This window comes from Crocuta crocuta, unplaced genomic scaffold (genome assembly GCF_008692635.1).
Source record: "Crocuta crocuta isolate KB4526 unplaced genomic scaffold, BGI_CrCroc_1.0 scaffold268, whole genome shotgun sequence".
Lineage (NCBI taxonomy): Eukaryota > Metazoa > Chordata > Mammalia > Carnivora > Hyaenidae > Crocuta > Crocuta crocuta.
Window position 1 is genome coordinate 242,137 of NW_027532177.1, and position 72,089 is coordinate 314,225.

The following is a 72,089-nucleotide window of genomic DNA, read 5'->3' on the forward strand; positions in this document are numbered from 1 at the left end:
TCATGTGCAATTTGAAATATCAGTGTTCAAAAGAACTATCTAAAACAATCCGCTATATGATTATATATCAGTCATTAAACAGATTTTGTTTCTTTCTCTCACTACTTTTCAGGGAGGCTGCTCTCATGGCCCCTTCTATAGGGATACTGGATCCTGAGACTGGCCTTCTCTGGTCCAAAATTGTTGAATAAAAGTTATTGCCATGTCTTAATGAACTCAGCTAGGTTTTCTGCTTAGAGAGAGAAAGGCTGTTCTAGTGCATCTCTGTTGGGCTCTTGAATTAAGAAATCATGTTAAGTGTGGGGTAAGGCAGTCAATTTTGGCCCATTCATAAATGATAGAGACAAAGCTCTTCTATAAAGGAGCAGGCAAAGGAAGTACATGGTGACAGTCCATGTGTCTTAGAGAGAATGAGATGGAGAGACTCTCTGTGAATCATTTATTGATACCAGTCTTTAATATGGTCATTAGACACTTTCCTGCTCAGTTCTAGGAGATGCTCTGAGTTTTACCAATACATTTATTTTTGTCAAAGTCATTAGTTGAAAGAGTCACAAGCCCAATTTTATTTCAGGTAGGTGTCTTTGCCATGAAGATTTTAATTATCCTACTGGAAGGGAATTAAATAATCTGATTCATGTTTAGTTAAGTTGTCTTCAACAATTCTTTTAAAACTGGTGATTTAGGAAGCTCTGCCCTTTCCATAGACAAATGAAGACACATTTCAATACCGATAAAAGTCCCATAGTGGGACTTTGATTAATTAAGCCACTGGATTGAATGCCATGCAGCATTAGGAGATATGACTCTGAGAGCTACATTGTAACATTAAAAATGTTTAGAATAACATTTAATTAAATGCATAGTTCATTAAAAATGGATAGAAAAAATCCTTGAAAATAAATTAATTGAACAACATAAAAAAGACACTGATTAATTGCTTTACGTAATGTAGTCAAGTACTGTTTTTATAAAAACCCATTCAACCTCTGTTGAACTGAAGAGGAAACTGAGATCAGAGAGGATAAATATTTTCTCATGGTTAGAGACTGTAAGTAGTTCACCCAGCAAAAATAATTTCAAATAAAAGATAATGACAGAAATGATGACTTGAATTAAAAAAAAATAAAATTGGGGGATCATAATTTCTCTCTTTTTAAAAAATTCTCACTGCAATTTTATTTTATCACTGTCATAAAAAGCATAGTAAAAATTAAAAATGTTTCCAGCTATGAAAACTCTTTCCTAGATTTGAAAGTGAAAATAGAGTTCATAACTTCAGAAATCATGAAATACTTAGAATGAAATGTTAGGACTTTGAAGATAAAAATATATGCATCATTTATCGTTTCTACAAATCAAAGGGTGGTCACAGCCATTGCTTCTATCTAGTGCCATTCCTAGCGCATCAGGTTTACGGCTGCACAAGTTAGTGGGGCCACACCAGTCTCCCCTAAACTTCCAGATGCTGGAGCACTCTCTGTTGAAAGGGCCAACTCCCTTCTGGGTGGCTGCATCCTTGCTGCTGCTCCCTAAACTGCATAATCAGGAGTCAGTTTAACTTAACCTTGCCTGATCAAAGATGGACCCCTGGGAGGATTATTGATGCCCTTTAAGGAAGTTTAAGTAAATGGCTAGTAAATTATCTGGTCTTCAGAAACGAAATGATTAGATTTAGCCTGGGAGAAAAGTAAGGTTAAATCCAAAGAGAAAGAATCCATCTTCCTCTCAGTTTCCTTCTGCTGTTAGCAAGTCTTCATAAGCTGATTAATATAAATTATTAACGTCAGTGGGACTGAGATACATTCTGTCTCCATTTATTGAAATGTATCTCCCAGGCATCCTGGTGGTGGGTTTGACTGATAAGCCAATAGGGCTGGTATTTGCATAATCACGTTGGCACCTTGCTGCCAAGCTAACTTGCTATATTGTTGACAGAGTAGCTCATGATGTATTTGCACTTGGCATAATCTTGATGGCCCAATCAGTATCTTTGGCTGAGAAGAGTATAAATAAATCATTTTTAAGTTGTAATTTTTCATCTGATTAATGCATATGTCTAATGATAAACACTTTGGGGAGAAAATAATCTGTCTCTAGGTGGTGGAACTGTGGACTGGACAGACCTTTGCTTTAAGATAGAGAAGTTTGGGTTGTATTGTTTTTGGAAACTTCTAGATATCTTGAATAAACTGGGTCACTCACTGGAGATAGTTCCTATAGTACATGAAATTTAAGATTGTATTTCCTGTAATATTACCCCCTTTCAGAGCCCATAATAATTTTATAAAATTCAGTGTTTAGTATGCAATGCTTAATCAGTAAGCAAAAATAAGTAAAAAGAAAAAAAAGAAAAAGGCCAAGTTTCACTGGGTCACAGCATCCTAAAACTCCTCTAGAGTTAGATGGAATTTTTCTTGACCTGCCAGTATTTGAGGAACAGTCCGACATGAAGTAACTAGAATTTTCAATGAGTTAATGGACTGCAAACTAAAGTAGACTTACTGGATCCACCAATGTTCACTGGTATTATTAATTTCATAGGTGATTTAAAGAAAACATAATTGAAATAAGCTGGGAGATTTATGTCTTATTTTATTTTTATAATACCTAATTCATATGGAATGCCTGAAATGGTATATTTGGCCCTCATCACTTAAAAAATACCCAAAAAGATGAATTGCTCAAGGTTTCATAGTTGGTTAATGCTGGAGCTGGGAAAAATCTGGATAAAGATCAGACAACTCCAGCTCTATAAATATCAGAAGTTGAAAGTCTAATATAGGCATTAGAACCATATATGTCTCAAATTGAATTCTTGATATCATTCCTGGGAAATCTGATTCTTCCCATTTCCCCATATTATTTAATATCACTAGACTCTACCAGGATAAGTTATGCTTATTTTCACCTCCACCCTCACACCCAACACATAAAAAGTTAGAACTTTTCCTGACCACTCCATTTCAAATAGTCTGTCATCAGTCTTTACCTACCTGCTTTATTTTGTGTGACATTTATTGTTATAAAAATCACATTACAGATCTACTTACCTTTTTTTTTTCTATCTTTCCCAACCATGAGTTAGTTAGTACCCTTCAAGCCCTGAGGGCAGAAAATTTGGTTTTGCTTTGTTTACTGTTTTACTTGCATTCCTAGGATCATGCCTGGTTAACAGGTTTTCAATAATTACTTCTTGGGTCAATCAATCAGTCAATAATTAAGCAGTAAATAAATGAATGCAATACCTTACTATATTTCATACTGATCATCATCATCTTCAGAAAATACTGTTTTCCTTTACCCTAATAATAATATTCCAAACTAGTAATATTTGTAGTATGCTTTACAGATTCTAAAGTGATTTTGAATATATTACTTAGCTGAAAACTCATGAAGTCTTTTATTCTGGCTGACTCCTTGTCCATTTGGCCTCAGCTTAAAGGTCAACTTTTCCATGGCCAACTTAACTGAAGTGTTTGCTCCAACATTATTCCTTTTTTGTGAGCCATGTTTATATTTTATCTTTCTTAATAATCATCATATTGTTTACTAGAACTGCATAACTGTTTCCTCATTTGTTTCCCTCCTGATTCCTGAAGTCAACAATTAGATTTTTCTTATTCAATGTTTTTTTTTTTACCCAGTGTCCATAGTAGGTGCTCAACATTTATTTATAAAATATAATCATGGTTATGCTATCAAAAAGATAACAGTGTGAGACATTAGTTCCCAGTGGGTGATAACCCATTTGTAGGGGTTATGAGCAGTGTAGTTGTAGAAAGGCTTTTCAGAAGAGATTGAGTGTGAAGTGACTTGAGTTCGTTTCAGAAAAAGTGGAATAGAGCATCACATTCAGGAAGAGTATGTTCTGATAAGCAAAGGCATGCCAGTTGGAGATCATGGCTGGGTGACCAAATACTAAGGGGCAGGTCTGGAAATATTTAACTCACTCCATGACAAAAGTGCTGTGTCTTTTGTAACCTTCTGCTATACATTACCAAGGTTTCAATCTTTGTATGAAATAGTTGAGAATTAGCAACACAGTTGAAGTGCTAGCTCTCCTAAGTTATACAAACCACTGAGCCAAGCCACTTATGTCAGGACCTATTTCCTCAAGTTTAAAATGAGAATGATAATACCCACTCTGTCTAACTCAAGAGATTTGTGTAAGAAATGTATCAACTTTTTAATTCTTTCAGGTAACAAATATTTACCTAGAACAAGGCACTATCCTGGGCAAATGAAAAAAAAGCAGAATCCTCTAATCACATGGAGTTTACATTCTACTCAGGGAAGACCCAGATAGGCGAACAAATAAGGTATATAAATGTGGTGTTTTATTAGTTAGGGTTATCGGGAGAAACAAAATAAATAGGGTGTGTGTGTGTGTGTGTGTGTGTGTGTGTGTGTGTGTGTGTATGGGGGGGGGGATTACTTTAAGGAATTAGCTCATGTGATTGTGGAGGCTGATGAGTCCAAAATCTACAGGATAGGTTATCAGGCTGGATCCCAGGGAAGAGTTGCAGTTTGGGCCCAAGGTCGATCTGCTGACAGAATTTCCTCTTTCTCTGGGAGGCGACAAAGATTCTTTGCTTGACCAAACCTTTGAACTGTCCCACCAGTAAGGCCTATCTGTGTATTTACTTAAAGAATTCAGTTTTAGCAAGAATGGTGTTATGTCAGTTTGGCGATAATTCTTTGTTCTTGATATCTGATCAAACACTTCATACCTGCTGTTTCCCTAGGAGCTATCTGATCATGCTGGCCTGTCTTCAGTGAAAATCCTTTTGGGTTGGTTCAGCCAGAATCCCCCGGGCGTGGTATCTCCTCTTAGTAAATTTTCATTGATGAATGCCTCTTCCCCTAAACTTACTCCTTTGCTATAAATCCCCATTTGTTCTGGTTGTATTTGGGATTGAGTCCAATCTATATTGGATTGGAATCTCTCTTCCTCTATTGCAATAGTTTTTATTTGAAGAAATATTAATCTCATCTAAACAACAACAACAACAACAAGGAAAACATGGGTCACCTGAGTGGACCAGTTCATTAAGTGCCTGATGTTAGCTCAGGTCATGATCTCATGGTTCATGCATTGGAACCCTGCATTGGGCTCTGTGCTGACAACTCAGCCTGCTTCAAATTCTGTGTCTCCTTCTTTCTCTGACCCTCCCCTGCTCACACTGTGTTGCTCTCTCTCTCTCAAAAAGAAAGAAGCATTTAAAAACTTAAATAAAATAAAATAAAATGAAAGACAAAATAAAACCTCACAGAAATATCTAAAATAATGTTTAAACATCTGGGTACTCTGGCCCAACCAAGTTGACACATAAAATGAATCATCACACATGTTTATTTTTCTAGATGGAGTTAAATGGTAAGGATATCCTGTAAATCAAGGAAGGCAAAGAGCAGCTAATAGGGAATGGACTTAAATTATTAAGTGGAATCACCAGACTTCACTAAAACAATGATATTAAATAATGCCTGAAAGGAGGTGAAAGAACAAGCCACGTCATGGCTATATGCTGGAAGAGCCAGCAGAAGGACCAGCAAATACTACACCTGTACAGCAGAAGCCTGCCTATTGTGTGCCGGGATAACAAGGAGATTAGACCTTTTGGAGCAAAGTGAATGGGGTAAACTAGGTAGGGACTGGGAAAGTGAGAGAGGCCAAAACCCTTGGGCAAATGTACATGTTTGTGAGGACGTTAGTATTTATTCCAGTGGGCTACAAGCAGAGGACTGCCATGATCTGACTTATTTTTAAGTAGACTCTCCCTAGCAAAAGTGCTAAAGTTAAACTGAAGGTTAACAAAGATGGAGACCTTCTAGGAGGCTAGTATAAGAATCTATTTAAGAAATAATAGCTCTGAGTAATGTGGAAATGGTACTGATGACAAAATAAATCATTGCACTGTGGACATATTTTTGAAAATAGAATGGAAATTTGTAATTTTCTACAAGTTGATTGTGTGGTGAGAGAGTAAGAAAGTAATTAAACCAAATCTGAGCCTATGCAAATGGAAGAATAGAGTTGCCATTAACTGGTATAAAGAAATTTGAAGGAGAATATGTTTTCTCGTTGGGAAGAGCTGTAGGGTATTTGTCAACATGTTAAGTGTGAGAAATTTACTAACATTTAATAATGCATAAATAATATCTAATTAGTTTATGTGACTATGCTTGGTAATTTATCAAGTGTAGTATAAATTTAGAAGAATGAACTTACCCCCTGGAAATTCTACACTATAGCATAGACCATTTGGAAAAGATATCTAGTTTTATATATTATTTTGATATTTCCATTTCATTAAGTTTTTGTTTAATAGCTCCATTTTCACCTGTATTTGCCCTTCAGCCATATTTTCTTTTCAGATAGTAAATAATTATCTTGGATAATTTAGTATAGGTGTATATACGGTTCATCTTTATGGGTTTTGGTCATTATGATCTAAGAAGTGAACCAATTAAGTCAATCATGGCAGCATTTTTTTGTAATAATTAAGTTTAAATATATTGTAATTTAAAAGGAAAATTGCTTTCTAAAATTCTCGGTGCCAGAGAAGAAACAGAAACAATTTTTTTTTTTTTTTTTTTACAAATAGTTTATTGTCAAATTAGTTTCCACCTAACACTCAGTGCNCTCAGTGGATTCTGCGTCCTTTGTCTCCCAATCTCTCAGGTTTTGTAAGGTTTCCAATGGCTTCAGATCTTTTCTGTGTGATGTATGGGCGCGAGTGCAAGTACGGAGCTCCTTACTTCTCCGCCATCTTGCCCCCTCTCTTCACAGAAACAATTTTTAAACTCAGTATTCTGTTTTAGTGTTTTCTATATGGGAAAACTCAAACATTCAACTTAGAATAAGCACAGTCTAGCCAATGGAAACTAATGTAGATCAGATAAAATTCATTATCAAGCAATTTATTTATTTAAATTTTTGTTTGAGTATAGTTGACACCCCGTATTACATTAGTTTCAAATGTTCAGTGTAATGTTTCAATTTCTTTAACATTATGCTATGCTCACTGCAAGTGTAGCTACCATCTGTCACCATACGCTGCTTTTACAATATCATTGACTATATTCTCTATGTTGTGTCTTTTATTCCTGTGACTTTTTCATTCCATGACTGGAAACCCGTATCTTCTTCTCCCCTTCACTCATTTTGCCCATTTCCCTACCCCCTTTCCTCTGATTACATTGAAAAGAATGAGACAGTACTACTCTCTAACACCATACACAATAATAAACTCAAAATGAATTAATGACTGAAATGTGAGATCTGAAACCATAAAAATCCTATAAGAGAGCACAGGTAGTAATTTCTCTGACATCTACCATAGCAACTTTTCCTAGATATGTCTCCTAAGACAAGTGAAACAAAAGAGCAAAAATAAAATAAAATAAAAAATAAATAAAATAAAATAAAAACTAAAATAAACTATTGGGACTACATGAAAATTAAAAAAAAAAAACAAAAAAAACTTTTGGGGCACCTGGGTGGCTCACTTGGTCAAGCATCTGACTTTGGCTCAGGTCATGATCTTGCAGTTCACAAGTTGAAGCCCCTCATCATGCTCTGTGCTGACAGCTCAGCGGCTGGAGCCTGCTTTGGATTCTGTCTCCCCCTCTCTCTCTGTTCTTCCCCTTCTCTCTCTCTCTCTCTGTCCCAAAACTAAACAAAGATTTTTTTAAAAAATTTAAAAGAAAATAAGCTTTTGTGCAGCAAAGGAAACCATCAACAAAAGGATAACATCAACCTACTGAATGGGAGAAGGTATTTATAAATTATACATCCGATAAGTGGTTAATATTCAAAATATATAAAGACACTTGTACAGCTTAACACCAAGAAAACAAACAATCCAATTTTAAAGTGGGCAGAAGACCTGAATGTATTGAGCAGTTTGTATCAAAATAAAGAAGAGGAATGTATACCTGAGAATGTTGAAAAACACAGATTGGATATTTAAACTGATGACATTGAGTAGTCAGAAGAACAACTCATACAAGCATTGAGATACTTCGGAATGATATAAGAAGTTGTTTTCTAACCAATACAAATTAGTAGAATGCATTCTGGTCTATGTAAGAGAAATAACATAAAAATAATAGAATTAACTAAATTACTATTAGTATAGAAAAGGAATTATTTTAGGATTCTAAGGAAAGAGATGTGGACCAATATAGGTATTTCATAATGAAAAGTCAGTAGAACTTCAACTGAGTATATTTTGAGTGATTCTCATTAACTAAAATTATCTGCTATTCTTCTCTTCCCTTTTTCAAAAAATTTTTTAATGTTTTTATTTATTTGTGAGAGAGAGAGTGTGAGCAGGGGAGGGTCAGAGAGAGAGGGAGGGAGATACAGAATCTGAAGCAGGCTCCAGGCTCTGAGCTGTCAGCAGGGCTCGAACCCTAAAACTGTGGGATCATGACCTGAGCCAAAGTCAGATGCTTAACCGACTGAGCCACCCAGGCACCCCTCTTGTCTTCCCTTTTGAGTGACTTTTCCCTTGTCTTTTTGTCATTAACACAGAGGAATAAAGAACAAATTTGCATTTAAATCATTGCCAAAGGAATTTTTTTGCCCATGTACACAACATTCATAGGCCATTGCAATGAGGATTTTTGGGTACATATCTCATGCTAAGTCATATACCATACCTAATAGATATTTCTAAATTGAATAATTGAGCACATTAAAATATTTTTAATGTTTATTTAATTTTGAGAGAAAGACAGAGCATGGGTGGGAGAGGAGCAGAGAGAGAGGGAAGCACAGAATCCAAGGCAGGTTCCAGGCTCTGAGCTGCCAGCGTAGAGCTGATGAGGGGGTTGAACTCATGGACAATGAGATCATGACCTGAGCTGAAGCCGGACACTTAACCAACTGGCACATTTTTTTGTGTGTATAGAGCTTATTTAAATTGTTCACAAAGTAGAATTTTTAAAGATTATTAATTAAGTGCATTCCCTTCCTGGTTTATATTTTCAAAATAATTCAATATGCAAACTAATTTTGGTATGTAATGTTATCTAATCCAAATGATATTAAAAGCAGTATATTTAACTGAAGATCTTAAAGTGAGAGCAATGACTCTCATATTTTAGCATGCATTACAGTCACTTAAGAGACTTGTTAAAACTCAGTATTATTGGTCTCATCCTCGAGTTTCCAATTTAGTAGGTCTGAAGTGGAGCCTGGAAATTAACATTTCTAACAAGAAGATATGCTGCTGGTCTGGTGATGGCAATTTGAAAATCACTGAACTAGAGGAAGGACAGGAATTTGGCAGAGATCTATAGTTGCTCAGATATCTCATTACATGTGTTTATCATATATGAACTATCATATTTATTGTTCTATATATACACGCATAAAGACCTAGCTGCTCTTGTGTAGCCAGCATTTGCTTAAGTGGTAGCTTGTGTCAAGGCCTGATTTAAAGCCGCATGGATAAATTTTAAAGAGTTAAGTATCTTAAAATTGCAAGTTAAATATTTCTAAATTGCAGTTTTAATCTCTCGTGGCTTGGTGTGGTGATTCAGTAGTTAGGAGGAATTCCAGTCATGGAAGTTAGAAGGAAACGTATGATTGTACAAGACTGACTGGTTGACAATGGACTCACTGAATATACATGAGTCATCCTAGGGGCATCTCATAGAGCATTGAGAGGTCAAGATTAGCTGATTATGGGCACCTGGGTGCCTCAGTTACTTAAGCCTCTGGCTTCAGCCCAGGTCATTGTTTCACAGTTTGTGAGTTGGAGCCCCAAGTTAGGCTCTGTGCTGACAGCTCAGAGCCTGGAGCCTGCTTCAGATTTTGTGTCTCCCTCTCTCTGCTCCACTGTTTCCACTCTGTCTCTTTCTCTGTCTCTGTCTCTCTCTTAAAAATAAATAAACATTAAAAAAAAGATTAGCTGATTATGAATGAACCATTTCAGGAGATGTGAAAGTCATAAATCTCATGTCTGTGGTAGACTCTGGAAGACTTGGGTCTTTCAAGAATTCGCTGCTGCCCTATTGGGAGCAAAGCTCTACAGGAAGCTCTTTGTTCTGGCACTGTGGAAAAGCAGCTGGGGCAGAACCCAACCCAAGCTCCCAGCAGTTTATTTAGTGTTTACTTTTCTTTAGCTATAAAGTTGTCATTCAACTTATCCACATATGTAGTCATAGAAACCACCTCAAAGTATCATAATAATTATCACTAATATTTAACTGCTATGTGCGAAATGATACAAACATATATTATAATTAATATCTCATGGTTTTCTCTTAGATATGTATATAAACCAAATACCTTCTGGGTGCTGTCCTCCCTGTATGTGAACTGAGTAAGTGATAAATAAGCTGTTTCACAGGAAAAATCAGGATCTGGACCCATACTTAAAATATTAATCACAAAACCATAATCCTTATAAGCCACATTTTCTAAATACTTATTTTATTACAATGAGGAAGTCATTTTCTAGGTATAAGGAAACATACTAGGAATGAACAGGTAGATGATTTTGTCATGGATCTGCATGTTATACTTATAACCTCAGACAGTTGTGGCACTCAGATTTTATAAACAAAGTATATATTTCCAGAGAGATACATACTTAAAAAGAAATACAGAGTCATAGAACTTTACAATTAAAATACAAACAATAATAAAAACCCAGGTTCACTTTCATAAATTATCTTATTTTAGATCTTCCAGGTACTGGTCTGTGGCTAGACTTTTTGCTGTTAATCTTAATCATACTTCCTCTCAGGGCACCTGGGTGGCTCAGTCAGTTAAGCGTCTGACTTTGGCTCAGATCTCGTGGTTTGTGAGTTCAGTCCCTGTGTGGGGCTCTGTGCTCATAGCTCAGAGCCTGTAGCCTATCTTTGGATTCTGTATCTCCCTCTCTCTCTGATCCTCTCCTCCTCACACTGTCTGTCTGTCTGTCTGTCTCTCTCTCTCAAATAAATAAAACATTAAAAATATTTTTTAAGAAAATTATATTTAATCTCACAGTGTTTCATACCTTCTAATAAATGTGATGACAGCATTCATTTCATGAAGATATATATGTATGTATATGTATATATATATATATATATGTTTTAATTCCTAATGTAATTGATTAAGAAATCTGAAAAATAAAATATAATACGGACTTTCATTTTAGGCAACATGGCATTCTAGATAAGATATGAAGAGCTCTCCTGATTTAAGAGCTTAAAGTCTGGATTAAACAACAATTTTTAAAATTGCTTGTAGTGGCACCTGGGTGGCCAAGTCGGTTAAGAATCTAACTTGGGCTCAGCTCATGATCTCACAGTTCGTGAGTTTGAGCCCTGCATTGGGCTCTTTGCTNTGGTTTGTGAGTTCAGTCCCTGTGTGGGGCTCTGTGCTCATAGCTCAGAGCCTGTAGCCTATCTTTGGATTCTGTATCTCCCTCTCTCTCTGATCCTCTCCTCCTCACACTGTCTGTCTGTCTGTCTGTCTCTCTCTCTCAAATAAATAAAACATTAAAAATATTTTTTAAGAAAATTATATTTAATCTCACAGTGTTTCATACCTTCTAATAAATGTGATGACAGCATTCATTTCATGAAGATATATATGTATGTATATGTATATATATATATATATATGTTTTAATTCCTAATGTAATTGATTAAGAAATCTGAAAAATAAAATATAATACGGACTTTCATTTTAGGCAACATGGCATTCTAGATAAGATATGAAGAGCTCTCCTGATTTAAGAGCTTAAAGTCTGGATTAAACAACAATTTTTAAAATTGCTTGTAGTGGCACCTGGGTGGCCAAGTCGGTTAAGAATCTAACTTGGGCTCAGCTCATGATCTCACAGTTCGTGAGTTTGAGCCCTGCATTGGGCTCTTTGCTGACAGCTCAGAGCCTGGAACCTGTTTCACATTCTGTGTCTCCCTCTCTCTCTGTCCATCCTCCACTTGCTCTCTGTCTCTCTCTTTCTCTGTCTCTGAAAAATAAAATAAACATTAAAAAAATAAAAATTGCTTGTAAATGTTGAGCTGGCACACAAGAAAGGAAGAAATCTGCCCAGGAAGTAATGATAGTCAAGTAAAACCAGTCTTTGCCCATAGGATTTCCACTGTTCAGGGTAAGTCAAGTTGTGTCTCACTGGGGGCATAGGGCTTAGGGACCAGAAGAAAAAGTCAGACCCCAATGAGTGTGGCGGTCCAATAAGAAACCTGTGCATAAATCAGTAGGGCTACATGATGCGTGTGTTGTAAGGATGAAATAGAATTAAATTATCCAGGAAAAAAGGAACTGCAAAGAAACTTGTCTATTTTTAAATGAGCCTACGGTTGGCAGACATTTTTTCTGTAGAGGGACAGAGAGTGAATATTTCCGGTTTGGTGTCTCATAATTACTCAACTCTGTTATTGTAGCGCTAAGGGAGCCATAGGGGTATGCAAATGATTGGGCACACTGTGCTCTAATAAAACTATATTGATAGACCCTCAAATTTAAATGTTATGTAATTTTACTTGCAATGAAATATTATCATTCCTTTGAATTTTTAACCATTTGAGAATATAAAAACCATTATAAGCTCACAGATTGAACAAGAACAGATATTCTGTGTTTGGCCCACCAGCCATAGTTTGCTAAAACCCAGTTTTGACTATCTGATATTGGTATACAGATACAGGAATTAACAAACCAAAGAGTGTAAAAAACCCACTAATGGACCCACACACAATGAAAGCTATTTAAAATAAAGTGGACTTTGCATATCTGTGAAGAAAGATGGGCTATTTTCAGGAGAACTGTTAATTTATACAGAAAAAAATAAAAACACCTTAAATTAAATCTGTACCTCACACTATGAAGAAGAAAACAAAGTCTATATAGGTGAAAGGATTACCAGGGAAAATGAAACATTTCATGAAATATTACTCTGCAGCTTTATGTCAAGGAACAGTCATTTTTTGGGGTGATAGTCTTAAACAGGGCATAAAATGTGCAACTATAAAGCTATACATCAATACATTTGGTGACGATGACATTGCTACGAATAACTTTTGTTACAAAACATCAAAAAGAAGATTAAAATATGTCATAAATGGATGAAGATGTCATGTGTTTTCAGCAAATAGTTAATGTCTTAAATATAAAATGTTATCTGCAATTTAATAGCAAAGAAAAAACAACCAACAGAAAAATGGGAACAAAATAGGAATTTGATATGAACATGGAAAAGATGTTAAACCACATTCATAGTGAGGCAAATGCAAATTAAAGCCCATGAGATACCATGTTGCAGCTGCCATGTTGACAGCATGTAAAGGTCTGTTGGGACAATAAATTGGTGTCTTTAGTCACTACCTGGGTAAATGAAATGTGTGCATAAGCTCTGAGCCGATCAGTTCTCCTCTCAGTTGTACCAAAGTTGTCAGCAAGCCTATTCATGGAGCTTTATAAATAAACACCCTGGCACACATTCTCACACAAGCAAACACATACTCAAACCTCAAAAACAATTTTTGAAAATCTGGAACTCCCTCAAACATACATTCATTATACATTATGATTCAGCTCTGTAATGCGGTGGGTAGCACTTTGGACTTCTAATTATAAATTATGATTCATTCAAGCAATGAGATAGAAATCAGTGGCAGGTGATAAATGAACAAACACTTCATGGATCAATATGGACATGGCTCCAAAACATATTTTTGAGAAAATTAAGTGTGTTAGAATAAAATATATAGTTCCCAGTTTTATAATGGAAGTTTAAAGGCATGCAAAAATCACAATGCCTATTATTAAGGATATACATAGTAAAAATATAAAGAGAAGCAAAGAAGTGATTTTCATGAAATGAAATAGTTACTTTGTGTGGCTAAGATAAAGAGATGTAATCCAGGGGAAATATTTAGGCCTTTCTTAGCTGAGTGATAAATATATGGGATTTTCTAATAGTATTCATTTCATTTTTAGTACTGTTTCATTTGTATGCAAAATCCATAGGAAAAAATGATGTAGTGTTACATTTAGTCAGTGATGTTAAAATTATATTATTCTATTATAGAACGTAAAACTTGGGTTCAGAGAACAAAGACTTAGAATTACAAGCTGTATTGCCCATAAATGATGAGCAAGTCTTCAGATAAAAGTTGTCTGTGTAGAAATGTGATTATTACTTGTTAAGCATTTTTATGTATTCCTGCTTTGCTTTTTATTTTAAATTTCAAATTCTTAGTTTCCTCATACACATAATATTAAAGGCAAATCTCTAAAATTGTGTTTCTCATAAAAGTCCAATATCTTGTGTTTATCCACTTCCCCACTTTTTCTTTTTAGAGGTGTATTTTCAGAGCCCCTAGATATTTGTTCAAACAGTTCAGTGTCTTCCAGATTCAATAAATATACTGCTGTTGGTTCCAAGTGTACTTTAAACAATTTGTATCTTACATATTACAAGAGGCGGCTGGATCAAAGGTAGCAGGGTTCATATCCAAAAAGCAAACTAGTTAGATTCGGACAACTATAAAATAGACTGACCATCTAGACATGAAACATTTTGAAAGGAAATTTTCTATTGTGATATAATTTCTCAGTCATCAGTCCCTGGTGCTGGTTTGCACCAGCAAACAACCTCAGATCCAAACAGGCACTCACAAACACACACACAAAATTAAATTAGTTAATAATTGAAAATGCTTTAAATGATGCTCATTACTTAGTATATACTCTCTGAGTGCTTGCTAAATAAGTAAATATGCATTTGAAAAGCATATTTGGTATCAAAGATCCAAATCCCAAAGGCCATATAGGAAGGTAGACCAGTAGTTTGCACTTCAAGGCAAACTGTACTTCAAACAACTTCATGACCAACATTCTACATTGTTCTTTCCTCAAGTCCAAAGAAAATAGGAATGCTAATATTTTACTTTTCAACCAACAGAAGTAGCAGTAGTTTAGTAAAATGATTTACACATAAAGAGAACACTGGTGGTGAAGGTGTTAGAATATTGTTCAAGAGATTAAAATGCAGTGGTATATTTCAGGAGTTCTCTAATTACTTTGACAGCTTTCAAGAATATTTAAAAAATGGGCAAATTGTTTATATGCAAAATTACAGACCATGTTTTACAAAGATTAATGAAATTATGTGATGAATTTGATCAATATACTCTTAAAATTAAGAAAGTTCATGTCAAACTTTGTATTTTTATGTTCCTGCTGCCTATATCTATTCCCCTATAATTTTCACTGCCGGAAGAAACAAAAACAAAAGACTAGTGAATTTATACCTAAGTTATTAAGATAAGTTATTTAAGTTTTCCCTGCACAACCAGATAGTTTGGGAGAAAATGAAAACGATTTAATGCATATTGAAAAGAACGCAACACTTGACTCCCTTTCCTTGTCTTTCCAAATATGACTGCATCGTTGAATTCAGGCTGTCTCCTGAGGGAAGCAGTTCACAAAGGTAATATAAATGTGTGAGATTGTTTCCTCCTGAAAGAATGTTATTCCTTGATAAATACTTGTGTGTTATTACACCTCACCAACAACAAAAAATAACTTGACATAATCTTGTTATTCTGCCTGGAAATTATTTCATCTTTAAGAGATACTTAAACCAATTAAGAAAATCATTTCTGGGATACAGGGCTGGTTCAACATTCGCAAATCAATCAATGTGATACATCATATCAATAGAAGAAAAGATAAAAANTCAAATAAATAAGGTGACAAATATACACTGATGAAGTCTCTTGGAAATCTAGAAAAAAGTATTTTTGTTATTGTTACAAAAAAGGAGAAAGCACTAATAATTATTGAAGGGAAGTTACATTGATGGATTCTAAAATTAGTAGCCATTAAGGAGATATAAGATATCTTCAGAGCTTCAAAGTGTCTCCCCCCCACCCACCTCAAATTTACTAACTATTCCGATGGTTTCTAGATAAAGCCACACATCCTTTACCCCTTCCTCCAGGGGATACAGTTTAATGCACTTCTTAAGTGGGGCTGGATTACGTGAATGACTTCTAATGAATAGATTGTAGAAAAGGAAAAACGATAACTTTTCAGGGAGAAAATTGTCAGACACCACCTTAATCAAGGTGAATACCATCAGTAAAAAGCCATTTTGAGGCTATATGCCTTCCGATAAGATGTGAAAAGTGAAGCTTACCATCTCTGGAGTAAAATTCCCCAAATCTATAACCTCCAGCTATTATGAGAAAACAGAAGACAAACACTGAGAGACTTTATAGAAAATACCCAGCCACTATTTTATAAATTGTTAAGATCAGGAAAAGCAAATTCTTTGACAGAGAACTGTCACAGATTGGAGGTGACTAAAGAGGAATAATGCAGTGCAGTATCCTGGACTGGATACTAGAACAAACAAATAGCAGATTTGGGGAGTGGGACTGGAGAAATTAGAATAAATTATCTAGTTTAATTAATAGTAATTTAACAATATTGGGTCACCTAGGTGGCTCAATCGGTTAAGCGTCAGATGTTGGCTCAGGTCATGTTCTCAGGGTTTGTGAGTTCTAGCCCCGCATCAGGTCCTCTACTGTCAACACAGGGCCCACTTCAGATCCTTGTATCCCTCTCTCTCTGCACCTACCGTGATCTCATGCTCTCTCTCAAAAAGAAATAGACATTAAAAAAGTTAGTATAATAATGTTAATGTCTTGGTTTTGATAAATAACCATAGTTACATAAGAAGTTAACAGAGGGTGAGGGGAATATGAGAACTCTTTACAAAGTTTCTACAAATTTAACTGTTTCACAAAAAAGATTGCTTAATAAACTTTAAAAACAATCATTGATGTACACCCAAAAACTAAATATATGTCAATTATACATCAAAAAACAAAACATGCACTAGTTGTATCAGTCTGCTTGGGTACTATAAGAAGGTATCATTGATTGAATAGCTTAAACAACATAAATTTATTTCTTAGAATTCTAGAGGCTGGGAAATCCCAGATCAGAGTGCCAGCTCATTGAATTCTTAGTGAAGACTCTCTTCTGGGCTTGCAGATGGCCACAGTCTCTGTATCTTCACATGGTAGAGAGAGGACACTCTCTTCTTTCTTTTATATAAAGCCATTCATTCAATCAGAAGCTACATTAATTCAATCATGAGGCCCCACCCTCTTTCTAAATACCACTTCAAAGACCTGTCTCCAAATACCATCGTATTGGGGGTCAGGGCTTCAACATATAAAGAAACCCTATTAACTGATATATAAATATATATATGATATATATTTTGTTTGTTTGTTTGTTTTGTTTTCTCTTCTGTTAATTCAGCATCCATTACCTCCCCAGGCCCTCTTTCCAAACCCAGATATCCCTCTGAAAAGTCTCCCCTCTATAGCACTACTCCTCGATGCATGTTGTTCAAGTTGAGTGGCTAAGAGGAACAAGAACCTACCCAGGTTTGGTAATTTGAGAATGATGTTCACATCACTCCACCCGAGCCAATGAAATGAAATACGATTTCTACTGAGATTTGTGGTGGATAAGTGCTCTTTCCTACTGGACTCGAATTTGTTAAGATATGTGGAACTTCTGTAACAACATGTAGCAAGAGGAACAAAGAAACAAAGAGATTCTAGTGACATCGTTTGTGTGTCTGATCAAGCTGTACTTTATGTTCAATCTACTTCTAGACTTTTCAGTTAAATAAACTAAAAAAAATAACTTTCTTATTTAAAAAAAATAAGTTTATTTCAAGAAAGAGTGCGATCAGGGGAGGAGCAGAGATATATATATAGAGAGAGAGAATCCCAAGGAGACTCCATGTTCTAGAGCAGAACCCGATGTGGGGCTCGAACTCATGAACCATGAGATCGTGACCTGCGCCAAAACCCAGAGTCGGAGGATTAACTGACTGAGCCACCCAGATGCCCCAGTCACTTTCTTATTTAAGTCACTTTGGGTCTGGTTTGCTGACATGTGCAACCAGTGAATACAAATACTGACTGCAGTTAACATGAATATGATTCCTTAGTCACACTAGCCACATTTTAAATACTCAGTAGCCATGCAATACTAATAGCCATCACATTGGATAGCATGTTTATAACATTCGAACAACATAGAAAGTTCTGTTGGAGGGGCGCCTGGGTGGCTCAGCCGGTTAAACATCCGACTTTGGCTCAGGTCATGATCTCATGGTTCATGGGTTTGACCCCTGCGTCGGGCTCTGTGCTGACAGCCATCTCAGAGCCTGAAGCCTGCTTCAGATTCTGTATCTCCCTTTCTCTCTGACCCTCCCCTGCTCACGCTGTGTCTCTCTCTCTCTCAGAAATAGTTAAAACATTAAAAAAAAAAAGTTCTGTTGGAAAGTACTATGCTGGAATTAAAAAATGTGAGGAGGAAACAGACATACTCCAAAGGTCAAAGGTCAAAATTCAATTGAGTTTTAAGAAATGGTTGCATAATGACTGCTTATATAATAAATCTTCTGTAAGAAATTCCCTGAGGCTAATTTCTTGAGAATTCCCCATAATGTCCAGAGCTGAGATTTATTGCTCTGCATAGAACACATCTAATCATCAGATTTCATGTGCAGTGATTCCATATTCTGATAAAATCTAAGCTCTTAATGTCATACTCATTGTCCACTAAAGGTCAATATTTCTACCGTAGCCATCTGCAAAGTAATATGCATCAGACACTAATTAAATTTTTATAGGTGTCCAATGTCTTCAACTATTTTCTACAACTATTTTCTTTGGTGTTTCCCTTTCCCATTCACTGCAGCACTGGAAGAGTTATCTTTCTAAAAGCAGTTTTGATGACATCATTCCCGTGCTTAAAAAGCTTCAATAATTCTTACTTCCTAGGTGGTCTGTATACCTTAGCAGATTTACAAAGCCCATCTCAATATTTGCTTAGCCTGTGTGTTTAGTTTCATTTGCCATTTCCTTCCTGTCTTCCTTCTGGCAATATAAGCATTCTTCAGTGTGCATTTACTTTTTTTAGCTCCCTAATCTTTTCCTGGAATGCTTTTCTATCTCTTCTCTGCTCAGGATCTCCTCTTATCTTTCCAGACACAGCTGAGACACCCCATTTGCCATTATATCCCTAGCACCTATTAACTACTTCACTGTAATGGTCCCTAGGATTTATTACACACTTCATGAGAGTACCGTTCCTTTCTACTCTAAGCATTTTGGTGTGCTGCTGTCTCTCCCACTAGACGCTGAATCCTTAAAGGACAGATATCATGTGTCATCCCAGGAGATACCTTCCCTGCTATATATATCCATTACCTATAGATATTCAGTAAATATTTATTGGCTAAATTTCCTTTTATACTTGTACCATCAATTTGTCTAAAGTTTATTTAATTTAAAATATTTAGTCTAACCTGATTATTTTACAGATGGGGAAACTGACACTGAAAGACTATAGTTTTCCTCAAGGTCACATTACTAGCAGAGCTGAAGTAGCTAAGGGAAGTTAGACAAATTGCAAGATGATTAAACATTTAATCTAGATAATACCTCACTAGCTCCAGCTGAAGAAATAAAAGTAGAAGGGAATGATCTCTTCTAACTTATAAAGGGAAGGAAAAAGAAAATGATATTAGATTTTGCTGCACAAATCCAGAATTTTGCAGTCTGAGAGACAGACTGCTACAATATCCATTACTTTTCAATAGTCTGTGTAAAGAGGGGGAGGTGGTAGGAAGCAGAAGCTGTTGGAGAAAGTGATGAATGCAGGAATGGTGACTAATTACTATGTAGATACCATTTTTTCAACTCATTTCTTTTTTAAACCCTTTTTAGGGTAAAGTTTTTAAAACACAGGACTAAGAATATCATCAGCTTTCAAATGTACCACAAACCATAAGAACAAAAGGATCAGAAAACTGGCAATGAAGACGTCAGTCCATTTTTCTTCACTAAATACTTTGGGAAGGTAAGCACATATTTAAATAATAATTAATATTATGTTGATTCAGAAGTTTATAATAAGGACTGTGACCATCCTAAAAACATGAATTTAAAGACAATTTAGATTTCATGAGAGCCAACATTTTTTTTCAGATGAGAAAAATGAGATTAAGAGAAGGTAGGTAACCATTTGATTCATCACCTGGAATACTGATATTCAATATTTTAATTTTAAAATTGTTTACCATTTGATATTTGTCAAAGAACACTTCTTTTAAATTAAAAAAATTAACATTTATTCTTGAGAGAGAGAAAGAGAGAGAGAGAAGGAGCATGAGTGGGGAGGAGGGTGGCAAGAGAGAGGGAGACACAGCATCTGAAGCAGGCTCCATGCTCTGAGCTGTCAGCACAGAGCCTGACACAGTGCTGGAACCCACAAAACATGAGATCATGACCTGAGCCGAAGTTGGATGTTTAACCGGCTGAGCCACCCATGTGCCCCAAAGAACATTGTTAAATACATCATAGTAGAATTCAAAGTCATTTAGATTCTTTGGGACATTAGTTTCTACACTTTTTTAAGAGTTTATTGTCAAGTTGGTTTCCATATAACACCCGGTGCTCATCCTCACATGTGCCCTCCTCCATGCCCATCACCCCTTTCCCCTCCTAGTGTCTACATTTTTAAACTGCTGTCCATTTTGGCAACATTCCCTATAAATAGTTCAAATACAAATTCTTCTGGGGGAAACATAGAAAACGAGAAAATCTTCATTAAGATTTACAAAAGAATGTTGAAATTTTGAATTTATGATTTATATAAATATTGAATTATATAAAGTAATTTGTGATGTAATATCAGAAAAAAAAATCTGGATATTGTCATAGGGTATCTACCTGTAAGCCCCATCCCAATGTGCGCTGCACATTATGAATCTCTGTTATATATTGTTTCTTGTTCAGTACAAATAAGAGATATATACAACAGATTGACACATAATATATTTTGATTCATAGGTTATTTTTATTATTGTAGTTTTTAATCATTAGGAAAAAGTGTTAATGTATACTTAATTGACTGAGTGTTTAATTTGACTGTGAATCTAATAAGAAAAACTGAGCTTACTTCACATCAAGATGTTTCTAATCATGATTTTGACTATCATTTCCTTAAGAATGTATTAATCTATTCAATATATCCATATTGAATGCAATACAGGTAGGTACTAAAAAGTAGGAGAGGAACCATGCAAATTGTAATCTAACAGATCTGAGTTTTATAGCTTATTCTGCAATTTATTGACTCTGTAATCTTTAACAAGTCTTAGAAGATTTTCTTAGCTATAGTTGTTTTATTTGAAAGAACTTTTTTTTTATAAGATTGTGATGAGATTTAAATAATACGTTGAGTATAGAGATATTCAGTAATAGTAGCTCTTCTTATTTATCATTGCATGTTAAAGATGAGCAGGAAGACATTCTATGAACTTAAAAATTCAGTCACTGGGGTGATAATAAAATAATGTGAATCAAAATTCAGTATCAACTCAGTACAGGCACAAAAATTGAGCCAATTTCTAAATTACCATTGTGAAAATTGAAAACTTTCCTTGAGGATTTTCCAGCCTAGGATCTGATCTTCTATCTGGTTACAAACCCCAAAACTGTGTCTGCAGCTGATATGCATCTTAAGACCTACAGCTTTTATTTGTATTTGTATCTCTGGAATTCACAGATAAATAAACATAATTATTAAATATATTGCTTGTTGCAAAATTTATAAGGGGCAGATAGAGATGTGCTTAGGCTGATATTACTCTCTGGGCAAGAAGATAAGGTTCAAAAAAATTAGTTTGTCTATATTTTACAGGAAGAATCCTTGGCTNTTTTCATGAGTCATGTAGTTTATTTCCACAGCTGGACTCTAACAATGCAATGAGGATAAATATAACCTAAATAAAAGGCCCCGTTTTTGGCCATGATGCCTGAGTTAACACTTGTAAGTCCTCAGAAAACTCTCTTCTAAATATTAAGAAAAAACCTCAATGATTGAGAATTGTTTTATCTGCATTTTGACACAAATATAAACCTCAGACTCACTGTGGGGTTAGAGTCCATTTTTATGAACAGTAAAGCAATATTTGAAGCAAAAACAACATATACTTGAGTTGACCTTGAGTAACAAATGAATAAAAATCAAGAACATTTCTGTATAAATCTGTATCACAGCTAGTATCATATATGTGGATTTTCCAGGGAGGAATTTAGGCCAAAGATAGAAACAACACCTGATCTCTTTGGAATCTGTAACTCATGTGTAATATTGCAAACACCAAACTGTGGTTTTTAGTTGAACTTACCAGAAATGTGTTTACCATATGATCATCTTTTTCTTCTTAAACCTCATTATATGAAGAGACATTTACTGCGTACATCAATATTGTACACATCACCTATTTGTCTTGATAACCACAATAAGAGGAGTACTATTCTGTAACCCCTATCTTAAAATAAGGTCAAGTAACTTCCCCATATCATATAGCTAGTAGTAGATGTCGTCAGATCTGGGATTTGAACTATCTGTGTTCTATTCTTAGCAACTATATAGTATATATATACTTCATATATATATACTATATATAAATATATTTATATGTNGTAATATACTTCTCTACATGTCAGTTGTACTATCAATAAAACTGAGAAATTAATAAAAATGGAAATCAGTAAAAATGGGAATAAGTAATACCTTCTTCATAGGGTTCTGTCTGGCATATCATAAAACTGAAGAGTATAAGTGTTAGTTATTATTATGTTCTATATAATACCCAAAGTGAGACCTTTAACAACTCAATTATGTATCTTTAATATTTCTAATTCGACTCTAAATATATATGGAGTGGGGAATCTGGGAACAGCTCTGAGTAGCTAGTACTGCCATTTCCTGTAGAAATTTCTATGCTATAGGTGTACATACACAGAGTACAAAACAGATTCTCCTACCATTAATTATTCTATCAGCCACTCTAAGTCAATATAAGGGTAGTTGAAGAGGCTATTAATGACAACTTCAAGAATTTTTTGTGAGCTGTGCCTGTATTCCCTGGGATTTGACACTTGCAGGTTTGACATTTGCTGGAAGTAATGATTAATTTTATGTGTCATTTTGACTGGCCATTTCATACCCAGATTAAACATTATTTCTGGGTGTATCTATGAGGGTGCTTCCAGGTGAAATTGACCTTTGAATCAGTAAAGTAGATTGCCCTCCTAATATGGGTGGCCATCTTTCAATTCCTTGAGGGCCTGAACAAAACAAAAGGTGGAAGAAAAGGAAAATTTTGCTCCATTTCCCTGCCTCACTGATTGATCTGGAACATCTCATCTCTTATTCTCCTGCCTCTCACCTGGGATTTGTACCATGAGCCCCTCTGGTTCTGGAGTCTTTGAACTTAGACTGAATTGTACCACTGGCTTTGCTGGGTCTCTAGTTTGTAGCTTCTGAGCCTCCATTGTCCTATGAGGCAGTTCCTCAGCAGATTTTGATACTGATAGTGATTCTAGAGGAATAAATTGTTAAGGATTAGTTTTCTGAAGTGGTTCTGGAGTTTCTGAAATTGGCTTGCCAAGCGGATTAGATTTAAAGACTCTAGTAACTCCATTTGCAATATTAAAAAGAGCACTGATAGTCCATGTTATAATCTGTTTGTAGAGATACACAAACTATCTGCATTGGATACTTTTTTTTCAGTTTATTTATTTATTTGAGAGATAGAGAGCAGGCATGGGGGAGGGGAAGAGAGAGAGTGAGAGAGAGAGAACCCCAAGCAGGTCTGTACTCTTAATACAGAGCTCCACGTGGGGCTCAATCTCACAAATTGCCGGATCATGACTTGACCCAAAATCAAGAGTCAGATGCTTAATTGACTGAACCACCTAGGTGCCTTGGATTGGATATTGCTAATAAACCTCTTACTAGAAACCAGGATCTAGGTGACTCTCTATTTCTATATGGTACTTTCAAACATTTTTTGAAAAATAATGAATATAATGACATTGGCTGGTCGCTCCTAATTTCACTGGACTAAGTGGTGAAAAGAGAGGATGAACTCAGTGACTCAAATTCCCAGCTCTAATGCAGGGTAAATGACCAAAGAGCTTCTGGTGTCCTGAAGGAGATCCTTCTATAGCCACTCCTACCTCCTATAGCCGCTGGACTGAAATCGCTGATAATCCATGCAGATCCTCATCTTGTGGTGGAATTACAATGCAAGTTGAGCTCCCAGCCTCACAGGGTATCTACTGTTAAAGTGAGGGCACTGATTGGGAAAGAATGAGATCCTGTAAGTTGGGATGACAAGGTATGGGAAGATCTGATAAAACTGGGGACACTGGGTCTGTAAACTCTGATGAATCTTCTTTACCAGTGGAAGAGGCTTTTTCCTACCTCTGATGGAAGCATACATTCGAAAAAAAAATATATATATATATATTTTACATACATATATATATATATATGTATGTAAAAGGGTGGGTCTACTTGGTAGAGCCAAAAGAGAAAAAAAAGAAAGAAGGGGCTGAGGAGGGGGAAAGGCAGAAGAGAAAGAAAGAGAAAGAAAGAGAGAGAGAAATAGATAGGTTGGAAGACAAGTCTATTATCTTTATAGAACATGAAACAAGAGTGTGGTTTTTGTAGCCAGACCTGGATTTTACAAAAGGGGATCAGCCTGGAGTCATTTTAAAAAAGAAATCTACTCCAAAAGACCATTTATAGTGATGTGATAAATTGACTCTTTGATAGTTAAAAAAATATCAATTTCTATTATTTTCCAATCTCTGTGCTATAAACAATCCCCCCATAGCCAATTTCAAGATAACCAATATGACATGGGGGGCATAGCATAGAGGAGGGATGCATACAGTCAGCTCTCTAGCCAGTGTGAGCTAGATCCAGCACAGCCTCAAAGAGCCAACTGTTGCAATGTAAGGGGAGATTTGAAAAGCAGCCTACCAGTGAAGATACTGCCTTCATCAAATGAATTGCTATTAGAGACCACTCCTGGGGACTTCAGAGAAACTACAAAAAGGCCAACTATCATGCATCCACCATATCTAGATGGCACCCAAACTAGGCTACAATTGTAGTATAATCAGGGATCTCCCTTTCTTCCTCACCGATCTTCTTGTTCAACTTGAAGTCTGATGGTTCACAAACAGTGACTGGGAAATAGGTAGAGGAGATCCAGAGAGGCAGTGAAAATTGACTATTACCTCTGTCCCCATCCCCACCTGTTGGTTTCCTATCCTGAAAAAAGGGCAAAATGTTGGAGGCAAGGCAGGGAAACTCTGTATTGGATAGACAATCAGGTTTCATTTTCTGGGACAGACATTTTAATTATTAACCAACTAAGCAGTGACATCAAAAGCTATGAGAACTGTCTGGGATTTCATCTAGGAAAGTTATAAGACAGAATAAAGTTTGTTTTTGATTACACCTGCCAAATCAGTTCTATCTCCTCTGAATCTTCTGCGCCTGATCAATGCCACATGAGATTACGTTCAGAGTTCTGGATTGCTTCTGCTCCCATTTGTAGATAATATGGTTTCTTTTAATAATGAAGAATTACAGAGAGGGAGACAAATCAAATTAGGACTGTGATTTATGTAAATGTGTCAAATGAAGAGAGTTTGTCTGTGGGAAAGAAGGGACATCTATATGAATGTATGTAATCTTATTTGCTCCCAAATTGATCTGTAGAGCTTCTATCCTATTTGTATACCTCACCCCCAGTTTTCATGAGAAATTACAGATACCTGTTTATAGAATCAAGTATTCTCTAAAAAATTTTGCATGTATTCTATCTGATGGTACTATATACAGCAAATATACAAAGGGATTTGATTGGATGACAGGGGTGTCATGTGAAACCTCACGTATTTATACATAAAATCACATGCACATGCAGATTCTCAGCCAAGCCAGCATGTCTGTCATACTCTCCCTTCAAGGTGTAAAAATCCAGGCTCTCTTCCCAGCTCTGCCACAGCTGCCACATGATTTAGGCAGCTCTGTTAACTGCTCTGAGCTTTCTACATAAAATGTTCCCTACTTCAGAGAATTCTAGTTGGTACACCAGTGCTCTAAAGGCCTTCTACCAACATTGCTGTAAACCATTTCATCATGTCTAGTCTGGTCATTAGAACCTATACCAAATGGTCGGAAGTTCAGTTCTTCAGCCAGCTAGATACCTGCCCACCTTCAAACATAATTAGAATACTTGTATTCTTAGGTCCCTGATATTTTTTCTTAAAGTTTACTTAACTTACTTTGAGGGAGACAGAGAGAGCAGGAAAGAGGATCCCAAGCAGACTCCGTGAGATCAGTGCACAGAGCCCAATGCAGGGCTCAAACTCCTAAAACCATGAGATTATGACATAAGCTGAAATCAAGAGTCTGATGCTTAACCCACTGAGCCACCCAGGTGTCCCTGTCTGACAGTATTTAGTGCCTATATTTATATAACTGGAAAGGGACTATAATATGCATAAAAATAATTATTTTTGATTCTTAAAAAAGTAACTAACTTTGAAAGTGTTAAAGACAATGAGGTGTTTGAATCTCTACAATATCACCCAACCAGTTTGATTTCTTTGTTTTCTTTCTTTTTCTTTCCTTTTTTTTCTCACTGAAATTACTGTTTTCAAAAATCGATCATCAGAATTGACCAGTTGTTTTGATGTTATAAAACTACAATCTATGTTACTCTGAGGGGGACTGTTTCCTATTAAGGACCATTGATCCACAGAAAATAAATCAACTGAAGGCTGCAGAAGTATAAATATAGCTTATAAACAATCCATTTCTCTTCTTCTAAATTAAAAAAAATAAATGAAATGCTTATTTATACCCAAAACATATATCATCTATAAAATACATTATTTTATTAGCATGGCAGTTAAAACAAAGAAGGGTAAGAGAAAATAACTAGAAACAGAGAAAGAAAAAATAAATTAACCTATATGCCAAAGAATCTTACACAAAGGTGAGATGAGGGAATCCTGTATCTATACATAAATGTAAAGGGGAAAAAATTGCAGATACCAACATGCACATGCAGTTTGGTGTGTGCGTGGGGTGTAGGTGTGAGTACCCACATACTTATGAGAGAGTATAAGTTAGGAGAAGTAGATTTCTATATAGCAACATCATTTCCTAGAATAATAGCTCTTTACTACAGTTCTTATTAAATGTATGTTTTATTCTCATTCTTATAGGAATAATAAAAGTAATAAAAACTAAAACAACAACAATAATAATAATTAAGACTATTTCTTTACACATGTATTGTATTGTGGACTTTATTAAATTAAGTTTTAGGCTAACAACCTCCAGCCATCACCCACACTTGAAAAGTAAGCCAAATTTGAGTTCTGTTATCAAATGTGACTCTTCATGCCTTTAAAGCAGTTCCTGGAGCAACAGTGTAACAATTACAAACATTTCTTAAGCAGAAACACTTTTACACGTATTTTTGGTTTCTCCCAATTACGGTGTTTAAGAAACCCTACTGGTACATGATCATTACACACTGACATTTTCTGTGGAAAGGCATCTAAAGTTACAAGTTCACAAATCAAACTTACTTAGAGAGACAGGAAAGGAGTTGGAGTTTGGGTTTAGGCACATAGAGTCTAAAATTCAAGGTCCATCACTTACTAAACATTTAACTAAACATTTAGCAGTCTTTAAACAGACTTGTTAAGTAATCTCGTTTATTTTCCTGTCTTTAAAATGAAGAAAGTAGCATAATTTCAAGGGGGTCATTGTGAGGATTAGAGCTGATATATGTATAATTCCTACAACTTAAACGTGTTCTCTGGGGGCGCCTGGGTGGCTTAGTCAGTTAAGCGTCCGACTTTCGCTTAGGTCATGATCTCGCAGTTCATGGGTTCGAGCCCTGTGTCGGGCTCTGTGCTGACTGCCAGCTCAGCGCCTGGAGCCTGTTTCAGAGTCTGTGTCTCCCTCCTTCTCTAACCCTCCCCTGCTCACGCTGTCTCTCTCTCTCTCTCCTAGAAATAAATAAAAATATTTTTTTTAAAAAAAGGTGTTCTCTGAAAGGTGGTAGTAACACTTGCCATTGTTATAGCTTGCATAACATGGAACACAGGAATATTTTTTTTTCGTTTTCTTATTTTGGAAATTATTAATATGAGAGCTTTACTATTTATGTCTAGTTTACATTTAATTGTATGTGAATACATATGTATGTGTTATACAAATGACATATATGGGTTCTAATTACATATAAGCACAATCTGTAATATACTCAAAATATTATTTAACAACACTGGTAAGAGACATTAAGATATTGTAAGTATTAGTTTACTATTGCTTTCTAAACATTAGATATAATTAAATTTCTGGGTATTAGATGATATATCATGAATTTATTATTGGCCTTTGACTGGAATATATCATCAGAATGTCTAGCAAGACAAAACTACATATATTTTAGTTTTTTAATTATCGTCATCATTTTTTTCTATCTTTTCTTAAATCTCCCAACTATATATTACATACATTTTCCTCTATGTAAATTAAGCCAAAATATAATTTCATGCTTCATTCAAATGGATTTTGTTGCGTTTATATTTCTTATTTTTAGTGAAAATATTTTCATGTAAAATATGAATATCTAAATTTCTTACCAGATTTATACTTGCTCTCCTTTCACCTGTATACAAGGAGACTTGGTTGCAATTAAATGCTATGTATACTCTTTTTCAGCTTTACATTTATCCTGTTTTAAGAAAAAAACAAGAAAACAAACAAAAAATCATCCCTTTATTAGAACCCGATGTAAGGAGAGTATTGTCACTGTGGTGTTTGCTCTGAAATGGCAGGACGTCTAATTCAATCATATATGTCTAAACTAAGTATGAATATTCAGGCATACTTGTGTACATACACACATTTATAGTCAACTCTTCAGTCATAGTACCAAGAATAGTTGGGCAGGAGCAAGGGCTTATGAAATCTGAATTTAATTATTTAATTTTATAACCTGTTCAACTATGTTTATTTTTTTCATGGGCAAGCTTCCCTGAAATCTCCAGTTAACTTAGTGTTAAAATGTACTTAATCTCAGGGTGCCTCTGTGGTTCAGTTGGTTAAGTGTCTGACTCTTTATTTCAGCTCAGGTCATGATCTCACAGTTCATGAGTTCAGGCCCCACATGGGGCTCTGCACTGACTGTGTGGAGCCTGCTTGGGATTCTCTCTCTCTGCCCCTCTCCCATTCATGCTCTCTCAAAATATAAATAAATAAACTTAAAAAAAAAAAAAAAACTAAAATAGGGCATTTGGATGGCTCAGTTGGTTAAACATCTGAGTCTTGATTTCAGCTCAGGTCATGATCTCTCTGTTGATGAGATCAAGCCCTGCATTGTGATCTGCACTGCCATTCCTTCTCTCTCTCTCTGTTCCTCCCTCACACTCTCTCTCAAATTAAATAAACTAAACTAAAATAAAATGTACTTATTCCCCCCAAAGATATACCTGCTGATGGAAGAATTAATTTTCCGTATGTAGTTGGGACTGTACTGTGTTTATGCATGGTTGATTCCATACATACAGAAATATCCTCAGGAAACCATGCCTCTTCTCCTTTGATCTTAAATATTTGGGCAGTTTTGCACCATTTATTTTGTACTAATGGGGATTTGCAGATTTTATTACAATAACATTGTGAAACCATTGTAATATCCATTTTCCCAGCCTCTAGCACCAAATTTTGATTCAATCTGCTTGTTCAAATAAAACAAGCTATAGATCTTTTGAAACAGATGGTGCAGATTCTTATTCTGAGACAAGGAAGCAAAATTGCTGCATTTCAGAAATAATACAATGTTTTTACATTAGATAAAACAAAGATGCAAATGTTTCTTAATGAGATGCACTATTCAATAAAAAGCTAATCCAGATACCAAGTATTGTATTTGGTGTTATACAGGAAAACTTACCATCAGCTTCAGAAATCTCAAAATGCTGGTTCTCAGTATTGAATATTAAATGCATAGCTATTTTTGTTCACTAATTAAAACAGTATTTATAGTATTTCTTATTTCCATATTATATGTCAGGAGTTATGCTACTTGTAAGTATACCATCTTAGTTTGCTCAAATTATCATAACAAAATATCACAGACTAGGTAGCCTAAGCAACAGAAATGTATTTTCTTGCAGTTCTGGAGACTGGAAAGTTAAAGATCAAGGTCCAGAAGGGTTTGGTTTCCAAGGAAAGCATTCTTCTTGGGTTTTAGACAACCACCTTTTACAGTTTACTCCAATGGACTTTTCTCATGCATTGGTATGGAGAGAGAGACAGAGAGAAGGTGAATTGGAAGGGAGTTTGCTAGCTCTCTGGTATCTCTTTTTATTAAGACAGCAATCCTATCTGATTAGGGCCTCACCATTATGACCTCATTTCACCTTAAGTACTTCCTAAAGGCTCTGTCTCCCTATACAGTAAGATTAAAGGTTAGAGCTTCAACATAGTCATTTTAGGGGGACACAAACATTGTCTATAACATAAACCAGGTGATAGAGAATCATACAGTGTAGCTAAAAGCAAAAGCTTTCAAATCAGAAAGACAGTTCAAATCCTGGCTCTTCCACTGGTCTATGACTTTGGCAAAGGTACCATTATCATCTTCTATTTCATTATCTTATTTTGAATCCCAGAATTGTTCTACGTGGTTAACAGAATTCATGGAAAAATAGATCCACAAGACTTCCATTTTTTGATCCTGCAAGTAAGGAGCTTGGACATTTCCACTCTTTCCTAACAAGTAAAACACTGAAGAGAATGAAAAATCAACAGTTCTTCTTAAGTTTGTAAGAGAGGGAAGGACACAAGGCAAACAATTTTCCTCAAGAGTGAAATGACAGACAGGCAAATACAGCGAGTCATGGCTTATAAGAGCAGAGACTCAAAACCCAAAACCTCTACGAGAACCAGTGACAGATTAGGAAAACCTGATATGTACTAGTTACTAGAGGCTTATTTGAATAATTCTGAGAGTTAAAAACTCGAGAATGACACAGTTAAGGTCGGGGCAGTGTTGGAGGGGTGGGAGAGAAGATATCTCTAGGAGTTTGGCCAGGTTCTCTCAGTAAATATTGGAGGAAAATTCCCTCCTGCTTCCATTAGGGGGAAGAGGGAAAAGGAATCATTGTGAAATACACCAGAGAACTTGGTTCTTCCCAATAAGAACTGTGCTAAGGGAAAACTACTTAACAGAGCTTAACCTGTGAGGATGTAATGAGAACCCAACTAACCTGGGGGAAAGACAATACCAAACTCCAACCAGATTTGCCTTCCACATGGTAGAAGGGAAAAACCCGGCATCCAACCTTAACCCACTCTACAATCCTGTCCCAAGAAAGAACTGAGGAGCACCTGTGAAATACATAATCCAGAAACATAAGCTCCTAGAACACTGGGGTGTTAGCATAGGACCACAGAACACTTTTACTCCCCCAACATTTTACCACCACATTACTAATGGCCTATTTACAGCAGTTCTTTTTATTAAGTGCATCATGTCTGGCTATTGAGAAAAATAAATAAATATATTTTTTTAAATCCCACAAAAAAAGAAGGCATACCAAAAAACAGAAAACACAATTTGAAGTGACAGAGCAAGTATCCGACCCAGATATGACAGAGATATTGCAATGATCAGACTGGGAATTTAAAACATACTATTAATATCTAACTATTCTAAAGAATAAGATAGCCTGCTAAAACAGATGGACAGTTTAAGCAGAGAAATCAAAATCCAAAAATAGACCAACAAAAATGGTAAAGAAGAAGAAAACTCTGTAACAGAAGTAAATGCCTTTAATGGGCTTATAAGCTGAAGACACAGCTGAAGAAAGAATTCTTGAGATAGAGAAACCTCAAAAACTGAAAAACAAAGAAAACAAAGACTGAAAAAGGAATGCAGAAAAGAATATCCAAGGACCGTGAGACAACCACAAAAGTTTAATTTAACACATGTGTAGTTGGAATACCAGAAGGAGAAGAAAGAAAGAAAGGAACAGAAGAAATATTTGAAAACAATGACTGAGAATTTCTCCAAATGAATGTCAGACACCAAATTACCGATTTGAGAAGCTCAAAAATCACCAAAAAGGCAAATGTCAAAAAAAGACACCTACGCATATCAGTTTCAAAATACAGCAAAATCAAAGATAAGTAAGTCCTGAAAGGAGCCAGAGTAAGGAAACCTTACCTATAGAGGACCAAATAGAAGTATTCCATCAGTTTCTCTTCAGAAACCATGCAAGCAGGAAGAAAGTAGGGTGAAATGTTTAAAGTGTAAAGAGAAAAACTACACAAACTTAGAATTTTAAATCCTGTGAAATTTTCTTTCCAAAGTGAAGGAGATATAAAGACTTTCTCAGTCAAACAAAAACTGAGGTAATTTGTTGCCAGTAGACCTACCTTACAAAAAATGTTTAAAAAAAGTTCTTCAGTGAGAAGGAAACAAACAAACAAAAACCCAAACAAACAAACAAACATTTATAGGTCAGAAATTCAGATCTACATAGGGGCGCCTGTGTGGTTCAGTTGTTTAAGTGTCTGACTCTTGACTTTGGCTCAGGTCATGATCTCACAGTTGTGAGATCAAGCCCCACATCAGACTGTTTGCCGCACCTGGAGTCTGCTTAAGATTCTCTTTCTTCCAGCAGGAAACAACCTCCTTGACCTCCATCGCAGCAACTTCTTACTTGACACATCCCCAAAAGCAACGGAATCAANCATGCATGCACTCTTTCAAAACAAAACAAAACAAAACAAAACACCCTCAGATTTATATAAATAAGAATATCAAAGAAAGAATAAATGAAGGTAAAATAAAAACTTTTGTTTTTCTTATTCTTAATTAAACTAACAGATAACAGTTTGTCCAAATTAATACCAACAATGTATTGAATTAAGTATATATATTATATGTGCTTGTATGTGTGCATATGTGTGTATAGTATATATAGTATATACATGTATGTGTGTGTATATATATATATATATATATATAAACTTATCTGTATATTTATCTGTAAGTGAAATGAATGATAACAGTCATACAGGGAACAGGCAGGAGGAATTAGGATAGTTTGTTATTACAGTGTACTAACACTAACTGTGAAGTGGTATTTTGTTATTTGCAAGTGGACTTGGATTAGCTGTAGATATATATTGCAAACTCTAAAGCAACAAATAAAAATGCTAAAGAAAGAAGTATAACTAATATGCTAAGGGAAAAATGGAAACACATAAAATGTTCAATTAAAATCACAAAGACAGAAAAAATGGAAGACAAAGATAACAAAGACAAGAAACTTAAAAAAAGGTAATGAATATTGTAGATATTCAACTAAATAATCCAACTAAAATAATGACCATGATTACTGTGATGATTAATTAATATCATCATCAAGAGATTTGGAGATCCTTTAATAGGTAAGTCAACAAATTCTCATATCTAGATAGAAGTTAAATGATGAGCTTTTATATTAAACAGGACAAAAAGAATATGGAAAAAGGAAACTGAAATATATTAAGAGACAAATATGTGTTTAGAGTAATACTTTATATTTTAAATAGTATCCACATAGTAAGTTAAATGTAAACTCCCACCTGTAAGGAACAGACTTTGTTATATTTATTTAAAACCTGTAATCAGTGTGCCTGTGTGGCTCAGTCAGTTAAGCGTCGAACTCTTGGTATTGGCTCAAGTCATGATCGCATGGTTTGTGAGATCAAGCGCCACATCAGGCTCTGTGCTGTCAGTGCAGAGCCTGCTTGGGATTCTCTATCTTTCCCTCTCTCTCTCTCTTCCCCTCTCCTGCTCATGATTTCTCTTTTGCGCCTGCGTATGCACTCTCAAAATAAATAAATAAACTTTAAAAATAAATAAATAAAACTTATAATCACATTACACTGCTTCAGTCTTCAATTCATTGTATTGGTGGAGAATAAAATCTTAATAAAGTTTAAGAATCTCTTGTGACCTACATGTTCACGTAATATTTCAGGCTTACGTGGGTTTGAAGATGCCTCTGGTGCCCCATGTCACATTGCTCCAGCTTACCTCTTATTATAGCCACAGATGTTGTGGATAGTTATCTGCAATTTCAGGCTTATGTTATGCTGACAGTATCCCACAAGATATGTATGCTATGTCTCTATCCAGTTGTCTACCCAGGACCCAGGATTTTCTCCCAGATCTCAGAAATCCATTTATAATGAGATATCAAATAGAGAAAGCAACAAGTTACTGAAAGAGAATTCTACCATTTGTACACATACACAGTCACACAGACACACATGTTCATGTGTATACAGATGCATATATAAAGTCACTTCTTATTTTATGGGTTAATTATTGTTATGGGTTGAATATATACCCTAAAATTCACATGTTGAAATCCTCCAAAACCAGCAGAAAAAAGGTAATAATAAAAATTATAGTACAAATCAATGATATCAAAAACAAAAATAAACAGAACAGATCAATGAAACTAGAAGCTTGTTCTTTGAAAGAATTAATAAAATTGATAACTCCCTAGCCAGATTAATAAAAATGTAAAAGGAAATTACCCAAATAAATAAAATCTCAAGTAATTAAAGAGGGATCACAGCCAACACCACAGAAATCCAACCAATAATAAGAGAATACTATGAGCAATTATAAGTCAACAAATTGGGCAACCTGGAAGAAATAGTTTAATTCCTAGAAACATATAAACTCTCAAAACTGAAACAGGAAGAAGTACAAAATTTGAACAGGCCCATAACCAGTAAAAAACTTAAATAAGGGGACTCCTGGGTGGCTCAGTTGGTTAAGTTTCCGACTTGGGGTCATGTCATGATCTCAAGGTTTGTGCATTCAAGCCCTACTTTAGAGCTCTGTGCTGACAGCTTGGAGCCTATAACTTGCTTCTGGTTCTGTGTCTCCCTCTCTCTCTGCCCCTCCCCTGCTCATACTCTGTGTCTCTCTCAAAAATAAATAAACATTAAAAAAACTTAAAAAAAGAAATTAAGTCAGTAGAGGTCAGGGCTGGATGGCTTCCAAGAGAATTCTACCAAACTATAACGAAGAGTTAATACCTATTCTTTTGAAGCTGTTCCAGTAAATAGAAATGGAAGGAAAACTTTCAAACTGATCCTATAAGGCCAGCATTATCCTGATTCCAAAAATAAAAAACAACCCCACTAAAAAGGAGACTTACATACCAATATCCCTGATGAACTGGATGTAAAATTTCTCAACAAGATACTAGCAAATCAAATCCAACAGTACATTAATAGAATTATTCAGCACGATCGAGTGGGATTTATTCCTGGGCTTCAAGGGTGGTTCAATAACCACAAATCAATCAATGTGATACATAACATTAATAAAAGAAAAGAACCACATTATCCTCTCAACAGATGCAGAAAAAGCATTTGACAAAATATAGCATTATTTCTTGATAAAAACCCTCAAGAAAGTAGAGATAGAGGGAACATCCTTCAACATCATAAAGGTGGTATATGAAAAACTCACAACAAATATCATTCTCAATGGGGAAAAACTGGAGCTTTCCCCCTAAGGCCAGGAGCACAACAGAGATATTCACTCTCACCACTGTTGTTCAACAGGTACTGGAAGTCCTAGCTTCAGCCATCAGACAACAAAAATATATAAAAGACATCCAAATCAGAAAGGAAGAAGTCCAACTTTCACTCTTTGCTGACGACATGATATTCTATATGTAGAATACAAAAGACCACACCAAAAAGCTGCTGGAACTGATCCATGAATTCAGTAATGTCTCAGGATATAAAATCAATATACAAAAATCAGTTGCATATCTGTACACCAGTAATGTAGCATCAGCAGGAAAAATCAAGGAATTGATCCCATTTACAATTACACCAAAACCATAAGATACCTAGGAATGAACCTAACCAAAGAGGTAAAAGATACGTATGCTGAAAACTATAGAAACCTAATGAAAGAAATTGAAGAAGACACAAAGAAATGGAAAAACATTCCATCCTTATGGATTGAGAGAACAAACATTGTTAAAATGTCTATACTGCCCAAAGAAATCTACACGTTCAGTGTGCTCCCTATCAAAATTACACCTGCATTTTTCACAGAGCTAGAACAAATAATTCTAAAATTTGTATGGAACCAGGAAAGACCCTGAATAGCCAAAATAATGGTGAAAAAGATAATCATAGATGAAGGGGTCACATTTCTGGACTTCAAACTGTATTATTACACAGCTGTAATAATCAAGACTGTATGGTACTGGCACAAAAACAGATACATAGAACAATGGAACAGAATAGAGAACCTAGAAATTGATTCACAAATGTATGGCCAACTAATCTTTGACAAAGCAGAAGAAAATATCCAATGGGGGAGGGGGGAAAATAAAAATACTGTCTCTCCAGCAAATAGTGTTGGGAAAACTGGACATGAACATGCAAAAGGAAGTGGACAACTTTCTTAACACCATACACAAAAAGAGCCCTAAATGGATGAAAGACCTAAAAAAAAAATCAGACTCCTAGAGGAGAAAACAGGCAACAACCACTTTGACCTCAGCTGCAGCAGCTTCTTACTAGATATGTCTCCAGAGGAAAGTGGGGGAAAAAAAGCAAAATTGAACTATTGGGACCTCATCAAATTCAAAACATCTGCACAGCAAAGCTTTTGGTATATCCATACCAACAACATCAACAAAACTAAAAGGCAACTGAAAGAATGGGGAAATATTTGCAAATGACATTGGATAAAAGGTTAGTATTCAAAATCTATGAAGAGCTTACCAAACACCCAAAAACAAATAATCCAGTGAATAAATGGGCATGAAACATGAACAGTTTTACAAAAACACATCCAGATGGCTAACAGACTCATGAAAAGATGCTCAACATCAGTCATTATCAGGGAAACGTCAAAACCATGACAAGATACCACCTCACCCCTTTCAGAATGGTTAAAACTAACAACTCAGGAAACAGATGTTGGCAAAGATGTGAAGAAAGGGGAAACCTCTTGTACTGTTTGTGGGAATGCAAACTGGTGTAGCTACTCTAGAAAACAGTAAGGAGGTTCCTTCAAAAAATTATAAATAGATCTACCCTATGGCCCAACAATTGCACCACTAGGTATTTATCCAGAGGATACAAAAATGCTAATTGAAGGGGTACATGTACCCAATGCTTATAGCAGCACTATTAACAATATCCATATTATGGAAAGAGCCCAAATGGACTAATGAATAGATAAAGAAGATGTGGTATATGTGTACAATGGAATATTACTAGTGATCAAAAAGAATGAAATCTTGCCATTTACAACAACATGGATGAAACCAGAATGTATTATTGTGAGATAAATCAGTCAGAGAAAGACAAATATCATGTGATTTCACTCATATGTGGAACTTAAGAAACAAAACAGATGAACATAGGAGAAGAGAAGGAAAAAATAAGATAAAAACATAAAGGGAGACAAACCATAAAAGACTACTAAATACAGAGAACAAACAGAGTTGCTAGAGGGTTGGTGGATGGGCTAAATGGGTGATGGGCATTAAGGAGGGCACGTGTTAGGATGAGCACAGGTGTTGTATATAAATGATGAATTACTAAATTCTACTCCTGACACCATTATTGCACTATATCTTAACAACTTCAATTTAAACTCAAACAAAGCCAAACAAAAACAAAAAAAAACTTATCCTCCAGTGTATTAGGATTTCCATCCAATACTTGACTTCCAGCCTCCAGAACTATGAGAAATAAACCATGCTATAATTAAAATTTTAGGGATGGGTATGTACACTCAGATGTCCATTAATGAACTCAAAAACACCACAAATATTAATTTTGAGGTTAAAAATTCTAGCAGATGAAATTTGAAAATGTGGAATTCATTAACAATGAGCAATTACATGGTCATATTTAGATGTATTTTAACTTGTAACCATAATAAATGTGTTTCTCTAAATATCCACAGATATTATCCCATCCTTTCAACATATATCATCCAGATCAGTTTGAAAAAAAATGCTCTCTTTATGTCATAGAAATAAATTGAAAATAACTATATTTGTTCCTTGTGGAATTATACTATATGGGGAAATTATTTCTCAACCGCCATGTACTATATATCCAAACAATTAGAGGGAAGTTAGAATCCAACATCATTGCCTTTTATAAAAAAGTAATTATGAATAGATTTTGTTGCTATACTAGTGTCTCCTTTGACACAGTCTGACTTTAAGATATATGAACACTTTTTTATTTGTACTTAATTTAGCCACTATTTGAAATCAAAGTTTGTCTAACAAGATCTTACTGTTTTGGTCAGACGTCTTAAAAGAATTTTTACATCAATTTATCTCTTTTTTCCTTTTCATTCTCACATTCCTTTGACAATCTACTGTCCACTGAGATTAAAATCTCTAGACAAGTTTACTTAGAAGAGCAAAGGATGAATAGAAATAGTAACTTCATATAGAGATCGTTTGCAGGCTCACTAACTCCATTTCTTCTGCTATTTTCTCATGCAGGAAATATATTTGAATTGTTAGACTATGAAGGCCCTGATTTTTTTTAACTTTAATATGGAAATGAATTTCTGACTCAAGAAAATTCTGTCAATTTTTACATTTATTTGGCTTCTTCCATATACATTCCTGTGAATCCTTCATATTCTTGTTTAGTCTCTTGTGGAAATATATTATTTATATCGAACTAGGAGCTGACACTGTACTGCAACTCTTTCTCCAAATCACTTAGGTTTAAAAGATGGGGTAAAGGAATAAGACATGTTTACTTGAAAGACCAGTTTTTTTGAGCTAAGCATTTGCTTTTCACCTGTATATATTTTCTTTGCTTTCACCCCTGAAGCAAAATGAGAAAGAAAAAAAAAGTACTACAGAAAAGACTTATTGCTCTTCTGGCATTTTTGCTTCAATTTAGGCAAATCATGAAAACTTAAAATTAAAAAGATCAAAATATCTAAGTTCCTGTCTGAAGAGGTTCCATGAACTATTTAGTGCAGTAGACTTAGAGGAAAGGAAGAATTGCTTAATATTCCATTACGTACTAGAGATTGTCATGGCCCTGTAGAGCAAATTGTTCCATAGACTGAATTTTTTTCTTTATTTATTATCAGTATCACCCTGGAAGAAAAAAAAAATCTGATCAGCTGTAAAGTAAAGGTGGGTGATTGGTAAGGTTAGATAATGTAAGGTGTTAGACTGCAAGACTCTACCCATTATCTCATTTCCCCAAATCTGTCTGCAGATAATGACCTATTCTTCACAGAGCAGAGTAACTAAATTCTGAAATTCTTCCATGCTTTTATGTGGTATATTAATAATTTAAAAAAAAAACTACTAAGGATCAGTATTTTATACCAGTATTTTGCACTATTACATTTTATACCTGGAACTTAATAGCTGATTGACTTTGGTCAAGTCATTTTCTTTCTCTGGCCCTAGTTTCCTTAAGTGCGTTAATGGATACAGTAATACTTTCTCTTTTATGGCATAGAATTTTGATATTGAATGAATGGTGCTCTATATTTTTAATTTTTTAATATTGTATTTGAGAGAGAGAGAGAGACAGAGACAGAGACAGAGAGCAAGCAGGGGAGGGGAAAAGGGAGAGAGAGACACAATCAGAAGCAGACTTCAGGCTCTGAGGTGACAGCACAGAGCCCCATGCGGGGCTCAAACCCACAGACTGTGATCTCACGACCTGAACTGAAGTCAGCCGCTTAATGGACTGAGCCACCCAGGCACCCCGATGAATGGTGCTCTATAAAGTTCAAGCTGCTCAACAGGTATAGTTCTCTAGAATATGTGGGCAATATGATTTGAATAATTCATACCTGAGAAATAAAATAAAAATGTGTAACCTAATTTTAATTGAAAAAAATTTAAGTTTATTTGTTTATTTTGAGAGAGAGAGAGTGAGGAGAACAGAGATTGGGAGAGAGAGAATCTCAAGCAGACTCTACACTGTCAGCATGGAGCCTGATGTGGGACTTAAACCTACCAACTGTGAGATCATGACCCACACCTAAATCAAGAGTTGGATGCCTAACTGACTGAGCCACCCAGGCACCCCTAAATTGAAATTTTGAACAAATCTGAAATAGAACCCCCCCAAAATCTTCATATGTAAAACTTACAAAAGAAGTCAATTAAAAAAGGTGCATGACTTTTGGACCCTTGAATAAAATGAGGCAATAAAAATGGGTTGAGCTGAAGATATCCTTCTGAAAATTGTGATAGGCTTTAAGTCCTCATTTTACTTCACATAGGAAGGAAAGGAGGAGGCTGACTCTTGCTTCTGTTGTAGTGATGGAACCTTCTTTATAGTTCCTATTTTCTGCAGCTGAACACAACAGATTATTGTTACCTGACCCATTCTTACAAAGCCAGGTAGACTACAGAAAAGCGAGAAGTGATAGGATGAGCTTGCATTTCCAGAATTTGTTGGGGACAAAGGCTGTATTCGTGTGTATCCATACTGAAAAAAAGTCAGCGTAGAGACATTTTTCTCCCTCTATAAGTAGGCTGCCTAGAGAGGTAGATAAACCCAAAATCAAGAAACTGGAAATGAATATTGGATTATTTGGGACTAAAATAATAGGAACTGATCTATTGAAATAGATGCTATTCTGCCCAGGAAAGAGGACCCAGTAATTATGCCCAGTGAAAGTCACAGTTAAATATTAGCCATTCACAGGGCATAAACCAGATTTTGAGATGAAACAGTTTAAGAAAACTTTATGCTCGTATTGCTCTCCCTTTGCTACCATGTTTGACCCAGAAGGGTTCAGATCTACTAGCAAGCCAAAATGGAGAAGAGAAAAACAAGTCAGAGGATCAAAGAATCCAACTTTCTAACTACATGTCATTTTCCTACTATAAGTTCTCATTTGATATCAGTTTTAAGCTGTTCAAAGAATTTTTTTTAATGTTTATTGATTTTTGAGAGAGACAAAGCATGAACAGTGGGGGAAAGAAAGAGGGAGACGCAGAATCCAAAGCAGGCTCCAGTCTCTGAGCTGTCAGCACAGAGCATGATGTGGAGCTTGAACTCACAAGCCTTATGATCATGACCTGAGCCAAAGTCAGACGTTTAACTGACTGAGCCACCCAGGCGTCCCAGTTTTAAGCTATTCAAATGAAAGTTTACTGTCTAACCAACTTACATTTTATGATTCATATCTTTTCTTGCATATGATATATATTGAATAGAGACTGTATCTGTGATACAGTGGCTCTTAGACTGCCATTTTAGTGTACAAATCGCATGAACTTTTTAAAGTTTTCATCTTATGTCAAGGGAAACCCTTCTCTCACCAAAAGAAGTTAATGGAAACAGTAGAAGACACAAGAGTGAAGTTGAATTTTGACCATGCCATGAGTCATGTGTGTGTAGCATTTCTGTAACGATGAAATCAAAAAAGCAAGGAAATCAAGTCCATCCTTTATTCCCACTCTTAAATGGGATTTGGTTTAGGAAGCTCCACAATGCTTCTCATAGTCTCTTAGTTTCTTTGCCCAGTCACATTTACCATTTTGCATTTTTCTTACCATATTTTTTAGAACCTCTTAATCACTAATCTTTTACCCTTCAAAGCTCATTTGTGCCCTCAGCACATGGTGTTTTACTTGTCTTCTCATGTCATTGTTGTTTTATTTTTTCATTGTGTATGTTCACATAAATTCTTTCACAGATTCTTTTTTTCTTACAAATTTTAAGGAATTTAAGGGCACCTGGGTGGCTCAGTCAGTTAACCATCCGACTTTGGCTCAATTATGATCTTGTGGTTCATGAGTTCAAGCCCTGCATTGGGCTCTGTGCTGAGAGCTCAGAACCTTGAATCTATTCTGGATTCTGTGTCTCCCTCTCTCTGCCCCTCCTCCTTTCATTCTCTCTCCCTGTCTCCCTTTCTCTCTCTCCCAAAAACAATTTTTTTTTTATTTTATTAATTTTTTTCTCCAAGATTTTATTTAAAGTCAAGTTAGTTAACATATAATATAGTATTGGTTTCAAGAATAGAATTTAGTGATTCATTAATTACATACAACACACAATGCTCATCACAGCAAGTGCCCTCCTTAATACCAGCAGCCTTTTAGCCCATCCTCCCACCCGCCTCCCTTTCAGCAACCCTCAGTTAGTTCCCTGTAGTTAAGAGTATCTTATGGTTTGCCTACCTCTCTGTTAATATTATTTTTCTTTTCCTTCCCCTATCTTCACTATTTCCTTTCATAAATTCCACATATATGTCAAATCATATGGATTTTGTCTTTCTCTGACTTATTTCAGTTAGCATAATATACTCTAGTTCCATTCACATCATTGCAAATGTCAAGATTTCATTCTTGTTCATGGCTGATTAATATTCTTGTGTGTGTGTGTTTGTGTGTGTGTGTGTGTGTGTGTGTGCACGCACACCCCCCCACATCTTTATCCATTTAGCAGTCAATGGCTATTTGGGCTCTTTCCATAATTTGGATATTGATGATAATGCTGCTATAAACATGGGGATACATGTGCCCATTTGAATCAGTATTTTTATATTCTTTGGATAAATACCTAGTAGTACAATTGCTGGGCCATAGGGTAGTTCTCAATTTAACTTTTTGAGAAAACTCCATAATGATTTCCAAGTGGCAGCACCAGTTTGCATTCCTACCAACAGTATAAGAGGGTTCCACTTTCTCTCCATCCTTACCAACATGTTTTGTTTCCTGGGTTGTTAATGTTAGCCATTCTGACAGTTGTGAGGTCATATCTCCATATGGTTTTGATTTTTATTTCCCTGATGATGAGTGAAATTGACCAGTTTTTCATGTGTCTCTTAGCCATAGGTTTGTATTCTTTGGAGAAATGTCTTATCATGTCTTCTGATCATTTCTTAAATGAATTATTTATTTTTAGAGTGTTAAGTTTGGATAAGTTCTTTTAGACTTTGGATACTAACCCTTTATCCCATATGTCATTTACAAGTCTATTCTTCCGTTCCATCGATTATCTTTTAGATTTGTTGATTGTTTCCTTCACTATACAGAAGCTGTTTATTTTGATGACATCCTAATAGTTCATTTTTTCTTATTTCCCTTTCTTCCACAGATGTGTCTAGTAAGAAGTTTTGGTGGCTGGGGTGAAAGAAGTTGCAGCCAGTGTTCTCCTCTAGGATTTTGACGGTTTCCTGTCTCACATTTAGGTCTTTCATTAATTTTGAATTTATTATTGTGTGTGGCATAAGAAAGTTGTCCATTTTCATTCTTCTGCTTGTTGCTGTCCAGTTTTCCCAACACCATTTCCTGAAGAGACTGACTTTTTTCCTTTAGATATTCTTTACTGCTTTGTTGAAGGTGAGTTGACCATATAGGTTTACATCATTTCTGGGTTCTCTAATCTGTTCCATTGATCTATGTGTCTGTTTTTGTGCCAGTACCATACTTCTCGATGATTACAGCTTTGTAATATAGCTTGAAGTCCAGAATTGTGATGCCTCCATCTTGGTGGTCTTTTTCAACATTACTTTGTCTATTTGGGGTCTCTTCTGGCTCCATACATATTTCAGAATTGTTTGTTCTAGCTCTGTAAATAATGCAAGTGTAATTTAATAGAAATTGCATGAAGGTGTAGATTGCTTTGAGTAGTATAGACATTTTAACAATATTTATTCTTCTAATCCATGAGCATGGGATATTTTTCCATTTCTTCTTCTTCTTTAACTTATTTCATAAGTTTTCTATAGTTTACAGCACATAGATTTTTCACTTCTTCTGTTAGGTGTATTCCTAGGTATTTTATGGTTTTGGTGCAATTGTAAATTGCATTGAGATTGAGATTCATTTCTTGATTTCTCTTTCTGCTGCTTCATTTATAGTATTCATGTGCAACTGATTTCTGTACATTGATTTTATATCCTGCAACTTTGCTGAATATATTATCAATTCTAGTAGTATTTTGGTGGAGTCTTTCAGGTTTTCCCCATAAAGTATCATGTCATACGCAAAGAGTGAATGTTTGAAGCCCTCCTTGCTTGCCAATTTGAGTGCCTTTTATTTCTTTCACTGATTGCTGAAGTTAGGACTCCAGTAACAGGTTGAATAACAATGGTGATAGTTAACATCTTTGTCGTGGTCCTCACTTTGTGGGGAAAGCTCTCAGTTTTTCCCCATTGATAATGATATTAGCAGTGGGCCTTTTGTTGTATATGATCCCTATGATGTTGAGGGATGTTCTCTCTGTCCCTACCTTCTTGAGGGTTTTTATCAAGAAAGGATGCTGTATTTTGTCAGTTGCTTTTTTCTGCATCTATTGCGAGAATCATATAATTCTTGTGCTTTATTTTATTAATGTAGTATATTTTATTGATTGATTTGGAGATATTGAACAACATCTGCATTCCAGGAATAAATCCCACTTGATTGTGGTGAATAATTATTTTAATGTACTGTTGGATTTGATTTTCTAGTATTTTGTTGAAAATTTTTGCATTCATGTTCGTCAGGAAAATTGGTCTGTAATTCTCCTTTTTAGTGGAGTCTTTGGTTTTAGAAACAAGGTAATGCTGGCCTCATAGAATGAGTTTGGAAGTTTTTCTTCCATTTCTATTTTTTGGAAGTATTTCAGAAGAATAGATAGTAACTCTTCTTTATACTTTGGTAGAATTCCCCTGGAAAGCTAACCAGTCCTAGACTCTTATTTGTTGGGAGAGATTTGTTAGGTTATGTATTTGAGACTTTTCTTCCTTCTTGAGAAAGACCTGTATGATTATATACTTCCCTCTTATGACCACCTTTGCTGCATCCCAAAGGTTTTTGACTGTCATATTTTCATTTTAATTGCGTCCATGTATTTTTTTAAATTTCTTATTTAATTTGCTGGTTAACCCATCCGTTATTTAGTAGGATGTTGTTTAACCTCCAAGTATTTGTGGTCTTTCCAAAGTTTTCATTGTAGTTGACTTCAAGAGTCATAGTTTTGTGGTCTGAAAATATGCAAGTAATTGTTTCCTTGTTGATTTTCTGCTTAGATGATCTGCCCATTGATGTAAGTGGGGTATTAATGTACCTAACTATTATTCTATTATTATCAGTGAGTTTCTTTAATATGTTATTACTTGATTTGTATTTTTGACTGCTCCTATGTTGGGGCATAAATATTTATCATGTTAGATATTCTTTTTTTTTTAATTTTGTAATGTTTATTTATTTTTGAGAGAGAGGGGCGCCTGGGTGGCTCAATTGGTTGAGCATCCAGCTTCATCTCAAGTCATAATCTCGTGGTTCGTGGGTTCGAGCCTCGCGTCAGGCTCTGTGCTGACAGTTCAGAGCCTGGAACGTGCTTCAAATTCTGTGTCTCCCTCTCTGCCCCTCCCTTGCTCATGCTCTGTTTCTCTCTGACTCAAAAATAAATAAACTATAAAAAAAATTATTTTTGAGAGAGAGAAATAGAGTGTGAACAGAGGAAGGCATAGAGAGAGGGAGACATAGAATCTGAAGCAGGCTCCAGGCTCCAAGCTGTCAGCACAGAACTCAACCTTAGACTCAAACTCACAAACTGTGAGATCATGACCTGAGCCAAAGTTGGCTGTTTAACCAACTGAGCCACCCAGGCACCCTTATAATATCAGATATTCTTGTTGGATAGACTCCTTTAATATGATATGGTACCCTTCTTCATCTCTTATTCTATAGTCTTTTGTTTAAAATCTAGTTTGTCTGATAAAAATATGACTACTCTAGCTTTCTTTTGATGTCCATTACCATGATAAATAGTCTAGAAGGGTTTTGTGATTACACAGTTGGGATTGAGGAATTTACACACTGGCTTTTTTGTTGTCAATGTTTTCCCTATTTTGAGGAAGGAAGTATATCTCACATATGATACATATTTAGAAACTTTCAACCTCTTTTCTCCTCAGATTTATTGAGGTAAAATTGACAAACTGAAACTTTCAACTTTTTAAGCCCTACAGATAGCTGTGATTTGCATTATATTATTTGATTCTGAACCTTTGTTGACCAACACATCTGCCTACCATTTTTCCCATCCTAAGATTAGAATTACCAACAGTGAGAATTCGGTTGCCCTTCACAGTGGAGATTATTATTTATTACACTATTATTTATTATTTTATTGTATATTACACCAGTGTAATTTTGGTTTAAATGCTTCTAAGCTTTGAAGCTTCACTCATGGCATACTGACACAGAGCCCATGAGTATAGTTCTTCCATTTGGAGTGCAAAGACAGAACAATTTTCCCTGGGTCACTGGCATGCAGTATTGAATTCAGAATATGAATTCCAGTCACTGTCCACCTTGTCAAATACTTGTTGTATTCCTGCACATAAATGTCAGACTTTATGGATTTCGGTCAGAATTGACCCTTATGACAGTCATTGTAAACTCTCACAAGCTGGCACTGTCTTTCGCTTCGTCTCTCCTTCTGTGACTTCTGAGGCATAGTCTAACCATAATTCAGAATCAGTTTATTTGGCTCCTAGTTCATTAAGTTCCTCCAACTTCTCAAGTTTTTCTATTACTGATTCCAATGGCAGTAGTTCTAAAGCTTACTTTCTTCATAGGTCTGTTATCTTTGCACTTGTCCCTCTAGCAATACTATTTGCAATAACAGAACCCAGCATTGGCCTTGAATCAGTATTAAGAAATCTGAGATCACATCTCAATAGTTATACAAAGAGAACCCAATTTGTTAATGGAAAGGGAGTGAAAATTAGTTTTCAGTCTACTTCTTTTTAAAGTTTTTCCCTAAATTTAGCAAGCTTCTACATCTCTGAATACATTAAGTTATCTGCATGAAACATTACAGTCTCAAATAACACATATTTCATGATTTGCAAATTTGAATTCTTTATTCTTTCCAAAATACTGCTAAGATGTTTTACTGTTCCAATGCCTCATAATTAAAGATTCATTACCATGTCCCCATGTTCCATAATTTGATTAAGGATAGTGTGGAGAAAGGTGTTAACCTGAGTGTACCTGACCATTACTTGTCTCAGAGAATCCTACTGGCCTCCTCAAATCCTTCTTGTTTTCTTTGTTGTTGTTGTTGTTGTTGTTGTTGTTGTTGCTGTTTGCCTTCTCAGATTCTGAACTTGTTGAAAGAGGTCAATATGGCCCTATCTCTAAAGGCTATCAGAGTCACAAAACAGTTTTCAAAAGCAAGAAACTAATTTTAAAAATATTTCTATCATTTATGTTTATTCTTTAAACATTATAGGGGGGATCTGAGAGGGAAAGCCAGAAAATACTTTTTCTTTTCTCAATTTCTTCAAGGCTTTTATTTTCTAGAGATTCTCATTTACTCGCCCTCCTGCCTCCCTATCCTCACCTCCTCTACATTTCCTGTGCAGTGTGGGTTTCTTCTTTGCTAATTATTCCAGCCCTTTGCTATGTAGACTAATTTAATACTTTTTGCTAAACTGTTCTAGTTCTCTTCCTTCTCTCAGATTCTGTACTTTTCTGATTTTTCTTTGATTCTGCATCACAAAAGGCAGGAATGAAAGTAATTACTTATTACAATCTTTTCTTTCAAGAGCACTGTGAATATTTCTGCTTTTACAGTTTTCTGTTTTCTTTTTCTAATTTTTAAATTTTATTTGAATCCTAGTTATTTAACATATAGTGTAATAATGATTTCAGGAGTAGAGTTCAGTGATTTGTCACTTACATATAACATCTACTGCTCATCCCAACAAGGGCTCTTCTTAATGTCAGCACCCCTCCAGCAACCCTCAGTTTGTTCTCCGTATTTAAGAATCTCTTATGATTTGCTTCTCTCTCTTTTTTTATATTATTTTCCTTCCCTTCCCCTATATTCATCTGTTTTGTCATGAAAACTATACCAATAAAGAGATACAGGTTGTGTGAGGGTATGACAAGGCATTTTCATAGGATCAATTAAAAACTATATAAAAATGGTCAATTTACCAGATACCTATTGGGAAGTCTAAAAATTCACAGAATTTAAAAAAAATTAACACATTTATTTTTGAAAGACAGAGAGAGACAGATCATGAGCAGGGGAGGGGCAGAGAGAGAGAGGGATACACAGAATCAGAAGCAGGCTCTAGGCTCTGAGGCATCAGCACAGAGCCCAATATGGGGCTCGAACCCACGAACTGTGAGATCAAGACCTGAGCCAAAGTCGGATGCTCAACCAACTGAGCCACCCAGGTGCCCCTAAAAATTCACAGAATTAAAGTGATTCTATATCAAGTAAATTTTTTTTACATCAACTTAAATTTAAATGGCAATATTATGGTGAGAGCCCCTGTGTTTCCAATGCCTTTTTATTCTGATAACATTTCCAAAATGAAATACTTCTCTTTATTTCATGGGTTACTCTAGTTGTCTACAAATTAAGTTACATTCATATTTAGGGAAATATAATAATACCTACAAACTATTTTGGTCCACTGAAGGACATTCCCAAGTGTCCCCTCTACAAATGTATCTGGAATTGCCCAGGAGGGCTTATATGTTTTTATATTTTTAGTCCTGGTTAAACTGTTTTTACCCTGTAGATGGAGAGAATAGAGATGTGGCCCATAAGTCTTAGCTTTTCAACTCCTGGTCCCCAGGATACCTGGACCAAAAAAGTAAAATGATCTTCTGAGTCTATCTCATAGTTACCACATGTGAGAGATGTAAATTGCTTGTATTATATTATCTGAGAACATTTGAATTTGTTCTGGAGAACAAGAAAATCAAATAATTAGAACATTAGGAAAAACTTATGTGTTCAGTAAGGATAGTAATTAGAGTTTTGTGAGAAACAAATTCATAATGTATAAAATACAGATAGTAAATTAGTAAAGCTGGGGAAATATGATTAAAAACAAAATCATTTCCCAACCTTGAAATCATCTCCACAAAGGTGGTAAAGAAGGAAAACGGCCATATTGTTAAATAAGCATTAAACCAGGATATGATGCACATTGCAGGTAATTCACTAAGAGATTACAAAGACCAAAAGCAATCTCATCCTTTTGTATAGTTAAGCAGATACAACCCATTGCATACATGTTTTCAAGATAAACAAAAACTAGTTCTCGAGAAAAATGACCTGAAAGCACCATCCTAAATTTATCTGGTACTTGAGGTTACCACTGTGTTAGCTAATTGACTTTATCCAGAGGAGAAAGGATTATACATTTAAAGGATTATATATTTAAAAAAGTGATCCAGGTACATACAATATTTCCATTCTTCATTTTATACATTGGGTAAAATATTGTTTGTAAACACCTGGGTGTAGGGATTACATCTTCTGAACTTAGAATGATGGATAATTAACAAATCTCTTATTCCTAGCCATAGGTGAATACTCTCTTTAGTTCAATTTCAATGCTATCATATAATTTTTCCACATCTAAATTTTATATATACCCTTTACACATAAACACACAGACATACATACATACAACTTGCTCAAATGGTAATGGGAATTGTCTTGATATTACCAAAAAAAAAAAAAACATTTTAAAAAGTGATCCAACAAATTGTGTAGGCTGTTCTCTAACATAATTTATTTCTGGAATGCTTTCCATGAAATAGATTGCCATAAGATTTTTTTATCTTTACAAATACATTGAGGGTTTATATCTCTTATAAAGATGAAGGGACAAATTAAACCAAAGAAATGACCAACCATAAGCCATGAAAAAAATATTTTTAATAATACTTAATTATGTCATAGTATATGTCTTATATAGTTGTGAATATATATACACAAATATAACATATTTGTATATATATACAAATACATATTACATATACATGTATGTAAATACAGCATACATATTATATATACAATATACAAATATATAGTCAAACCTATGTAAGACATATACTATGACATCATAAACATATGTATATATACATATTAAAGTATATCTCTTATATAGGTTTGAATATATACAAATAAAGTATGTACTTATATATACATTATTGTCTTCATTGAGGTTATCAATTGGTTCTCTATCCTTTGTACTTTAACAAACAACAGTATTTAATTACCCATTGTCATTGATAATTTTGACCAATAAGCCCCTTTTTCTTATATGTTGGTTTTGAGAATAAATTCTGATTTCTGGGAATTTTTTTGTACTATTTTCCTCCCCACCCCCAGCTTTATTGAAGTATGATTTACAAGTAAAGTCTATACATTTAAATTGTCCAATGTGATGATGCAATATGTATTATAAAAAGATTATCACAGTCAAGCTAATTAATGTATTTATCACCTTATTTGTGTGTGTGTGTGTGTGTTGAGAACATTTAAGATCCACCCTCCTAACAAATTACAAATATATAATACATCATTATTAACTATAGTCAACATGCTGTATATTAGGTCTCCAGAATATTCATCTTCTAAGTGGAAGGTTGTACTCTTTGACCAACATTTCCCCTTTCTCCTATACCTGGTCCCTGGTAACCACCCTTCTACTCTGTTTCTATGGGCTTTAACTATTTTCCATTCCACAAGATCTGAAGTACATGTGTTTCTCTGACTTATTTCACATAGTGTAATGACCTCCAGTTTCATCTATAGTGTCACAAAATGGCAAGATCATTTTTAAGCCTGAATCCATTCATCCATCATTGGACACTTAGGTTATTTCCATATTTGACTATTGTGAACAATGTTGCAATGAATGTGGGAATGCAGGTATCTCTTTAAGATAATGATTTTATTTTCTTTGGATATACCCCCAGAGGTGAGATTACTAGATCATATGATAGTTGTATTTTGAATATTTTGAGAAACATCTGTATTGTTTGTAAATGGCTGTACCAATTTACAACCCTGCCAGCAGTGTATCTAGGTCCTTTTTTCTCCGCATCTCACCAACAGTTGTTATCTTTTTACATTTTGATGATCACCAACCTAACAGTTGTTAGGATATATCATTGTGCTTTTGATTTGCATTTCCCTGATGAGTAGTGATGTTGAATACCTTGCATATGCCTGTTAGCCATTTGTATGTCTTCTTCATGTCCTGTGCCCATTTTCATCAGATTGATTGATTGATTGATTGCTATTCAGTTGTATAAGTTCTGTATGTTTTTCAGTTTTTTTTTTTTTTTCTTACAAATAGTTTATTGTCAATTTGGTTTCCATATAACACCCAGTGCTCATCCCCACAAGTGCCCCTCTTCGTGCCCATCCTCCCCTTCCCCAACCACATCCATCAGTCCTCATTCAAGAGTCTCTCATGGTTTGCCTCTCCCCCTTTCCCCCACTATTTCCCCCCTTCTTCTCCCCCATTGTCCTCCGTTAAGTTCCTCCTAATCCTCCTATATGTGCAAACATGTGATATTTGTCCTTCTCTGCCTGACTTATTTCACTCAGCATAACACCCGCAAGGTCCATCCATGTTGCTACACGTGGCCAGATTTCATTGTTTCTCATTGCCATGTAGTATTCCATGGTATAGATAAACCACATCTTCTTGATCCATTCATCTGTGGATGGACACTTAGGCTCTTTCCATGTTTTGGCTATTGTTGAGAGTGCTGTATTTCAGTTATTGATCTGTCATCACATACATATCTGATATCTGTCATTCTGTGGTTTTCATTTTCATTTTCTTGATGTGTTTTTGTTTGTTTTGTTTTGCTATGTTTGTTTTTGCTGTACAGAAACATTTTAATTTGATGTAGTCCCACCTGTTCTTGTTTTGCTTTTGTTGCCTGAGCTTTTGGAGTCATATGTATAAACCACCCCAGGACCAATATTAAGGAGCTTTTCACCTATGCTTTCTTGTAGGAGTTTTATGGTTTTAGGTCTTACATGAGTATAAGAGGGGGTGCCTAGTTTGCGCAGTTAAGACTGGCTCTTGATTTTAGCTCAGTTCATGATTTCACAGTTTTTGAGATTGAGCCTTGCATCAGACTCTGTGCTGACAGCATGGAGCCTTCTTGGGATTCTCTCTCTCTCCCTCTGGTTTCAGCCCCTCCCCCACTCATGCACTTTCTCTCTCTCTCTCTCTCTCTCTGTCAAGAATAAATAAACTTAAAAAAAAGGAAGAATATGACTCTCTTTTACATTGATTCATTGTCCACTATACCAGGATGATTTCTGGTTACACACATTATCTTGGGTGTTAGTTCCAGGGAATTCAAGATGAATTAGCCTCAGCCAGGGATTTCTACTGTTGATAATCTTCTAATCCCTAGCTCTGCTGAATATGATGATAAATGTTTGGATTTTTCCATGGCTCTTAGAAACTCACTGAAGTTAGGAAACCCATTTCAGCCATCCAAGTCTCTCACTAATATCCATGATTTATAGAGAAAAAACTGTTCTAGCACTTTTTTAAAAAATATGTTGTTCCACTCAGCACATGTTTCAAGACCTTGGTGAAAACTATGTCTTCTAATAAGTTTACAATGGAAAGATAAAATCTGCATTCATAACCTCCAAAAATTGTAGATTCCTCCCTGTTCCTTTTACTAAATAATTTCTGGCATTTGAAATCTTTGTACCTTGGACTACTGGTGAGTTGAGATATCAGAAATATGAAGGAAGAAATTAAATTAAAACTAAAACATTGAATCTATGCTCTGGTGATTATATCTATGTTAATAAATAGCACATAAACTGAAAATTACAGTCTTCATTTGGTTGGACTATTTCAGAATCCATTTCCATAAATACTCTTCAGATTTATACCATTATGAAGTGGCAAATTTGGTCTTCTTGGTATTAAGGCCCTCTCATATATTTATTATAAAATACTTCAAGGTATACTTGTTGTCTTCAAATGGCTTAATTTTTCATTAAAAATTTAAATCTTTATTTATGGCTCGATCCCATGAACCATGAGATCATGACCTGAGCCGAAACCAAGAGTCAGATGCTCAACTGACTAAGCCACCCACACACCCCTCAAATGCCTTAATTTTTATATTATAGATGCATTAGGTGATATTAAATGCAACTGATGTTATAATTTGGCAACTCCAGAATTAAGTAGCAAGTTTTCTTTTTGTGTCTTTGAACTCTGTGCCTGTAGGTGATAAAAATATTTTTACCATGTTCATGGACTCTCATAGGGCTTCAGTATATGATTTGACCTGAACATGTAGGGAGTCGAGATTATAGTACTCTTCTCTTAAGCCTTCCAGTGCTATTTGAAGTAGTTATTACATATAATAATTATTGAAATTCTTATGCCTTTCATACTGTTTTATAAGTAGCACAGTTCCTCAAACTTTGTCTTTCTTCTAGGTGACATAGTGATACATGAACTAGTAGTTTCACCTCAACATGCTGTATGTTTTGAGTTTCCTATCACTAAATATGTAGGGATGTAGTTTTCATTGTCTTCCAAATTCTTCCTAATTGTTGTGAACTTTGTTACTTACTACTCCTAAACCCAATTCATGGTGTAATATGAGATTTTAGTTTTAGACAACAGAAATTAACTCTGATTAATTCGAGAAACAAAGTATTTGTCAGAATAATAGCAGATACTCACAAATTAATTGGACATCTGATAAATGAGCGTTGAAAAATAGCAAGTAGACTAGGCATTCAAGAACAAACTCACACTCCAGAATCAGTCTTATAACAATGTGCTCTTTGAAATAACTGCTACAAAGGCAGTGTCTATTACCATGGGAACAGAATGAACATTCTGCTACCATTAATTCAAAATTGACGCTGGTACTACTAGTGGCAAGGTAGATTTTAAACATCCCTTTGTCTCTTAGCCATTTTTTCAAAATTTAATAACTATCTATGTAGTTATACCAGTTTGACTGAGATTAGATTAAATGTATTACATGGATAGATACAGAAGTAGAAGTATATTCAGCTATCTGAGCATAAATAGATCCAGGTAGAATTGATAGATAGATAGATAGATAGATAGATAGATAGATAGATAGATAGATAGATAAGAAAGTATGTGTGTGTATAATGTATTCTATGCAGTATTTTTATAAACACTGTAAAGTGCTTCACAAGTACAGGCACAAAAACAGGCCTCAAAAATATTAGCTATTGTTTCCTCAAAGGGACAAATAAAAATAAACATTGTATTTTTTCTCTTAGATGTATTTATAGTTTACGTTTAACTATTATTTATTCTCTATTCTGCTTAGCTAGGAAAAGTAGACATAAAGAAAGGAAAGGAAATAATTCTTACCATAACTATGGTCTACTTATATCATGCCATTGTTATACATTATATGTACAAAAGTTATTAAATAAGAATATAAAATAATAAACAGGAAAAAGATTTGAATGAAATAGACATGTGCCATCTTATATTAATATAGTGTATTTAGGTGGCCTTGAAACAAATGTCAGTTCATATGATATACAACTTCGAATTCATCATATAGAATGTGTTTTGGGACATATAATGAAAAAATATATGTATATAAAGAAACCTAGGATCTTAGAGGTAAAATTATGCTGCTTCTCAAAACTTCATCTTTTCCTTGTTCTGTTCCTTTATTGATATCATTCAATGACATAAATACAATTCAATAAAATTAAAAATTAGAAGAGTAAATTTCATGCATTATTGTTCATTATATATTTTAACTTTTCAATCACTCAAAACAATGACAATTACAATATGAAAACATGTATAATATAAAAATCTAGTAATAACAGAGAATAATGTTTTCAGTGAGTCTTCAAGAAAACTCAAAGCTATAAAACTTTTGCTAATCTTGCTCAAGGATAATATCCAACATTAATGGCACTAATACTAGACACTGCATCCCTTCTCCGACTCTATGTTATTACACTACCATCTTAGCGTACTTGTTAGACAACCATCATCATGAGAGATGACCATTGTAGTGGTTTATTAGTGACTGTCAGGTGAATAATCCAGAAGTGCCTATTTCAAAAATGCAATTTATTAGATAATTTATATTCTTTTCTTCAGAAGACATCTTTTCTTTCATGTCTGTAGAGTTTAACTTTCAAATTCAGTGAGTTGTAATTACAGGTGTCAAGTTTTAGAACTCTTTCATGCCTTTATACTTTTACACATTCAACTGGTTGGATTATTTTAATAGAATTGATCACATAAATCAGTCAATATGGTAATTCAGTCCAATCTTTTTGTCTGACTTGATTCCACTGTCAAGACAGATAAAATGCCCCCAGCCTATTGACAAGGAGACTGAGAATAACTAACTATGCTTTGGGATTCGATGTTTCTTCAGGCAAGTCAGGTCACTCTACCAAAATAAATAAATAAATCAATCTTGCTTCCATATGAAAGTTAAAAAAATAATAAAACCTCCACAAAAAAATCAAATTGAAAAATTCAGCAGCCTGGATTTCTTGGCTCTGAGCAATGCCATAAATTCATTTCTGGTAGAGGCCACAAAAAGCAATACTTGATTTCTCCCTTGAGTTCCATAAAATCAGTGAAAGTGAGACAGATGTTTGTGAAATTCTCTTGGAAGGTAGGTGGTATAGAAAGCAAAGATTCCAGGTGATGAACACAGGTGCTGAAATGTGGATGTTGCTGAAAGATTACTTGTTGCATTTAAAGATTGGAGCCTGAGAGATATACCACTCTGGTGTCAGATTCATAAAAGAGTTGAGGGCTTTCCCTGAATAAAAATAATAATAGATACAATGAAATAAGCTATTCTGGAGGCAGAAATAAATTATACATTGAACGATGGATAATGTTAGAAAGTGAACCATGTGGGTAGAATATCATCATAGATTTGACAAATGGTAACGAATTTCCTTTTAGGGAGGTACCAAACACCAGAAGTAGAAAATGTTACCTATGAATTTTTCAGTCTACAGAGAACTGTGCTCCTCTTTAAAAACCTTGAAAGCAAGAGAACAGGGTGTTTTGAAGGAAATTTCACATTATGTTGATTGAGTGAAAGATGTCTGAAAACATTTAGTTTGGCAATTTAATAATTATAGTTATTAGAGAGTATCATTTTTGACAGAATCTATTCTTTTAATGTACTACTTAGCTTTCTTTGCTTCTCTTAGAGAACTTTTCTGAAGGACTTTCTTAATTACAAAGTTTGCTTGAGGGAAGAACTTTATTTTTCTTATTTGGCTTCTATCATTGAACACCCACAATGTTTGGGATGAAAATGAAAGCTTCTGACAATCAGAAAATAAATGTCTGTCAGATGACATGATGCTGAACATTCCATAGTATTATATACTTTTGTGTTTCCAGGTAATTGATTGTTACATATTAGGAATGTACAAAAGCATTGTGGTTACAGAAATCACTTTTTGATGCTGAAAGAGGACACCAGTAGCATATATCTGGGTTTCATGTAGCAGAAAGATAAATGTTGATAACTCAAGGGACCTGTGTGGCTCAGTCGAGTAAGCGTCCAACTTTGGCTCATGTCATGATCTCAGAGTTGGTGAGTTTGAGTCCCAAATCGGGCTTTCCGCTGTCAGTGCAGAGCCCACTTCAGATGTTCTGTCTCCCTCTCTCTCTACCTCTCCCTCACTCTCTCTCCGTCAAAAATAAACAAACATGTAATAAAAAATTGTTGATAAGAAATTATTTCCATAGCAACGAAGGCAATAATACAATCCTGAAAATGAACATTACCACCCATGTTCTAGGATGTAATTATAGAGTATGAGAATGGCAACAGGTTTTCAGAGGTATGAAGATATATCTACTTGTTACTATTTTTGTAGGAAAGTTGGCAAATTGCCCCTACCATAGATAGATAGTTAGACAGATAGATAGATAGATAGATAGATAGATAGATAGATAGATAGATGATAGATAGAGAGATGATATACTTATTTATGACAATAAAACCAACAAAGTGGAACTTACTCTATGAACCAATGAAAATGGTTCAGTTTTCTGTTTAGCACACCCACATTATAAAGAATCCTGATTATATTTGGAAAACTGATATGCCTTTATCAATTAAAATGCATTCTTATACAGTAAGTTTAAACGTACCCATTTTTTACATGGCATTGTGCCAACCTGTTATCTGAGATTTAGAATAAGGAAGCAGGAACTGATGCTGACAGTACTGTTACACGGTCCTGGAGTAATCTTTTGAGTATATATGGGTTCCATTATGAGTTCTATATTAGTTGTGTGCCAGGTAAACGTTTTAAATGCTTTGAGCCTTTGGGGCACGTGGATGGCTCAGTCTGTTAAGGGTCTGACTTTGGCTTCGGTCATGATTCGCAGTTTGTGGGTTTGAGCCCCGGATCGGGCTCTGTGCTGACAGCTTAGAGCCTGGAACCTGCTTCGAATTCTGTGTCTCCCTCTCTCTCTACCCCTCACCTGCTCATGCTCTGTTTCTCTGTCTCTGTCTCTCTGTCTCAAAAATGAATAAGCATTAAAATAAATTTAAAAAAGAAATGTACTTTGAGCCTTCAGAAAAACAAATCTTTCAGGAGTGTCTGAATGTCTTGGGAAGTTGAGCACCCTACTCTTGATTTCCGCTCAGGTATTGATCCTGGGGTCATGGGATCCAGACCTGTGCCAGGCTGGATGCTGAGTGTGGATCCTGATTGAGAATCTCTCTCTCTCTCTCTCTCTCTCTCTCTCTCTGTGTGTGTGTGTGTGTCCCTTTCCCCTGATTGTGCGTGCTCTCTAAAATGAAAAAAGCAAGTAAAATAATAAAAATAAATAAAAATTTAAAAAATAAGTTAAAAAGCCTTTCAAACAAAAAAGTATTACTTTGTATGTTTAAGTATATTATACACAAAGTGTTGGTACATCATGGACTCCTTAAAAATGTTAGTTTTTTCACATTTCTTTTATCATATGTCCTGACATTTCATCAATGAGTGATTCATTGCTAATAATAAACTACTTCATTTACAATTGAAATGTCTCTGTGAAGGTTAAGACTTTAATATCGTATTTTCAGTTAGTTTAATTAGGTTACTTTATGCTTCTATCTAAACTGAACCTCCAAAATAGACTATATTATGGAAACTAGAGTTTTTATAGGGATGGCAGGCAGCTGATAGCTGTGTTTTCTGTGTACAGAAGTAGAAAGAAATTTCATCTAGTTTAAAGGAATTGAACTCAGAATTTTCAAGGTTGACGCTGGAAAAGAATCTTCAAATGCAGAGTAGTAGCTGATCTATTTACTTATAGCTCCTTTCTGCTTGGGTTTTCACACACGGGGGTTCTCTTCTTATCACAATATCCTTATGTAATAGTAGAAAAAGGGAAGAAATGTGGAGGGCATTTTCTTTTCAAACATTAGAAAAATCTCTTTTTCATTTCTGAGAGCAGAATTGAAAGGAGGGTCTTCAAAAAGACTCCCTTAATAAAGTACAATGGGAGAATTTAAGGGCAATATATGCAGAGTAGAGAACTAAGTATTTTAAACATCTGGTTTGTCATCTCCTGGGTACTGATACAGCTCTACCTTCCTTGTCCGATGGAACTCCCAGGATTTAATCCTTGTCACATAGAATCCCATTTCCTAATCCCTGTAATATAAGGACATCCTAGGGGAAATCTAGGCTCCAAATCAGTGCTTCCAAATCTGGTCTAGTGGTTGATACATTGTCACCATGCTGGATGCATTTATACCTCAAAACCATGTGGAATGAACACTGCTTTTTTTTTTTTTTTTTTTTTTTCCCCATCATTACTATTTTACAAATAAGGAAACTGAAGCCAGGCTGACTCTCCTGCTAGAAAGTAATAGAGCTGGGATTAGAATTTAGATATTTTATTTTCAGTTCCAGTGTTTTAAAATACATTTTTCTCTTCTCATAGAGTAGAACAAACAATGAGAAATGGTAACCACACAAGTTACAAGAGAACAAATGACTAACAAATGGAAGGGTATTTTTAAAAATACATCAATTTAAAGAAGGGGGGACTGCATCTAAAATCTATTACTATGAAATATTGTTGGTAATACCCTAATAACAAAAACTCTCTAACATGTGATTTCCTTGGATCAGTACTTAGGTGTGTGCCATTGAGTCTTGAAAATGTTACTTTACGTTGGCTGAGCAGTTAAAATTTATGACAGAACAAGGGCACCTGGGTGGCTCAGTCGGTTAAGCCTCCCACTTTGGCTCAGGTCATGATCTCGTGATCTGAGGGCTCAAGCCCCGTGTTGGGCTCTATGCTGACACCTCAGAGCCTGAAGCCTGCTTTGGATTCTTTGTCTCCTTCTCTCTCTGCCCCTTCCTTGCTCACACTCTGTCTCTCTGTCTCACTCTAAAAAATGAATAAACATTATTTTTTTCAAATTTATGACACAACATAAATGGTATGTATTAGAATTTTTAACAATTGAGTAACTTTGTCTTACCATTTTTTGAATGTAGCTATAAGACAGAAGAACAAGTCATCAGTAATATGCCTGAGCAATGCATACAAATGAAAATGTATGGAGTGTGAAAGATTTACATACTCACACACACATGCACACCCACTCAGTTTTTTTTTATTCTTTAAATAGTTTATTGTCACATTGGTTTCCATGTAACACTCAGTGCTCATCCCAACAAGTGCCCTCCTCCATGCCTATCACCCCCCTTCCCCTCACCCCAACCCCCGTCAGCCCTCAGTTTGTTCTCAGCATTCAAGGGTCTCTCATGGTTTGCCTCCCTCCCTCTTCCCAACTATTTTTCCCCTTCTTCTCCTGCATCATCCTCCATTAACTTCCTCCTAATCCACCTGTATATGCAAACATATGGTATCTATTCTCTGCCTTACTTATTTCCTCAGCATAACACCCTTTAGTTCCATCCATGTTGCTACACATGGCCAGATTTCATTCTTTCTCATTGCCATGTAGTATTCCATTGTATAAATATACCACATCTTCTTGATTCATTCATCAGTTGATGGACACTTAGGTTCTTTCCATGTTTTGGCTATTGTTGAGAATGCTGCTATGAACATTGGGGTACATGTGCCCCTATGCATCAGCACTCCTGTATCCCTTGGATAAATTCCCAGCAGTGCTACTGATGGGTCATAGGGGTGTCCTATTGTTAATTTTTTGAGGAACCTCCACACTGTTTTCCAGAGGGGTTGCACCAGTTTACATTCCCACCAACAGTGTAGGAGGGTGCCCGTTTCTCCACATCCTCGCCAGCATCTAGAGTCTCCTGATCTGTTCATTTTAGCCACTGTGACCGGCGTGAGGTGGTATCTCAGTGTGGTTTTGATTTGTATTTCCCTGATGATGAGGGATGCTGAACATCATTTCATGTGTCTGTTGGCCATCTGGATGTCCTCTTTGGAGAAGAGTCTTTTCATGTCTTCTGCCCATTTCTTCACTGGATTATTTGTTTTTCAGGTGTGGAGTTTGGTGAGTTCCTTATAGATATTGGATACTAGCCCTTTATCTGATGTGTCATTTGCAACTATCTTTTCTGTCAGTTGCCTATTAGTTTTATGGATTGATTCATTTGCCGTGCAGAAGCTTTTTATCTTGATGAGGCCCCAGTAGTTTATTTTTGCTCTTGATTCTGTTGCTTTTGGGGATGTGTCAAGTAAAAAATTGCTGTGGTTAAGGTCAAGGAGGTTTTTTCCTGCTTTCTCTTCTAGGGTTTTGATGGTTTCTTGTCTCAAATTCAGGTCCTTTATCCATTTTGAGTTTATTTTTGTGGATGGTGTGAGAAAATGATCTAGTTTCATTCTTCTGTATGTTGCTGTCCAGTTTTCCCAGCACCATCTGTTAAAGAGGCTGTCTTTTTTCCATTGGATGCTCTTCCCCCATCTATTTGCTGTCTACAAGAAACTCATTTTATACTGGAGGACACCTTCAGATTGAAAGTAAGCGGATGGAGAAATATATATCATGCTACTGAAAGTCAAAAGAAAGCTGGTGTAGCAATACTTATATAGACACACTGGACTTTAAAGTAAAGACAGTAACAAGGGATGAAGAAGGGCATTACATAATAATTACAGGGTCTATCCATCAGGAAGACCCACTCAGTTTTTTGGATCTGTTCTCAGCCTACCAGGAAGATACCAGGAACCTGCTAGTTGCCTTTGGATCATGCATGAGAACTCTATATACCTCTCCAGAGCAGACAAGGCCATAGAAAGTTACTTTTTTAATTCTTGGAGCTTAATTTCCCATCTCCATGGAAGTCCGTACTGCCGGTTAGTCAGGATTTCAGTTCAGAAACTGCCCAGGGTGAGAAGATGCCCCTGTACAGATCTCTTGGCAGAAGATTACAGGGATGCTTCTGGCACTGCCCTTCAGTCCCCCCCCCCACCAACACCACCCCCTAAGTGTGTTGGCATTACATTAATTTGCAGAATTTAATCTGTGGAGCAGAGGAGCCTGGGGCTTTTCTAAAGCTTCTCCATTTTTCTATTTGAAAACTGTTGGTGAAGAAGTTGCCCATTTTTATGCTTTATTTCTCTTCTCATAAGAGATTTGGAAATAACTGGGGCACTCAGCAACAATCCTTGGAAAACCTGCCATTTCTTTCGTATAGCTCTTATACTTCCTTGGCTATACATCAAGCAACATCTGAACAAAACCAGAGCCAATGGGCTGACAAAGTCAGAGGGAGGCACCTTAGCTCCTTTCAATCATACATCCTTTTTTATTCCTCTCTTCTGAACACAAGCTAGAATGGCTGGTGTTCTTTCTGAATATTAAATCTAAAGTTGACCAGGTTCACAAAATGCTAGCTCTAAAGAGATTTTAGAGTCTCAACTGCTACTTACGTTCTTCTTGTAATAGAAGAGGAAATTGAGACTTGGCCTAAAAAGTGATAGGACATTCCTAAGGTCACAAAGATACTAGCAAACCTGGAGTAGCCCTTTATTCATGAGTCCTGGTACTGTATTCATGCTTCCAAATTATTACCTCACTAGAATTAAAGCATCAGGCTTTATCATAGAACTAATGCAGGTGGATCCACTCTCCATATTAATATTTTGGCAATATTGCTTGAACACACACCATTAGTTAATTGAATACCAATCCTATTTTACCATTTATAATAACACTTAATCATCAGTCATGATTATTCTCCAAACAATATTAATTATCACTGTACAAGACACTTTGTTAAACATTCATGTGTATCATTTCATCTAATCCTCATAAGAACTTTATACATATATAGTATTCATATTTGAATTAAAGATAAGGAAACTGGGGCTTATGAGAGGAAAGCAAACAAACAAAATGAAGTCTCTGAAGCCCTGTATCTAGAAAACAAGTCTTTGGAGGCATATGTCTAGAATTGATACAGGGATTCTAAGAAAATTTTTTTTTTTTTTTTTAGTGACCATATTGTTTATTTTATTTTATTTTATTTTTAATTACAGTATAGTTAACATAGAGTGTTACATTAGTTTCAGGTGTACAATATAGTGATTCAAAAATCTGTACATCACTCAGTGTTCATCATGATAAGTGTGCCCTTAGTCCCCACTCCTTATTTCATCTATCCCACCCACCTCCCCTCTGGCAACCATCAGTTTGCTCTCCATAGTTAAGAGTATCTTTTTAGGTTTGCCTCTTTATTTTTCCTATGTTCATTTGTTTTATTTCTTAAATTCCACATGAGTGTAATCATATGGCATTTGTCTTTCTCTGACTTATTTTACTTAGCATGATATTTTCTCGATCCATCCATGTTGTTGCAAATGGCAAAATTTCATTTTTTATGGCAGAATAATATTACATTGTGTGTGTGTGTGTGTGGCACATCTTTTTTTTCCATTCATTCATCAGTGGACACTTGGGCTGCTTCCATATTTTGGATTTTTTAAATATTTTTTTAGTATTTTATTTATTTTTGAGAGAGACAGATAGAGACAGAGTGAGCAGGGAAGGGTCAGAGAGAGAGGGAGACACAGAATCCCAAGACAGACTCCAGGCTCTGAGCTAGCTGCCAGCACAGAGCCCGACGTGGGGCTCAAACCCATGAACCATGAGATCATGATGGATCTTAACTGAGCTGAAGTCGGATGCTTCACCAACTGAGCCACCCAGGCACCCCCCCCCCCTTTTTTTTTAAATTTTTAATGTTTTATTTATTTTTGAGAGAGAAATAGAGACAGCATGAGCAGGGGAGAGTCAGAGAGAGAGGGAGTGCTTCATAGTTTGACTCTTGTAAATAATGTTCAATAAACATAAAGATTGTATATATATTTCAAAATAGTGGGGTTTTTTGGTATTCTTTGGGTAAATTTCCAGTAATGGAATTAATGAATCATATGTTAGTTTTATTTTTAATTTTTGAAGCACTGTTTTCCACAGTGGCTGAACCAGTTTGCATTCCTACCAACAGAGCACAAAGGTTCCTTTTTCTCCACATCCTTGCCAATAGTTGTTGTTTCTTGTGTTTTTTATTTTAGCCATTCTAATGGGGGTGAGGTGATATCTCATTGTGGTTTTGGTGTGCATTTATCTCCCTGATGATTAGTGATGATGAGCATCTTTTGATGTGTCTGTTGGCCATCCATATGTCTTCTTTGGAGGAATGTCTCTTTATATCTTTTTCCCATTTTTATTTGGGTTATTTGTTTTCTTTTTACTTCATGTTAAGTTGTATAACTCCTTCTGTATATTGGATTCTAACCCTTTATCTGGTGTATCATTTGTAAATATCTTCTCCCATTCAGTGTGTTGTCTTTTAGTTCTGTTGCCCTTTGTTTGTCCTTCCCTGTGCAGAAGCTTTTTATTTTGATGTTGTCCCAGTAGTTTGTTTTTGCTTTTGTTTCCCTTGCCTCTGGAGACATGTCTAGAAATATATTGCTATGGACACTACCTATTTATTTTTTGAATAAGCTATCGCTTTCCCTCCATTTACAGCACCTCCTTTATTGTGCAGAGTTTTTCCCTTGTGTGATGATGGTATTTTTTTTTCTAAGTAACACTAATTCTTTTGAATGAAGTTTTCCCCTTTGCTTTTTAACTTGCTTTGTTTCATATTTCACACTCCTCTAGATTCTCTGCCAAATAGTTAAAGCTATGAATTCAAATTCCTAAAAACATTAGAAATTTTATACTGCTTCATGATAGTGTTGCAAAAAAATGCAATGCTGTACAAACTCTTCTTGAAGACTTTCCAGGCAGTATAACAAAATCCATCATATGGGGTCATATCTATATAAATACTACCTCTTGAGAAACGTATTTAGTCAAAGAGGTATTTGGTTTGAAAGTTAGGGAGAGTGGCACTTATAAATCATAATCATAATCTCAGTTCCTCACATACTGTGTGTATACAGTAGGTTGCTAAGGACACCTGGGTGGCTTAGTTAGTTGAGTGTTCAACTCTTGATTTTGGCTCAGGTCATGATCCCAAGGTTGTGGGATCCTGCCTCACATAGGATCCTGCCTCTGTGTGGAGCCTTTTTAGATTCTCTCTCTGTCTCTGTCTGTCTCTGCCCCACTCCCCTGCTCATGCTCTCTCTAAAATTAAAAAAATATATATAATAAGGTAGGTTGGTAACCTCTTAACCTTATAAAGTATTTTTTATGAGTTAAGTAAGGAAAATATGTAAAATACTTGGTATAATGCCTAGAATACAGTAAGTGCTAAGTAAATGTTAGCCGTGATTATTATTAGCATTCTGCCTTTGTTTTTTTTCTCCTATTTGTCGTCAACCCCTATAGACAGTTTGTTATTTTCCTTGTTTTTTATCACTACTTCATTGATAGTGTTTTAAGAGAAGTACTAACAATCAGATTGATAATAGTAGTTTTTTTTTTTAAGTGTTCTGCTTATATCCTAAATAGCATCTATTGCAACCAGCTATCTACCTATATTTTAAAGATGGATTTTTTCAGTTGCTCCAAAAATATTGTATATATAATTGCCTTCTCTAGTTCTCAAAAAACTCTATAGGAGAAGAAAATACAACTATTGTTGTTTTTTAGATTGTGTCGGTTAATGTCAGTTATCTATCACCATGATAATTCTTTGTAACAAACAATCACAAAACTTCAATGGCACACAACTATAAACATTCCTTGTTTAAGCATCTGGGTATAGTTTCACTAATCTTGGCTGACATCTTCATGTCTAAGAATTCCACTGGTTATTGTAGCATCCAGACCCATGTTGACATGGTTCTGCCCATAACTCTTTCATCCTCCAGCAGGTTGGACCAGGATTATTTTCATGGCAGTTGCAATGGTACAGGAAGTGGAACTATGTTATGCCTCTTCAGGCCCAAACTTTAAATTTCTTCTTTTATAGCAAGTTAGATGACCAAGCTTGGATTCAAAATATGAGGAAGTAGACTCTACCCTTTTAGTGGCCATTAAGTGCAAAATCAAATGTCTAAAAGCATGGTCAGAGGAAGAATGAAGAATTGGAAAAAAAAAATAATTCATTCCTTCAAGGAAGAAACTGAGGCTTAAATAAATTGCCCAAGTTCAGACACCTAGTGTATTGCAGAGTCAAATTTCAAACCGGGATTATCTGATTGCAGAATTATGACCCAATACATTTTGACTTTTTTTTCCATTAAAACCTCTTTCTTCCCTTGTCTTCTAGAACACATCTTTCCTGGCTCTACTCTCAACTCACTAATGATGAGTTACATCTTTTTTTTGCTGATTCTTCCTCCTCTGCCTAATCCTTAGTCATTAGAAAATGTGGAAATAATCTTACTTTACTGTAGACTTTCTTCTTTATCATTTCATTGGACGGAGGAAAATTAGAAAGTCTTGGGGCACCTGGATAGCTCAGTCAGTTAAGCATCCAACTCTTGATTTCTGCTCAGATCATGATCTCATGGCCATGAGATCAGCCCCACGAGGGGCTCTGTGCTGGGTGTGGAACCTGCTTAAGACTTTCACTCTCCCTCTCCTTCTGCCCCCTTCCTAACTTTCTACTTTAACTAGTCTCCCATTAAAATGCATCTTTTCTTTTAATTATAAATGTAGGCTACAAAATACATTAGTCTTAGCAATATCCTAGACTTTGTCATGAGTGGAAATTACTGATAATTTCACTTCACATTACAGTTGTTACAAGCATCTCAAAATATTTATGCTCATCCAACTTTGAAATCATGACACTTAATAAACCAGATAAATCTTGATATTTAATGTTTTAATGAAGAAACATGCACTTAATTATACTGAATTTTATTTACTTAGACTTTGAGTGGGGGAGGGGCAGAGAGAGAGGGAGACACAGAATCCAAAGCAGGCTTCATACTCTGAGCTGTCAGCACAGAGTCGGTCATAACTGAAAGAAGCCTGAAAGAAGAACTGAAAGATCATGGCTTGAGCCAAAGTCAGACACTCAAGCGACTGAACCACAAGGTGCCCCTAAAATTTATTTTTGATTGTATATATTTGAATACAGTTGACTTGCTATATAATTCATTGTATTTTATTTATTGTTTTTAAAACATTGGTATGGTAAGTGTTCTTAGGCATTATGAAACTGGCAAAATCTACATAATTTAAAAAATATATTTAGCCTAGAAATAATCCCATACATATATGACCAATTAATTTATGACAAGAATAAATAAAGGAGACAAGAATAAACAATGAGAAAATAACAGTTCTCTTCAATATATGCTATTGGGGTTATTGGCCAGTTGCATGCAAAAGAATGACTGGGCCACAATCTTATACCATGTACAAAAATTAAAATAGATTAAAGAATGGATCATAAGACCTAAAACCATAAAACCCCTAGAAGAAAACTTAGGCAGAGGTGTAAAACTTTGGAGAGGTTACTTCTTTCAACTACCTATGTTTTAATTCCTCAACTGCACAGTGGGGACATTAATGGTTCTTCTTATATGGTCATTTTGGGGCTTGCCTTAAATGTAATGCAATATAACACAACATAACACAACACAACACAACATAACATAACATAAATGTATAATATAACATGCCATATTATATAATATATATTATAATAAAACATGTATGACATTGTATTATAGTATATATATAGTTTATATATACATATTCAATATATCATTTTAAGCACACAGTGACTGTGGTAAAATAACTATATATCATAATTTATTAAATTTGAGACATTACTTTTATAAATTATACCATTCTTTATTGTACATTTAAGAAATAAGAAAATACTGCAATTTAACTATGATATGCCATTGATTACAAGATATATCCTTATTTTTATGAAAAAATGTGCATGTCAGACTCAAACAAATGCTAACATCTCTTAAATAAACATATAAGCTTTGTTCCCTTGAGTGGGAAACAGCATAATCACATTCGTAATTCACAAAATAATGTTAATAAAAATATTTCCATTAGCAGAATATATAATAATTTAATTCATTCATTTACATGTTCATCCAGTTAGTCAATAAATAACTACTAATTACCTGATAGTAATATTTTTTTCATAATTTAAATGAATAAGCTTGATAATTAGCTGGCACTTCATATGCTCTATTCATATTTAAACAGAACATCTAATTTGTATCTGAAGAATCCTTTCTTTTTCTTCTGTATTTTGTGTCATGAAAATAATCAAAATCAGTCTTCTGGATAAAGACAAATAAATACATTTCCTCCATATAAATGTTTATTGAGACTTCTGTTTTACTACTACCAATCTCAGAGCTTCTGTGGGATTTGGCCATCATAATTTTCACCGTATGGGTTTGGTCCATCTCCACATATGGTTGGCACCCAACATATCTTTTTAATTGTCACAATAATTTCGTCTTGAGTCTCAATTTTATTTTTTATTCATGAGCAAATATGGTCTTTAAATATTTCTAAGAATATCTATAGTGACACAGGATAAATTTTCCTGATCTTATACTTCTCGTATATTTCCCAATTCACTGTTTTCTTTTCTTTGAAATAAAAAAAAAATTAGTATCTCTTAAATGTCTTCTAGTAGTTGATTACTTGTGACAAATGATGATCTTGCTACCTTGCATACTATACAAAAATATGAAAATAATCTTTAAGGTGCTTAAATCTAATTGGGGAGGCAAAAGCTACATGCACATAGAACAACAAAAAACGTAGTGTGGCAATGCTTAGATTATCAGAGAGGGAAAAAGAACTATGTGTGATAGAGAGGGGAAGAAGGGAAAGTGCTTCCCATAGGAGGTGAAATTCAGATTGGCTTTTGGGAAATGGCCAGGTATGCTATAGCCAGAAAGAATAAGAGGAATGACGTTGGTGAGAAGAAAATATTATCAGAACCAAAATCAAAGCAAAGCTATGGCATATTGATGGTGAATTGAAAGGGTGGGTCTAGTTAGTAATAATGCAAATGTAGGCGAAGGGTATGAGAAATGCACATGTGTTGATAGGCAACATTGTTTCAAAGCGATTTCACTGCATTGGTTTTCAAAATGAACTGGAGAAATGAAACATGTAGAAAGGCAATAGAAAATTCATGATACTTATGCTGCCACTTAACCTCTGAGTCCATAGTCACATCTATATCAATCACAGTACCCTTTCCCACCAAGCACATATGGGGTCTCAAAACCCATCACACACGACATCGCAGGTAGTACTGCCAATCAGTCAGACTTGGCAGTTGAAACAAAACCTGAAAGTGCATTGGACACGGATCAGAAAATCTAAATTCAAATCTTACCTCTGGTTCTACTTCTATCACCTTTGGCAAGTCACAGCCTCCACAAACTGCATTGTTCTCATTGGTAACTCGGGAATAGTGGTTTGTGAGGCTACTTCAAAAACAGCATTAAATAAACTGTTAAGTAAACATCAAATAAGCTAATGCATGTGGGATTATTTTGTAAATGTACAGAATTGTCATGCAAATTTAAGGAGACTTTCTTTTATATCTTTAAAATATGGAGATACTACATTTTACATCCTAATTTCCATGTCTAGTTAAGTTTGGAAAGCACGTATTCTCTCTGCTTTGAACTATGTATATAGATTTGCCAGTGAAAGCAGCACTCACACACCAACTTTAAAGTACTTTTTAAAAATATTTTCCAGTTCTTAAGAAGGAACAGTTGTTTATATACTGGTGACCTGTCTTGGTACATTTGGATTCATGTGCATGGTTTATTTTTTTTTTTCCTTACATACAAACGTATTTATAAATGGCCTTTATTATTTTTTTTTTGCTAATTTACCAGAATAAAAAATACTTTTACCAGGATAAAAGCTATTTTTTTTTATTCCTATAAGTAATAAGCTGATATCTGTTAAGATACAAAGCTGTTGATAATTATGGAGGTATGAGATACTTTACATTTCACTCAAATAATTTATGCAAGTTAGAAACACAATAGAAAAAAATAAGGGGTCACTTAATGCATAGGTGGATGTTCTGTATTCAGATGGACTAAATGTTATTCAGCTGTTTTCTTGCTATAAATCATTTTGAATCAAAGCACACTGCTATTTTCTGGTCAGCCCTTGGATGTGCAATATAATTTTCAGTCATCTTTCTTGTTCCATTCAATCAAGTATATTATTTGGGGAATAATGCTCTGTAACTAAGTATTACTGCATAAGACATAAAATCTCCATATGTACATGTACATATGGGCCCTTATTCAAAGGCAAACCAAGGCTAGGATTAGAATTACAAGGTCTTGATGCAGACAAAAATAGCAAAGGTGAAAAGAGACTGGTAGCTCCAATCTAGTTGTCATTCAGGACTGGTACTCAAAATTATGGGGGGGATGATTACATGTCTCATGATAGAAACTTCTGATAAATAGGAGCTGCTAGCTTTAGTTGTTATGCTTTAAAGAGTATTAAGAGAGAACCCATGAAATACCAGGAATGCCAGAGCCACAGTCAGTAAATGAAGACTAAAACGCTAAAACGGGAAATTATGGCCTATATGAAGGGGGTATACATCCTGGGTAGAACAAATAAACAGAATCAAACTTTAGCCAGACATTACTAATGAGCCTTTCTTGCGATATTTTGATAATTGGAAATGCTTCCATTGATTCTTGTAAAATTTTCTTTTACCTACTGCCGTAGATCAGTTTAGTCATGTCAACTTACCCATTTGAGAACATAATGATTTTTTTTTCCTTTCTGCAGTGAGTGGGGGTCTGGTTGAAAATTAGCCCAGAGGGATGGTCACATTTCCACCCAATGTTGGTCCTGTTGTCATGAAAGATGACCAAGGTGATAGGATTGTCAAATCTGTTGAGCAAAATGAATTAAATTGATATTTCAGTGGGATAAAGTCAATTAATTCTACTCCGTATTTATTATTTATCCAACACCATTAAACTGGCTAGCATATCCACAAGAAATGAAGCACAGTGAAAGCACTCTTACATATGGTTGAAGACTCAATGGAATATCTCTGGGCATGGAGGAGGGCACTTGTGGAGATGAGCACTGGGTGTTATATGGAAACCAACTTGACAATAAACTATTTGTAAGAAAAAAAATTTTTTTTAAGTGAAATATTAAAAAATAACTAAATAAAAGTTTAAAAATAAGGGAATATCTCTGACAGCTTCCTTAAACCAACTGTTGACTCCATTTGTTCTTAGTCTTTTTCCAGAATTAAAATCTAGTTTGACAGCCTTGAATATTCTAGAGGTATACATCTTGAGCCTGATCAAACAATAGTTGCATATTAAGAATTTTATCTAGGGGCATCTGGGTGGCTCATTCAGTTGAGCACCCAACTTCGGCTCAAGTCGTGATCTCACAGTCGGTGGGTTCGAGCCCCGCGTCGGGCTGTGTGCTGACAGCTCGGAGCCTGGAGCCGCTTCAGATTCTGTGTCTAACTCTCTCTCTGTCCCTCCCCAACTCATGTTCTGTCTTTCTGTCCCAAAAATGAATAAAAGTAAAAAAAAAAAAATTAACAAAAAACGAATTTTATCTAGAAATTTTAAGATGTCTAAACGTATTTTCTGTTTTCATAATATTTGCTAACTCACAAAGGTACATTTAAAAAATTAAATATTTATTTGCAACATCATTCTACCTTTCTCCCTCCCTTTTTCTGTCACTCCTTTTCTTTTTTTCTCCTTCCTTCCTTCCTTCCTTCCTTCGTCCCTTTCTTTCTTCTTTCTTTTTTCTTTCTCTCTCTATCTTTCTTCCCTTTCTTTCTTTCAAAAACATCAGCCATGTTTGCTTAACCAGTAGAGTGGAGTGAATAGGAACATAAACTCTGGAATTTGACTGTTTGTGTTTCATTTACAGCCCTACACATTTTAGATATGTGACTTTACATAAGTGACTTAATTTCTCTGTGCCTTAGTTTTCAACTATAAAATGGCAATGTTAATAGTACTTATATTATTTTTGTAGTTTGGAGTTGGTTCTGGGCACAGTGCCTGGCACATATAGGAAGAGTTTGTTTACAGCAAGAGCAGTGGCCATAATGGTGATAGAGACAGTGGTCAAGGTGCAGGTGTTACTGTGCAAGTCCCTGTATTATAAATGCAAAGGTAACTTTCTCTTTCCTCATGAATTACATTCCTATAATGACAGTTATATTATTATCTGTAATGTTTCCCTGTAGGTACACACTCGTGTGTGTGTATGTGTTGTGTGTGTGTGTGTGTGTGTGTGTGTGTATGTGTATTTAATTCCTCATGTCACAGCTTTGTGTTCCTGGAAAGAGAAACAGCATAAAATGAAATTTACCCTATCTCATCACCAACCATATCATAACTTTTTACTTATCTCAGAGGTGGTAGTGAGAACCTAGTTAAGTGCAAGTTTCTGGAAAATAGAAACCTCATCATCCTTGAATAATGATTCCCTATATTCTTAATTTATGAGATTAGAAGCAATTTTAAGAATGAATTTTATTTTCTAATTCCTATACATCATAGTAAGTTAGAACAACACTTCTGTATTTAAGATCAGGATTCTAAATTCATAAACTAATATTAAGCATATATTCCAGTTTTACTAGATGTCCTGTCTCATTTACATCATGTTATTTGACCATGGCATCAAAGCCCCCAGTTTAGTCTAATGCTTTTTGTTTGAAACTAGTAGAAAGTGATAAATGCCTCCCATTCTTCTTCTGTCAAACTCTAGACAATTACTGACCATATAAGAAAAAAGAAAAGCAAAGATCACCAAGAAAACTCTTGTGTTTT